The sequence below is a fragment of the Pecten maximus genome, chromosome 6, assembly GCF_902652985.1.
Source record: "Pecten maximus chromosome 6, xPecMax1.1, whole genome shotgun sequence".
Taxonomy (NCBI): domain Eukaryota; kingdom Metazoa; phylum Mollusca; class Bivalvia; order Pectinida; family Pectinidae; genus Pecten; species Pecten maximus.
The window spans coordinates 41,796,805-41,868,893 of record NC_047020.1 but is presented as its reverse complement, the minus strand read 5'-3'; the positions used below and the strand labels follow the sequence as shown (position 1 = coordinate 41,868,893).

At 33.5% G+C, this 72,089-nt stretch overlaps 4 protein-coding genes across 6 annotated transcripts; all 4 read right to left on the bottom strand.

The window, feature by feature from the left end:
• Positions 1–16,457: 16,457 nt before the first annotated feature.
• On the bottom strand, positions 16,458–25,937 carry LOC117329819 (tolloid-like protein 2). The gene is made up of 6 exons (XM_033887974.1): positions 25,843–25,937; positions 23,114–23,169; positions 21,683–21,776; positions 20,363–20,484; positions 19,363–19,533; positions 16,458–18,094 (listed from the first exon to the last, which is right to left on the bottom strand). The coding sequence occupies exons 2-6, from the start codon at positions 23,157–23,159 to the stop codon at positions 17,877–17,879; spliced, it is 651 nt and encodes a 216-aa protein (XP_033743865.1). The 5' UTR covers positions 23,160–23,169; positions 25,843–25,937; the 3' UTR covers positions 16,458–17,876.
• Positions 25,938–32,759: 6,822 nt separating this feature from the next.
• On the bottom strand, positions 32,760–37,948 carry LOC117329818 (adhesion G-protein coupled receptor G6-like). Its single transcript, XM_033887973.1, has 5 exons — positions 37,897–37,948; positions 36,999–37,092; positions 35,036–35,157; positions 34,370–34,543; positions 32,760–33,894 (listed from the first exon to the last, which is right to left on the bottom strand). Exons 1-5 carry the CDS (start codon positions 37,940–37,942, stop codon positions 33,539–33,541), a joined length of 792 nt encoding a protein of 263 aa, XP_033743864.1. The 5' UTR covers positions 37,943–37,948; the 3' UTR covers positions 32,760–33,538.
• An 8,792-nt stretch (positions 37,949–46,740) lies between these two features.
• Positions 46,741–54,144, bottom strand: LOC117329817. 3 transcript variants are annotated; one of them, XM_033887971.1, is made up of 6 exons: positions 54,033–54,144; positions 50,800–50,852; positions 50,400–50,490; positions 49,278–49,399; positions 48,806–48,961; positions 46,741–47,710 (listed from the first exon to the last, which is right to left on the bottom strand). In XM_033887971.1, the coding sequence occupies exons 1-6, from the start codon at positions 54,041–54,043 to the stop codon at positions 47,454–47,456; spliced, it is 690 nt and encodes a 229-aa protein (XP_033743862.1). In that variant the 5' UTR covers positions 54,044–54,144; the 3' UTR covers positions 46,741–47,453. The 3 variants fall into 3 exon arrangements, with proteins under 3 accessions (XP_033743862.1, XP_033743861.1, XP_033743863.1); XM_033887970.1 differs by having other exon boundaries at positions 53,646–54,123; XM_033887972.1 differs by lacking the exon at positions 54,033–54,144 and adding an exon at positions 52,353–52,465.
• Positions 54,145–59,675: 5,531 nt separating this feature from the next.
• Positions 59,676–68,766, bottom strand: LOC117329816. Its single transcript, XM_033887969.1, has 6 exons — positions 68,461–68,766; positions 65,899–65,984; positions 64,527–64,617; positions 63,807–63,931; positions 62,777–62,983; positions 59,676–62,137 (listed from the first exon to the last, which is right to left on the bottom strand). The coding sequence occupies exons 2-6, from the start codon at positions 65,978–65,980 to the stop codon at positions 61,605–61,607; spliced, it is 1,038 nt and encodes a 345-aa protein (XP_033743860.1). The 5' UTR covers positions 65,981–65,984; positions 68,461–68,766; the 3' UTR covers positions 59,676–61,604.
• Positions 68,767–72,089: the final 3,323 nt, after the last annotated feature.

Here is a 72,089-nt window from a genome sequence, read left to right as displayed (position 1 = left end):
ACATGTCACAGGATAATACATATTGACCCTATGATGGTATACTTCACAATCCCATTGTTCTCAAACTAGACCGGACGTAAGCTGTTTCGCTCGTATTTTGCAGATATACAATATGTTCTTTACCCTTATTCATTCTGCTGAGCATCAAATACGATCTGAGCCAATGATAGATATTCCTCTTACATGCTTTTATAAATAATAGAATAAAATCACAAAAAGGCACACACACAAAAAAAAAAAAAAATCAAAAAAAATCAAAATACAAAAACAAATGTTTTTTTTTTTTTTTACATTTCAGACTGAATTAAGCATGACTATAATGACACGTTTCCCTATTTCAACAGGGTATATCGATTGTTTCTGAAAACTATGGCACCTTTTATGTAACAACCTTAACGGCCATTTCAAGTAAAACTGTGGCCATGTTAATGTATAAAATATAACAAATGTATCCAACAATCAGATCTCAGAATTCACATTTAAAGAGCTATACACGAAAATCATTACTTAAGGTGAAATAATATAAATTCATGAAAATAATTCCAAATTTCTACGATAAGGTCAAGTTCAAAACTCAATTTGTATTAAAAATAATTTTGTATCTTTACTGACATTATCATGTTATTATGTCATAAAGTCCTTGTAATCACCCTTAACAAAAATGTAACAATAATTAGGGATTTCCATTTCGGATGGAAATCCCTATTGTTATTGTTATGTTTTTTCTTCTTCTTCTTATTATTATTATTCTTATTATTCTTAACACTTCTTGATAACACTTTCGTTCGAAAACGGAAACGGACAAAACGTTCATATTTTAGTACATGATAGAGAACTTCAAGCCGAACATTACACCAACATTTTGGTGATCATAAGTTCAAAGGTCAAGGTCACAGATCTAAAAATAGATTTTTTAAAAACGATTTTAGAACGGCCATAACTTCATGAAAGTTCGTTCGATTCCATAGGCACCTAGTGCGTTTTGTAGATCATGCTCGGGGCTAACATCCATGCCATCTTATCAGAGAATAAGTCAAGGTCACGACCTCGCTATGGGGTAAACAAAATGTCGGAAAAAAATTTCTGAAACTAAATATTTTTTCATCTCACTTGAAAGGGCATGAACCACTGAGACGGACTGTGCAAATTTTTTGATAATCGGATATAAAATGACGGAGATATGGCACTTTGAAAATTTCAAAGTTTTTCCCGCCAAAATTCAAAAATCAGGCAAAAATGCACTTAATTGTTTTCAGCTCCTTCATTTATACACCTACAGACTTTCTTTTTGGTACAACGATAGAAAGTACGAATGGCTACAAAAGAAGTTACTTTTCATTGACCTTGACCCTACATTCAAGGTCAAATAATCAAAAAAAATAAAATTAAAAAAATTCTTTTGACTCGAGCTCTTTGTTCGTTCGAATTGATCCTTGCACAATCAGTGCATCTTGTAGTTTATTGGCGGGGCTCACTTTTCTCTGCAATATATTATCAGAAAATATGTCAAGGTCAAGGTCCTAAGCGCGAGGTCAAATCAAGTTCAAAAATTCAAAATTCAAAATGAGTTAATTTTCTGAATGCATTATATAGTGCATGATTAATCAAGACGAACGGTGCAAGTTTTATGGTTGTGCGTTAACAAATGACGTAGAAATGGCACTTTGAAAAATGTTCGTTTTCCCGCCAAAATTCAAATTTGCTCCAAAAATGCACTTAATTACCCTCTGCTCCAATATCTTTACATACACAGATATGATATTTGGCACAGTCATAGCATGTACAAATGCCTACAAATTCTTTTACTTTTCATTGACCTTGACCTTCGTTCAAGGTCACCGAGGTCAAATGACAAAAATCAAAAATTTCAAATTCTTTTAAAATCTGTTTATTTTGATCATCTATAGAAGAAAATGCTCCTATGAAGATATTTGCAACGTTTCAAGGTTAAATCATAAAAAAAAACAAAAAAAAAAACAAAAAAAAAAAACCGAAGATAACGGTATGGTATACACGATACACGGTACAGGATTCACGATATTTTTACGGGATACTCGACATACGATACAGTAAACACTATACATGGTGTGGGCTACACTATATACGGTACAGTAAACACGAAACACGGAACACGGAACGGTATACACAATACTTGGTACGAGATACACGGTACTTGGTACAAGATACACGGTACGGTATGCATGATACATGGTACTAGATACATGATACACTGTGGTTATACACGATACTTGATACGAGATACACGGTACTTGGTACGAGATACATGGTACAGTATACACAATACACGTTACGGGATTCACGATACGTTGTACGGGATACACGATATACGGTTCAGTATACACGATACACGGTATGACAAACACGATCACAATACAAGGTACGAGATACACGATTCACGGTTCAGTAAACACGATACAAGGTACGAGATACATGATTCACTGTTCAGTAAACCCGATACAAGGTACGGGATACACGAATCACAGCACAGTAAACACGATAAAAGATACGGGATACACAATTCACAGTACAGTTATCACAATACAAGGTACGGGATACACGATTCACAGTACAGTTAACACGATACAAGGTACGGGATACACGATTCACAGTACAGTTAACACGATACAAGGTACGGGATACACGATTCACAGTACAGTAAACACGATACAAGGTACGAGATATACGATTCACGGAGGTCAAATGATACAAAATCGAAAAATTCAAATTCTTTTAAAACGGTGTATTTTCATCGTATGTGAAAGATAACGTTATTTTAAGATTGTTTAAAGAAGGGAAGCGAAGAGAAACGAAGAGAAATCGTAGGTAAAACGTACAAAAGCGTTCGTCAGAACGAGAACATGTCTGCGATCATTTTCTAGTTGGAAATCCCGTGTTTTGATCTTGATCAAATCTAGTTATATATGTTATAGATACTCCGTAGATATATTTAATATAGTCAACATAGCTTTAAATTACAACATTTTACAAATTTAAGAAAGGAAGTTTTATCATTGATATATCTAAAATCCATATAATTGATAATTACTGGGGGGTAAATCAAACAAAATTGCAGCATCTTGCTTCGGAGAACTGTGGCTATCTACAAAAATAATCGATTATTTAAAGAAAATAACTGACCAAATAAGGATTTTGGAACATGACATAACTATTTCTGTGCCTATATATTTATGTTTGTTTGTTATTGAATTTCAACAATGTTTTCCTATATAGATGTCCGTATATGTGCTTAGGATAGAAATATACCGTGAAATAGCAGCCAATGTATTTGGCCTCTGTTTGGACGTTGCATAGGGAACAATAGTAATAAAAAACAACTGTTACTTATATTGTGAAAACACACATCAAAATTCATATCAACATATATATATTGGAATTCCATCGACCTTCCTTAATTTTTATTAACTTAAAAACGGTCATTTAAATGCTAATATTTTAATATATAATATGTTGTTTCTATTTCTAGAAATATCGCGTTAGTACTACGTTTTTGCGTCATAATCATTATTGCTATACACCCAAAGAAATGTTCCTATAATAACTGGAAACAAGTCTAATATAAAAGTCACGGACTCTAATTCGGTCAATATGGTGTTGTACTAAACCGGTAGAATCTAAAATATTAACTGGAACGTCCCTCTCGGTCAGTATTTGTACTCACCGGGTGGCATAATACAATATTGACCTCAGCAAATGTCCATAATTGATAGATATATAAATGTGTAATTTGACAATAACACAAAAAGCTACATCTTCTGTTCTTGTCGCGGGGGTCGTGATCCTACTCCTACAATGTTAAACGCTTCAGGAAGATTTTCGCTGTACACATTGTCCATCTCCGAAGTTTGTGGATTCTGTACTGGAGCTTCCTGATATATCCCCGGGGGTCGAATCTGTGGAGGAACTGCATGAAAATGATGCTGTTGCGGTACCGGGGTCATCCAGACATGCGGCTGATGATAATGCTGATGATTTAAGTGGATAGGAATCACCTGGTCCTTCTTCATACATTTACAGCAGACACATACTATCACACAAATGCTCGCAATAATGAATACAACTGCCAGCACTACCCCTACAATTATCCAGATGGCTGTAACAAAAATTAATTGAAATATAATAATCAACATTCCATGTATGGTTTCATTCGGTGTGTTATTCAATAATTGATTGACTTATTCTTGTTTGGTTGCATTTGTGAGCACTTATGAGGAAATGCAGTGTGCGACTATATAACTTACTACTTTCGTCCTGAGTCTGTTTATATTTAAGCTTGAATCCTCTCTTCTGAATACTATAATCAGTCGTGAACACCACGTGCATGTCCCGACCAGAACTTGAAATGGATTTGCCTGTATCGGCTCCACAAAATTTCCCAAGGGAAGTAGCTCCACTGTTTGGACCTAATTTAGAATGATATGCAAAACGTATAAGATTACCACAAATAATTAAATATTTCGTTAATTCAATTTAAAATCCAATTTGACGCCTTATATAAAAGCGCAGTAAATAATAACGTCGTCGGTAATAAAATGCAGATTTTTCCGGACGCTCCACTTTCCGGCTCGGATTTTGGGTAATACTGCTTTATTTCCGTGAAAACTAAGTCATATTTTTATCTGCCGGTTAGCATACAATGCGCCGTACTGTCATTCTCAAATTAAGGTATGGTTTCTGTCATTTGTGTTGATCATGTTTGGACTTATAACTTTCGTTTATTGTTTGAGTAAACACGAGTACTGCTTTTACTGTAGCTTAGGCATGGAAGTCTGCATGAGTTAGGTTTGTAATGAAAACAATATTAGCCCTTACTCCTACTATATCGACAAGGTGCATCACTTGAAAAGTCGGAGATGGGGATCGAGCACCGATCGTGATCTTGATAGCCAACGACGCATCAACGGTGGAACGGAAGAATGGTATATATTTTAGAATGGTTTTGCATCGGACAATCTAATAGGTAAACAGCTCCGTTAACAACACTAGCTAAAGTTGTCGACCAATCGGACTCTTCGTTACAAAACAGCTCTTAGATGTATACCCTACTTCTGTTTCAAAGTCGATGCCTCGTCCGATCTTGAAGTGTTACAGCTTGTTGATATTTTAGGCGTAAGGGCTGATAAAGACGACAAAGTCAAAATTTGACACAGGGCTGATGGAAACGCTTGATTTAGACAAACCAAAACAAAACAATCTTGACACTCTTGAAGAAAAACGCTAAAATATCACGACATTTAAATATCACAATTAGCAGTATTCATCTACCGTCAAATTATTACATTCCCATGTCTTATAAACATGCTAACCAAAGTAGATGAACCAAAATAAAATGGAGAAGGAGGTAGACAGAAAGAAAAACGAAAAACTCCCATTCTTCGTATATACTCGTAAATTCTACGGTGGTGGGAGCGGAAATACCAGGTACTTAAACAATTTTTACTTCATATCGAACAAGGAATCTCTAAATAAATTCACATATCGACCATAATATATTTCCATGTGTTCGTCGTCAAGCAGCATCCCTCGGAACCTTAAACCACTTTTTTGTTAGGCATCTGTTACGGAAATGGTAACTCTATGAAGTTATCAGTTATTCATTAAGTTATTCATGACAATTCGGTAATTAGGAAAAAAGGACTTACCATCATATATTTGTAAGCTGTCAAATGTGCAGTCCCAATGATACTCAATATCCATATCTATCTCGACTTCGATAATGTTCATGGGATCGTTTGTTTCGATTGACCATTCCTCCAACAAATTTCTTAAATGGCCAGTGCAAAATACACTTATTAAACATCAATTCCAGTAATATAACGCAATAAATATTGTTCGAAATTGATGTATATAAAACAGATAGTAAAATCACTTGAATATTAAACCACAACTCTGACCAAATTAATGTATACATATGGATATTATAGCAACTTGTTGATATACACGAATAATATGTATAACACAAAGTAACACAAAGAGGCTAACCCGACCTGAAACTTACGGTCTTCGGCAACTACTTGCCTAGCCAGAGATACCCGCAGCTTAATCCACTACACCACATCCACATACTAGAATTGAATGTTTTTGGTGCAGTAATAGTCGGACAGCTGTTCTGACAGGATCATATAACCAGGTCATACTATATATCCCGAAAAAAAAGCTAATAGGAATGAACACTATTAAAATGAAAATATTGCTGCAATCATTTGTAGTGTTCATGATTTCAAATTTCTGTAGATGAAACAATGCAATGAAGTTGTATTCAAAAGATCACCTATTTTCCTATTCACATATTTTCTTCCGTTTTAATTGTTCAATATTTCGCTGTCACCCCTACATAGTACTTATAGTGGCTTTAAAATAACATTTAGTCAACGTCTGTAATCAAAATTAATTCGACGTTGCATCACTGTTCAAATAAAGTTGATTGGTTTGGTTTTGGTTTAATTTGATTAACGTCCTATTAACAGCTAAGGTCATTTAAGGACGGCCTCCCGTGTTTGCGATATGCATGCGTGTAGTGTGTGCGAATGTGTGTTTTGGGAGGCTGCGGTTTGTTCGTGTTAAGTCTCCTTGTGATAGGCCGGAACTTTTGCCGTCCCACTCCAAATATGCTGAGCGCTAAGCAGGAGTAGCAACTACCAGTTTTAAAGACTCTAATTCTCAATATTTAATTTTAAATTCTAGTGAATAAACAAATGCCGAGGATACTTTTGTCTTCAATAATAAATTCAACAAGCAATTTTGATGATTTAATTTATCAAACTGCAAGCATTTTTCAAAATTAAAACATGACGAAAAAATCCTTTTGGAAGAAATATTCCAAGAGTTTATATTTTATTAAATCATATCTATTAAAATTTTGTTTCAACTGTTCATCAATGTTGAAAGTGAACCATTGAAATAACGTTAATTTAAGGTTTGTCAAAGTCCAAACAATATGTCTACCTTAATTCAACGAATCAACGTTATTTGTATACGATGGGTAAGGTGTGATATATCTGCCAACTCCAAGGGTATGACAAATGTCACGTTCTTGCAACAACACAATGACAACCCGGCAGTAATTCAATCACATAATGTCAATATTATGGCTCTAGCTATTCACATGTGCGCTTTTTATATCTCTGTGTGTGGTGTGAAGACGGGCAGAATACGATACACAATGAGTATGGTATACCTGAAATTTTAAAGTTTATTCTACGATCACGCTATCGCAGGTACGTAAATGTGTCAATGTACAACTGTGACTAGGTGTCGATAACGCCCCTGGAAGTCACACACGACCGAACAAGACGAGCTTACATAAACACCTTGTCAGTTTGTTTTAAAAGTACATTCACAACATATGTCATATTTCCTCTTTAACAACTAATCAACTTTTTTTATGAAATATAGCTAAAACGTTTATGGTAATCAAATAGTTCTATTATTGTTTTATATTCAATGATATACAAGGAACCCCTAATCAGTAATTTTGTGTTTGAAAATATCTATTGGAAAACACATGGTGAAATAGACAAATACAGTAGAAAAAAAATGCCATTAATCTTCATATATACAGGCTTCGTTCTGAAATTTTTTTTTAAATGCTGAATCGTCATTTCAACATGTATTAAATTCATTATTTGAGACAATTTAAACACCTAACTTATTTCTCCGTGATAAAACGTGTATATGCGTATCCATGTATAACACCTGTAATACATACAATAGTAATGATGGACAGATTACATTTTCATAATTTAAAAGTTTTCCCCAACTCGTAAAAATGGTATACAAGTTAACTGATTTCTAAATCGACCATACCATTTAATCCTTACTCACGGTGAAAAAAAGATAAACAAGTAATAGATGAATGGAAAAAGAACAGACAAAGAACAGAAAGATGAATCACGTTAAATAACATACAATCTAGAAAATAATTGTTACAGTGATTCAGGTATAGGTATACCTGACCAAGCTGTGTTTGATCAGGGTTGAGCCAGGCAGAATGATCAAATGGTACTATTATAATAACCCCCTGCTTCGATAATATATGGTTGCGTATGCAGGAGTATACCAACAGGGTAAATCAGACAAGGATATATCTCAATGTAATCATCATTTATTACCCATGGAAGTAAACCAACAATTCATGATGAAGTTGTCCATTACTTTAAATGTTTGACGGGTTTTTTAATGCTCAACTGATTTTTATACAACGCCGAAAATAGTATCTACTTTTTTTAAAAACAGGCTCTTCTTCAAAAATCATCCAGGACTACTTTTTTTTTTAAATTTTATGTCACATTTTCTGACGAGTATCTACCATGACTGAGTATGAAATCTTGGATTTCTTACCTTGAATACGTCATCCAACTGCTGTACCCGTATGATTCGATGGCTTGTTGAGAGTCGGTTGCTGTCAGTGTTTTGCCCTCGTAGCAAGAGAAACCTTAGGGGAAAATCAGAATGTGGATTTCATCATCATTTAAAAAGAACTCACACTCTAAAAATATTGTCTAACCATATATATAGTAATCAATATTCCATTATGTTGTAACTACGTGTACTGTGGGTCATATTGTCATACTGTACAACTGGTATACATTGTGCTTCATTTAGAGTTATTTGATTACTTGCTGTATATCTGGTAAACATTGTTCTTCATTTAGAGTTGTTTGATTATTTACTGTTTAACTAGTATACGTTGTACTTCATTTAAGGATTGAATCTTGATTTGGTCGATTTCATGGAGTCATGAATTGAGTTGCTCTTGAGACAAATTTAATGAACTGCGAATCATTTCATGTTGAATTTGTCTCAAGAGCAACTCAATTCATGACCCCATGAAATCGACCAAATCTAGATTAAATCCTTATATTTCAATTGTTTTCTGTTTCGAATAAAAAAGTCGGTCTAGATATTAATATCGTGTAGCTTGTGCAAGTCTAAATGCGGAAAAGCCCGAGGAGTTCCGGATTGTGCATGTCTAGTCGGTCGAGTAAAATAGTCCGCTATTTAGGATTGAAAAACAGTATTACTTTGTCAAAATAAAAGTATTTAGCATATCTGGTCTTTCATAAAATACAAGAATACATTATAAATTTGATAATTTTAATAATTATTCGATGCTTATAACAGCAATGTAGAAAAAGTGAAATAGTTCCGCGGAAGGATTTTAACCATGTATTCATACGCACTGATCAGTGTTAATCTAGTCAAATTCATGAGCAAATGAAACAGATTAAGTTTGGTAGTTTCATTGAGTCAAACTTGAGTAGAAATTGAAATATTTATAGTTATTTACAGGTTTAACTGGTATACATTGTGCTTCATTTAGAGTTGTTTGATTTTTTACTGTATAAGTGGTATACATTGTGCTTCATTTAGAGTTGTTTGATTATTTACTGTATAATTGGTATACAGCGTGCTTTATTTAGAGTTGTTTGATTATTTACTGCATACATTTAACTGGTACATAGCGCTTCATTTAGAGAGTTGTATGCCTTTCGAAAATATAAAACAAATGGCCCTTTACCAGGGAAATCAGTTAAGTGGTAAATGAAGACGATCAAATATATTAAACACATACATAATATACATCTTTTGAATGATTTCCAGAGTTGCATGCCTAAATGTTGTCGGAAAATGAGTTCGAATGACAGCGTTGACCGGAAGTACCAAGTGTGGCTATTTTTTCAGGATACCTTTTCATAATTTCTTTTGTAAGATAAAGAAGCATAAGACTATTTTTGAAGTTGTATTTCTTCATTAATAATGCAGATATTACGAAATATGAGCAAAAAGATTTGACACCAGTTTGGCTGAAAGTCGGCCTTTCGTTTTCGTGAATTATGTTTAATATAGAGAAAAGTCGTCGACTTAGAAAACCCTATGGAAACATATGATCTACAAAGGGTTGATTAATAAATAACATAAACAATAGGTGGCGAAGTTTTTAACAGATCTGACGCGCCGTATTGTAAACTCGTGCGAGAGTTCTTGGACGTCGCGTTATTTCAGCCAATCTTCACAATAGGAAAAACAGTTACGTAATTGTGGAAGATGCATAATGTTCTATGGATTATCAAATTGGAAATATTGACCTCAGAAACTTAAATCAACTCTATGAAAATCGTAAATATATTGAGCAGAGTCAAGATAATTTCTCTTATTCCAGTTTGTCTATTATGTGTGCCGTCTTTTTCATGATACTTTTTTTAGGCTGTTTGAACATTGAAAATTAGTTACATACCTATAATGACCGTCATCAACACCAAACAATACTTCAAAGTAGCCATGATCCGTCTCTGTATATCTGTTATCAATGAACTACACAATGCATGAGCAAGAATCAATGCCTCTAAATAATCTGCAATAAAGGAAAAATAAGATACATTAAATATTAAATATGATGTAATTGACCTCCTCAAACATCCAATTAAAAAAAAGTTTTACAATGTCCCGGAATAATTTATAAACATGACAAAAATACGACTAACTATTAATAATGATAATCATAATACATTAAAAGCAAGCTATAATCAAAGAATTGTGAAGTTAAAATGAATATAGATACCAGCTACAAAACAAATGAATATAAATCGTCATTTAAAAAAAGACAAAAAAAAAAAAAAAATCAAAAAAACTATCAACCCTTATGTTAATCTGAGGTTCCCTAAAATTTCTCATTAAAATATAACGTATTCACAAACACACTTATTTTTCGATTCTTGTCTCTCTTAGAACATAATGATAAAACAAAGTAATACGAATTCTTTTCGTCAACTTCACTGAATAATTTAATTTCACGATTCAAAATCAACATGCTTGATAAATATGTTTGTTGTACTCACCGTTTAGATAGAAGTGTAGCGTCAAATTCTGATGGTAAACAGTCTCAAATCAACTTAAATATCCGGTTACAAGTTATACAATCAAATTACCTGTAGCATTCGGAAACGTTTTAGACAGATAAAATACACCGTAAAATTGATCAACTTGATAACGTATCAAGATCGACCATATTTAAATGACGGGATGTTTCAGGCGACTGCAACTCTATCAGTTATTACACAATATGCATTGTTCTGTTAAGCAAATAAATTGCATATCATAGCTAATCTATTCAGTAATATTATGGTAGGAATATGCGTTTTTTTGTTATTTTTTTTTCTTTTAGATAAATTTTGAATGTGTTATTCAGTCAAACTTGGTTGGCTTATAATTTGATCCCTATCACATTGATTTGAATAGTCTGGTTAGGTGGGAAGGGGTCTAAACAGATCAAAACGTTCTTCTTATGGATATAACATTCAAAGGAATTCAAAGAAATGTTAACTATAGAGCATTTAATGTCGGCGCACCGCGGGTGGAAACGGTCTTAATTTCCTACGAAGGCTTTGCCTACCGCATTTGCTGTTCTGCAACCTCAGAAAATAGGCGGGGCTTAGGGCTGTTAGTATTTTTTAGAATCTACACGACGGATTTACGTTAAAACTATGGCCGATTATTACAGACGTCTTCAGACAATAACTTCAGACAATCCGACTGGCTTGTTTCACGTTTAATGAAATAAGCAAGTGGCATTACAGAAGATATGATGCTATCTTACCATGAAGTATACGTGTACGATATTGCATATCGAAATATGGAGAATGGTTGATATAACGGGACACTTTGTTTTTGTACAATAGACGCTAGAGATTAAAGATAAAGTAAAAAAGGCAGATGTCTACATATTGTCACTTAAAAAAAAACATAAGAGGAATGACTAGCGTCAGTAACAAGGATGTCTGCAGGTTATAACTTTTTACTATAATATGAATTTTGAGTTTAATGTAGTGAAAAATCCGCGAAGGATATATTCACCTGTGTTGCTGAAACTGGAGGAACGCTGGTATTGAAATATTCTCAAAATGAATATTGAAATCAGCGATATTGAAAATATCCTGTTCATACTATTATTATATCTGGCCTCAGTTGATAATTGAAAAGGAATGGAGTTTAATTATAACACATTGTCGAATTAACAGCATGTCATACAAGCACTTGTTAAAGGGTATCAGGTTAAGAGCCTGACAGCATGGATTTTCTCCAGGTAAAGCGGTTTCTTCCCACACAACGACTATCTTTCGTTCTTTTTCATCCGGCCCATCGTGAGTGATTAGTATCAGTTACTAAAATTGCTTGGTAATTACCATCAGTTATCCTGTTGATGGATCCTTAAAACAACATGTTGCCTGCAATTTTGGAAACTTTGAGCAAATTAGATTTCTGGAAAAATTTATTAATAAAAATATAAGGTTAAAATTTGAAATTTAATGAATTTCGATTTTTAATAACGTTTCTTACGATGGTGACTTTGCTTTAAATAGACCCAGTTTCTTACATAGCTTTTTATCTGTTTACCTGGAAAGTCACATAGAACACGTTTGACTGTATGTTGATAATGGAATCTCAATATGAGTCATTAAAAATGTCTTTGATTTCCTTTAACTACACATGTATGTATAATATGTATAAATATAATACGTCTTAACGGTCAACCGAATTGTACCATAGTCTATTGGTCTAGGTTTTGGCCCCGGCCATCGGTCTATAGGGGCTAGTTAGAGCCAGTCTGTGCATGCAATGTACCATAAACCTGCCATTCCATACTGGTAAATCTAACCACTTTTTAAAAGCGAATCCGATGTTGATTCATCTAATGGTCCTCATTAATATGATTTCTTCTATATAATTTATATATCCCTGCACACGGCGACGGGAAAAATAGAATACGGTATCGCGTCTTTTCTCGTGTGACCTGAAAAATGTGAATTATTAATGATATAGTGAAAGCAATAGTATTATCAACACGAATTGTGTACTTAATTAAACAACACTGAGGATGCGTAAAAACTCCCCAGTGTGTCATTTTAGTTGTTCACTATATAGAGTCAGAAGTTTGAAGTGCAAGTACATAATTTACGTTATATTCTATACCGTATGATAAGCCCTCTCTTACAAGTATTTGTGAAGAAAGAAATTTGGCACATTGGTACATGTAGTTAAGTATAGGCTGGTTTTGACAGAGTTTCGTGTAAAGGATTATTTTATTGATTAAATAAGTTTTTTCTCTAATGAAGCCACTGTAAAAAGATGGAGTGTACAATGTGAGTGTGTATATTTCCAGAAGGAGCCACTATATGTATAAATAGAGAGGTTGGTTATGTGAAGATTACGTGATGGAATGATCTTACACTGTAGCTTTCAAAATAATATAACACGAGGTTGTATAAATTCCTGGAGTATCGGAATTGAACTGCGGGAGGAAACACTTGACCTGTGAAATTACTACTGCGTTATATTTTTTGCTGCAGAAGTGGTTCAACATCAAGATTTTGTTTACTTAAGTTAAGTTTTAGGTCGACACAAAGATGTTCTCTAATTGATAAGACTATATATCTCAGTTGGTCTCGGGCAAATGTGGTAACCATTGCTTGATTTCGGGAAGTAATTAATAACACTGTTAATCTTGGTTGGAATTCAACGCCTGTTGGAGTTGTTTGGAGGTTACTCAGATCTGCATTTGCAGAATTTTCGGATTTGTTTTAAATTCTAGTTTTTTTCCCACTTGGCTAGATATGTTTTAGAGTTTCCGTTTTTGATCGCTGCTTGCCCATCTTGGTTTGCATATCAGGTGTCTTTTTTGCGAGAGGAAAAACGTATTCATGAATATACATGCAATTTACATATGTCTATATTTATTGATTAAACACTGTTCATTCAGGTATCGTACTCGGACAGGCACAGACAAAAGAATGTGTGTGTTTGAGTTTGTATTGAAGATAAATGGGGTTTGGGTTCCTTTCATAATATAGGACATCTCAAAATACAACATTTGAAATAAAGCAGTGATCTTAACCTGCTCTTGTAACAAAAGCTGTCTTAATCGCTATTGTTGTTTGTATATATTTAAATTGCTATATAATGAAAAAGTGTAACACACTATATCCAGATATATAAAATAGATAGTATTGTTCATGAACAAAGGTTCTGTATAGTCAACATCGCAAATCTTGTCGGTAGCTTCAAATCCTTCTATTTACGCTCTTCTCTTTCTGATTACGTCATACGTGCGGTAGATGACTTTCTGAACAGCAAAGGAAAGGAGTAATATAAAAGTTGCACTGATGCCCTTAAAAACCGCATACAAAAGTGCACAGATACTGAAAGGTATTATTTGAAAAATAAAACAATATGTCCGGCAAAATGTAAATCCTTCAATATGAGGCTCACAACATATCAATCAGCCCTCGTATATAGGCCATGCAAACATAGTCTAAAAAGTGACACCTATTTCTCTCTGTAGAATGGATTTATTTATAAGTTATAAAATAGTAGTTAATAATACTTAGAAACTAATTAAGGTTAATTTCTAAACGTCTAAACAGTTTCGTACAAGTGATGAATTATGCTGTCTCTGATATCCTTGATTTGACATATCGCTGATGTCGTTAACAGCCCTCTTCAACATCAGCAGATGGTGTCTAGTCATAGTTGGATGTTTCGACCCCCCCCCCCCCCCCCCCCCCCCCCCTTTTTTTAACCATCTTGCAGCTTTTGGGTCGGCTGATGTGGCGAAGCTTCCAAAGAGGTCAAATTTGTCAACAACAATAATATCATGTGAGATTAGTAGAATATATGTCACATTGATACGAAAATGACAAACCACTGTCACCATTTCTGGCCTATTAATTGCAACGCACTCGTTAAAAATTTTAAAATTATTAGCCTCACTCGTGAAACATATTTGGCATTACTGAAGGCATTGTTAGATATCCTGTATGCTTTCCTTATAAACTACATAAAATATATGCAAATTGGCAGCTCTTAAGCACCAAACACATTGCTTACTAATCTAAAAAAAAAATAAAAACAACAACATTTGCGATCAATAAGTTGTTATACACATACCAACCTAGTACAATATGACATATTGACCTTGAACTTCGCTCTCGATCAATATTTGATTCATCTACAGTACGCGTCAGGGGGTATGATCCACAATCACCACCACAGTGGCGAGGTCTAATCCCTTCCACTCACTCAGTCGGTTACATGTCGGTTGAAACACCGGCTGACACCGGCTCAAAACCCGAGTGGTCACCTGTTTACTGACACCGCGCGACACGGTGTGGAAGAGTGTTGGGGATTAGTGGAACAAAGGTCCTGATTCATGATTGACAGTTACACTGCCTGATACCGTGATGTGTTTGTTGGATCATACGTTGTCGTATGGTACAGGTACTCTGTAGCTGGACTTACATTTTGTACTTACAGTATCCAGAAACGTGATATATCTGATATACACGTCTCTGCAGTATCCCAGCCCGGGGTTGAGAAAACGGGGATATTTTTTATGTTATGAAATCACGATCTATATAGATACCAGCAATACTACATATGTATTGTGTTGTAAATGTACGGTACATATACACTCCAAATTATGTTTTAGTTTTTAAATCCTAGCTTGATGAGTACCACAAATGTTTACCGGGAAATCGAGAAAACAAAACACTGTAACATTTAACGATATTTTGCCCCCTTGGTGTTTGTCTTATTGATAGCAATATTGTGATTGGCGCGCGAGCGAGTAAATCCCCCTCGGCTTTCGATTGACTTTGAAGTAAGTCTTTAATGATTAATATAACAATAACCACTTCTGTCTGTTTATGTTCCCATTGAACACTATACACCTGGCATATCGTAACACTACCATCACAAAGAATCCTGGATCTCGTAACAACTAAACTAGTATCATGAAATCTGATACGTATATATCCTGATATACACAAGTCTCTGATGAAATGTAACTAAACAGTTTGAACATCCTTTCGTAATATTCCGAGGTGGCATATTGGACAGAAAATATGTTATCGGTACTAGTGTATCGAGTGTGCTGACTTCACGTACATGTACACTTATAATATGTATAAGAGCCACGATATACTTCTTACAATTTGACAGTTTGAGTGTGAGTAGAGTTTTAAAGTAATTTTTTTCCGAATGTTAAATAAACAAAGAGTTGTCATGGTATCATTATGAAAACTTGACGAAGCCATATGATCATGACCGCCTTTTTACTACCGGACGCTAATTATATAATTAATATATTAACCCATGAATCCAGACACAACCGCGACTCTATCACACGCCTCGGTTACTTCAATGTACAGGCAGATACAATGTACGTATATTGTATATTTACATAGATTTGCACAGATTACGAGATATTGATTCATATTAATTTCTGGTAAACTAAAAAAAAAAAAAAATATTTTGACGTATTACCAGAAACGCGTATAAGGGATAAGTAACATCGCTATTTACCCGTACAACTGGTGCATAGCTCCTTTTATTCGTGACCAGTCAAGCATATCCCTTATCGAGAGCACTTTGTCCCATATCACACACGCGAGCACAGGTAAATCGGTCTTTGCTCATGAGGGTATCACTTCGGGGCAAATAGAGAGCTATTTATATCTGTTATATATGTTTCTGGTATTACAAATTGTAGCACCTTTTCATTAAAAATTTTGATTTGTTCACAAGTTAAAGGAAATGTGTACAATTAAAAAAAAATTAAGAACACAAACGATACATTTTCGTTAGCGCGGCATGCATCAATAACTAGTTAAATATCGTTTTGATACAATACTGAAAACTAACTAATAAATATTTACATTTGCGCTGCATTGTCGCTATATGAACCAACTAAAGTCTGATTCGGTTCACGAGACTATGAACCTAAACAAGTATTAAAATGAACGTGCGATGAAAGTAAATAAAAAATGGCTTAGCTGATAATAATTTTCTGGTTACGGGTGCTGATGATTCTATAAGATATAAGTAAAAAGAGTATTTTATTTATTTTTAAATTATTTTTGCGGATGTAATACAATGTGAAGATATGTGACACGTTTCCCTCTGATGCGTTGATTGACACTCACTGCACCATTTGTGGGCGTGGTTTTAGAATCATGGATTGTGATTGGTTCGTAGCGTTGGCAGTATTACTCGTGTTAGCGATCAAATGTTTAAAACATATGGTTACACAATTCAAATCAATACCATTTGCTTACCCTTGAATCAATATACAAATTCTTTATTACATTTACATGTACATGTATATAAAGCATTAGAGTTTGTACTGCAAGACGAGGTTCAGGCGTTTTGTACGGCGTGATGCGATGGAGACGGTACGACAACTCTATGAGTTAGTGCTTGTTTCGAAAACACCAGAAATATTTTGTCTAAATTGATAATCATCCCACGTACTGATGCCTTACTAGGTATACTTGTGATAATTGAAGTCCGTGGGATTAATAGCAGGACACGAGTTCGTTGCCAATTAATGAAAATTACGTATGAATTCATGATCATTCAGCCAATCTACGGATATACAGTATTTTACGTTTTCTCAAAATCCGAAGGAGCATATTAATGAATTGTTACATGGTAAAACAATCAGTACAGATAAAGGTGAAAGGTCGCAAAACTCTGACCACGAACCCCGAGTTGAAACACGGGGCGTACTTATTCCCCTACACTCGAGTGACACTCGCAACCCTGAGGGCGAAAGAGAACCATAACACCTGACGCGTACTGTAGATCGTTTTAACATAATATTGGTAAATACATATTATTGTATGATTTGTCAAAAATAAAAACACACAAAAGAACATTTTTCTAATCTTGTCGTGGTGGTCGTATTTCTTCCACTACAATCCAAAATCTTCAGGCAGAGTCTCGCTGTACATGTCTTGCATTCATAAAATCTGTGGATTTTGTATGGAAATCCTGATGTATCACAGCGGGTGCGAATCTGTGCCAGATTTGCTGGGACATGCTGCTGCGGTAAAGGCGTCATCCAAACGTGCGGTCGATGATGATTTTGAAGGCTTGCCTGGTGCTGAAGGAATCACCTGATCTTTCGACTTGCACATAAAAAAGATGAATATTCCCAGGCAAATGCTCGCAACGATGAATACAACTCCCAACACTGCGCCACAAATCACCCAGATAGCTGTAATGATAAAGTTATTAATATTAATAAAAATCTACCAAGCTGATATAGCGAACTAACAAATTTGCAAAATGATTCTATTGCGTTTCACTTTACATCATATAATAATATATTTCATTTCAAAAGTTTCTCGATGTATGTTTTAGATGATGATGAGTACAGGTCGTCTGCGTGAAACTCTCAAATGCAGACCCAAACAGGTGGGTTTTAACATCCTTCGTAACTATGGCCAGTTTTTCGACTTCGTTGTAGCTGATGCCAAACCGTTTCACTATGTGATTGTATCCACCTAGCCACAGCACCTGCTACCGTAATTCACGATACGATAGTAGGAGCGCATAACATGGATTATATCTCAAATCGTAGAGATCGTGAAGGCCAATAGTGAGTGACAAGTTCCTGTAAATATTCTGGAGCTGTTCCATTTATTGCCATGTATGTGTACATCAAAATGTTGTACTGTGGCCTGAAACGCACAAGTAGTCAATGCAATGAATAAAGCACTGTTCCGATGTACCCACTCTTTCGAGTACGGATAACCAATCGTACTGTAGAGTTCTGAACACCATGCAGGTGGCTAATCAGTGTATCAGATACACCAAGGAGCAAATGCGTGACACAGTCAAATGGAGAAATAACAAGCGAAGTAGCCTATGTATTGTATACATCCTTGGTGATGAACTGCCGATTAATCCACTGTTTCTTATATGGTGGTTACAGGAACTTGGAATAGTGTTTACTCATATTACCATGTTTAGTTATCACAATGTTATCAACATCTTGTACTTCCTCGGTAATTTCAATAATTTAGGCACAAACATTTAGCTGAAAACATATCACTTTTGTCTTTTTCTGAGTATATAGAAATACATCCATGTATTGATGTCATTTAGACAGGCTTCTAGACTAGCGGCTTTTGTGTCGAGCTGTTCTGTGGTCTGAAAACCATGAAGATTTGTGTTGTGTCGACGTAACAATGAAATAACAAAATCCAATTGTTTAGGCTCGTTATATAATGACTGGTTGATATTTTCGTATTAAACAACAGAAAATCAAAGAAACTGGATGCACTACAAATAAAATGCAAGGTGATTTTTTTCAAAATAATCGAGTACAATAATTAATATGTTATTGATCGTTTCAAGAAAATTGCGTAATAGTATGAACGAAGTTCCTATATCATTTCTATATATGAGTCATTCTTTGTTTGTTTGGGTGAATTTTGTGTGAAATTATGAAGAAAAGCAGCTTTCAACTATAGAACTTACCGCTTTCATCCTTAATCTGTTTATATTTAAGTTTGAATCCCCTCTTTTTCAGATAATTGTGACTCCCGTGACCAATGAACACAATGTACATGTCTCGACCGGAACTTAAACGGGATATGCCTGAGGAGGTTCCACAAAATTTCCCGAGGGAAGCCGCTCCACTGCTCGGTCCTATTCAGTTTACATGTGCAAAATCGTAAAATTAAATTACACAAAGTATTACATATATTTCAAATTTGAATAAGCTACATAACCATTGAATTGCAAAGCTTTTTTTATCATTTTTATCAAAAAAGAAAACTGGCTTTACAAAAAGGACAGGATATTTGTACATTTCACAACAAGTTTAGAGTGAACTACATTAGAGATTAATTAATAAGACTACAGCCTACAGTTCTTCAATGCCTTTAGGTATTCAAAGCTTAAAATAGACCACAATGACCTCAATTGATTTGATTTCAAAAATATTTCACCGTCATCTTCTTGCATCCTCATACATTAGACATAGATAAAAACATAGCAGATGCACTAATAAAATCTTGTAAATCTTAATGACACATCTAGAACACAAGCATCATAGAATATCGACGTAATAAAACAAAATCGTACATTTATCTCAAAATCGATAAAAGAGGGTACATAAAAATAAAAACATGGTGATCCTGAAACGTACATTGCGAATAACACCAGATGCTCTTGAAAGATAAACGTATTCTGTTTAATCGACAGCATCCGCCTTACTAATATTAGTCAAACCCAACTTGAGTCACATTTTCGAAATGAAAACTTCGGCTGTGAAAGTTGAACCATGAAGAATTTCGACAATTAAAGAACACGTTTTACTTTCTTTCGTAAATTAAATAATTCCAACTGGGATCATCAACCTTCATATCTCAAAATCTTGAGTAAATAAAATTTTCCGTCAGTAGTTATGTTCTTTTAACTATGTAAAACAAATTCTATATCCATTACCCTTAGTTTATTTAGATAAAATACTTACCATCAAATATTTGTATGCTGTCAAAATAACAGCTCGTGTGAGCGTTCATATCCACATCTATCTCAACTTGGATTATGTTCATGGGATCCTTTGTTTCGATATAACATGCCTCAAACAGATAGCTACAATGACCAATGCAAAATGCACTCATGAAACATCAATTTAATTCAGAAAGATAACTTTATGTTCTAACTATATCATCGAACTTGCAACACAATGACAATGTTTCGAAAAGTATGCATATAAACAATGGAGTAATTATTTTATATATTTAACCCTACCCCTTACCCAATCATAGTATGCTCATAGCACAACTTAAAGTTCGCAAGGAGACAATTGTATTTCTTTTGCGTTAACCAGGCCTCAAAATCACGATTTACGTCGCCTAATCACCTAGCCAGAAGTATCACCAGCTTATACCACTGCACACTATCAACATTCTGAAAAGAACGTTCCAATGGTGCAGTTATGGTCGGCCAGATACCCTGACATGATCATTGTGACAAGTCATATATCAGATGTTATGAATATATGTATCGTAATGTATATACATACATACATAATACTGTAGATGCGAATCGTAACTATTTTACAGGTATTTAACAAAGTGCGTTAACCAATTCAAATCTTTAACATTTGGATCAACACATGATTGAATAATGAGATTTCTACCACAATACCCTGTGTTATTCAACTCTCAGACCATCAGTTAATCATTACAGCTGTTGATTAACAATCAGTTTATACCACACGTGGTATAAACTCTGTACGCATTTTGATTGGCTAACACGGTGAGATTTGACCCAAGCTGCCATTGTTATTGACGTCATCAATAATCTAATGATGTCACATCACCGGGTCCCGGACGTCACCGGTACACTTTATTTGCGAAATTGTACTTGACCACGTTTCCCTTTGATTCAAGCCGATATTTTTGTGGTAGAAACAGGTCACACGACTCGAAATTGTTGGATATGGAATTTATTTCACACTCGTAAGTTATTGTTTAAAAGTTGCAAAAAACACTCGCTAAAGCTCGTGTCTTTGTAACTTTTAAAAAATAACTTACTCGTGTGAAATAAATTCCATATCCAACAACCACTCGTTGTGTAACCTCTATATATCATAGCAATACAACTGACGAAAGAGACAGTTTTAAGACTCGTGTTGTGACTCGGTCTCGAACTCGCGATCTTGGGCTATCAGCTTGAATATCGCAGGGATTATCATGTATTTTATAGAAAAATGCAACTTTAGACAACATGGCATCAACCCTCCCAAACCTCTGTCATGATTGCGTATTAATTGAAGACTTCTTACCTTGAACTCGCCATCAAGTTGCTGAACCCGGGTGTTTCTATGACTTGTTGAGTGTCAGTCGCAATAAGATCTGTGCCCTCGTGGCAAGTGTGGCCTTTGGGTAAGAAAATCAGAAAGGGGATTTCCGAAAACTTTTAAAAACAACTAAAACGTTAATGTTCCTTCCATCTTCAATCATACATGTACGTATTGTTATCAATAGTCTATTATGCTATGTACGTTTATTATACTGTATAACTTGTATAAATTGTGCTTCGTGTAGAGTTGGTTGAGTATTCAAATGTCTTTCGAAACTAGTTTAAAACAAGGCCCTTTCTTGGCCATTATAGTTAACTCTTAATGTCATTTTAGAAAAGGGAAGCACATTGCTGTTTCAAAATCTGTCTATGGTATTAGGTTATAAAGAAATACAAATACATTAACAAATGCGGTTCGACACTAGTTTGACTGCAAGTAGAAAATATTTTTCGTCAAAAGTGCTCGTTATATAGAACACAGATTGACTAAAAAAGAAAATGAAAACAAAACTGGAGTCTATTAGTGGTACAGTGGGTTGAATAGCATAATATTTGGTCAAGTTATAACGTATTCTCTTTTAATATTATATCTAAGCTGGGATATATTCCTTGAAAAGGCCTGTATAAACCACGAGGTCTTTCTGTGAGTATTTACCCCAAAGTAAGACCCCTATCGCCTTGTCTGCTTTCATTCACGCGAAGAAAATTGATCAATATCAGTTGTTATAACTTGTGTCGAGATTGTGTTATTTTTACATTTTCACTTTTGTATCAGATGATGAGTTGACTATATCCGATAACGTCTTATTCGGTTCAATAACGAATCGCACTCTGCGAAAGTGATAAAGCATCAAATTGGACGCTCGTGCGAGTGTTTTGGGACGTCGTGCAATTTCAGCCAATCAGATTTGTCAATATAGCGAGTTATAACTGTGTTGACGGTTTTCGTGAACTTGTGGTGAATAATATCAAATAAGATGCGACTTAAATGGAATGTGATTATACCATAACCAATTTGTGCTCTGGTCATAAAACTGAAATGTAATTAAATAGTTATGGTTCTTTTTTTCTATATTTATATCGATATGATGACTTTTGGAGCTGATATAACGAGTATCAAACTCGGACTCCGGCCACGGTCGAGGATTTTAATTTTCGTTCCGTAAATCGTTATTGGTTTTCTGTAGATTATGTTCCTTTGATCCCTAAGTTAGATTACTTCGCCCAGATTCTAACTGCAACTCCGTGTTAAATAAATAACATTGTATAGATCGTATATTAACGCAAAAGACTTGTTTACGACGATCTGTTTTTGTTTGTTTTGTTTTGTTTTGTTGATTTTTTTGTTGTTTTTTGTATTGTTTTTTATGCTGCTAATTTTATACCATTTGAATAAAATAAATTAGATACTTACCGAAAACTCCCGTCACCAAAACCAATATATACTTAAAATCAGTCATGACTCCGACACTGGAATTAAAAATCAAAACATATCTTTCATCAATAAACTACTTATACATGAGCAAGTGCTCAATGTCCTTGATAATTCATTAATTGGATAAAAATACTGTTGATAATAAGTCATTCATCGAAAATAATGCTATTATCAATAATTTGTGGAGTAAATTAACAGGTTTATCTGGCCATACAATTTCTCAAAATCATCAATGATTTACTGCAGATGCCAATTGTTCCTTTTATATTGCTACGTGGTGATAGGATATGGTAGGAAATAATAAAAGTGAATAGTATTACACAAATATGGCTTAAAGTGAGACATTTCAATTAACAAAGAGTTCTTGTTGTAACGGGAAACAATTACAGCAGTACCCCAAATTGCAACCACATATAACAATTCTCATTAAAATTACTCTATGACTACATTTTGACCATTCATGGCATCCATATGGTTGCTATGACAAGGAAACAAGGAAACCAGCGCGCTTGAATTTTGAAATTCCTTTTACCCTTGGGTGCCCATTTTCATCGAAATCGAACAATATCCATTCAGAATCCTCCGTGTGGTCGCTATGACAACGAAACCCACACAGTTTAAACCGCAGTTCCTTTATACACCTTATAGCAGCTACAACGAAATCGTACAATATGTAATTTTGACCAATCAGAAGCCGCCGTGTTGATGCTATGACACTCGCAGTTCCCTAATGCCCCTTATGGCAATTTTTATCGACATTGAACAGTACATGTATCTTGCCGACAGATTTAAGGAAATAGCTGTCATTTGCCTATACAGTATATGACAAGTGAGGTTACAAAAACGACCGGTTTTCCATGATGCATTTATACAGCAGATTTCATCAAAATCGTTTGATCATGTTGATTGACCGATCAGAAAATAAGATGTCAGTTGCACATACAACCTCTGACCATGAAAAAGTTTCATTAATCTCAATAAAATGGATTTTGATAAATGGTGCGCACAAAATTATTACGGAATTAGAATAATAATAATAATAAAAAGAAACCGGAGGAAAACACAAATCCCACATTTCTTTTGGGTGACATCTTAATTAGGAAAAAAACAATAACAATAAGTTCCATGACTTTAACCTTAGTACGAGGTGACAGAATAATTCACCCATTTTCATAAAATTAAGAATTAGAGTTAGATAGCTGTTAACAATTTTCGCTACCCAAGGTTTATGATAACGTTATACTCCACGAACCCTTAGCAGATATAGTCGTCGACGTCAGTTCTGGCCCTCTAGCGGAGATTCGAGTGTACTTCATCGGTGATAAATACAAACACACATGGATAGTCGTGTTATTTTGATGAGATATGCGATCAGTGACTTATATTTATTGATCTAACACTGCGAATGTTTTCCCCAAGATTGTGCGTCTCTGTATTTAGGTAAAATGACATGACATAGTCGACAAGGTAGCTTTGTAGTTGGCGCGTTGAATTTGGTTTATTCCGAAACCAAGCCTGAATGTAAAACGCGATTTGATTGGGTGCCCTTGGATTCTGGGGCATGACGGCTTAAACACGACTATATCTACCAAGGGTTCTTGGAGTGTAACGTAATCAGAAGCCTTGGCTAGCGAAGATGGCTGTTAACAGGACAAACAAATAATTTGTGGATATTGACGACGTTTTCAGAAATGCGCATCTTTTACCTCAAACTCAGCGATTTAACAATTGTTTTTAAAAACATTTTTATCAGAGCATTTGTGATGTTGGGAATGTCTACCTATATGTCATATTTGTGTGATATCATTTGCATCCACCATTTGGATTCCAAGGTCAAAATAGAATTAGTGTTGGTAAATATATCAATTAAAATCAGGTCAAAGCAATGCCCCTGATTCTCCGCTTTAGACACTTGTGAACATAACAACATGTTTATGTGTGTATATGATACAAATGAGGTAATTATGTCCATTTAAACATGCATTTTCCACATCGTTTGTTGAAGTTTACAAACAGCTTATACAAATGTATATCAATAGAAGGGAGTATGGTTAGCTATGGTACATACGAAGAATTGATCAATTTTGTTTAATTCCGCATTAGTAGTAATGTGTGAGCTATATATCACTAATAACAATGGATTTGCTATTTAAATGGCACTTATCATATTAGCTATCAACGTACTCACAAACACACACATGTCGTGTCACCATATGGATTCCAAGGTCAAAATATTAATGTTAGTAAATATGACAACTAAAATCAGGACAAAACAATGCCCCTGATTTTCCACTTTAGACACTTGTGAGCATAACAAAATGTTGTTGTGTGTAGATGATATAAATGAGCTAATTATGTCCCCTTAAACATGCATTTGTCACATGGTTTGTTGAATTTTACAAACAGCTTATACAAATGCATGTCAGTAGTAGGGCCTATGGTTAGCTATGGTACATACGAAGCATTGAACATTTTGTTTAATTCCACATAAGAAGTAATTTGTTAGCTAGATATCATTAATAACACTGGATTTGCTATTTAGATGGTACTTATAATATAAGCTATCAACGTATTCACAAACACACCCATGTCGATATTAATACCAACAATTAAACTACAAAGCCTGTCGTTGACTTAACATTTACTTCCCGGTAAATATTTGATCAATTTGAAATCAACATGCTTAATTAATAAATTGTGTTACTCACCAAATAAATGTGAAGTGTTGAAGCCCGATGGTAAACAGTCTCAGACCAACTAAAATATCAGGTATTGAGTCCAACAAAGTACGTACCACACCAAAAAACCCTTTACAGACAGATACAACACACTGCATATGTGATCATTCTGATAAAGCATTTAAATAGACCGTATTTAAATGCCTTTGTGACAGTCGTTTACAAATGCATTAGTTATTACACACTGTGCATTTTTTTCTTAAACAAATGATTTAATTGCATATCATAGCAAATCCAATCAGCCATAGCGTCGTAATTCCATTGTTTGTTTGTCGTTGTTATTTTCTTTCCCCCTCTATCTATTTCTAAATTAGACAATTTTGTTCTTTGTTTGTTTGTTTTATCCCTATATATTCCTAACTTAAACAATACTTGGTAGCAATATTGCCGTGTAGGCATGGTCAAAATTTGTTCTGGCTCATAATATGATCCCAGTATCCCAACTTTTTATGGGTTGAACATCCAGCGCTACCTAGATCTTTGTAAAGATCTTTGGTCTTGTTGTAAAAAGTATGGACATACAAAAAACAAAACAAAAACAAAAACCAACTAAAAAAACAACAAAAAACAAAAAACAAAAACCGCAACAGTTTTTTTCCTACAGAAAGTTGAATACATGGTAATATTTGAATGTAGAACTGAACACGATGGAATATGCCAACACATCTGCGCTTTGGAACACTTTATAGTATTTACATATATGTAGTAGATGTAGCCCCTGTAAATGATCAACCTGTTGAGTATTGATCTTTTTCCCCCGCCTGTGAGCGATTATTGCTACCGAGTAAAGTAGGGAATTGGACATCTTTGCATTTTTTTTAATTCCCTTAAAATCAAACGGAATTAATACGTACTTTTTTCTGTTGCACAAACCTCTTGCTAATTCCCGTAGCAATAGCACTTACCAGGTCTGGTTGATAAGTTGTGAGCCTCGTATTGAAGGAGGTACTCAATGATGTTATTTTTAAGTCCCATTATTCTCTGACTGTATAGGGCCGTGTACCCAAGGACTGGTCTCATAGTTAATATCGACGAGGTAGCACTCTTAAGATAAACAAGACAAGCGGCGTTTGCAAAATTGACAAAATCGGTTAGGGTCAGGGTAAGGGTGAAACGGTTTATTATTGCCATAGCTCCCATTCTCGATTGTGGCTTTAATGTTGGTTGAGCATCCACCTTATTCGCCTGATCTCGCTCAATCAGACTTCCATCTATTTCTAAAACTGAAAACAGCTATTTCAGGCACCCGAACCCTAAAACTAACATGCAGAGGATGACTTTCTGAACAGCCAAGTAAATGAGTCCTATGAAAGGCGCACTGAGGCCCTTAAACACATCTTTATAGATACTGAAGGGGATTATGTTGAAAATTAATCAAACATCCGGCAAAATTCAAATTCTTCAATATGAGGCTCACAACTTACCAATCAGCCCTTGTATCATGATCGCTACACATCTTTGTACAAATATTCATGAATATATTTAATTGCAGGCAAATGCAAAAACGGACTCATAACCAGTACGCAGACTGTTTTGATTCTTTTTTAATAGCCATGCTTCATAAACGTTCAATGGAATGTTATCTAGGCTAAGCACATTTTACAAGTTTGAATAAACACGTAACACTTGGAGACCAATACAGAGTCAAGATATTCCATAAACGGAATTTCTGTAGTCTTTTTATAAATCAACATCATGTAGATGTCAATTTCGGCCATGCTGTAGTGCTACAATACTATGCTTTATTGTCGTAATTGGACCGAAACGACTTGATTCTGTTACTCCTCGGGTAATACCTGGTCAATTCTGTGATAGTCCATCTTCGAATATCGAAGACAACTCGTACAAGTTTTACACCTTCGCCTACATATGCTGCCCTGGTCAATTGTCTGATGAAAGTGACTGTTTACATATATTACTTGTCATCAAAACGTTACGTATATGTATTCATTATAATATATGTAATAAAATCCTTACATAGTCACATAAACGTAAGGTAGGATAGGTTGTTTATTGATAATCAGGCGCGTAGCCAGACCTAAATGAAAGTTGAAGCCCGGTCGGGCAAAATGTCCGACGGAAGGACGTAGGGCTTCCTACAGAATGCCCCATCGTAAGGGGGAGGGGGTTACGGGGGTATCCCCCTGTTTTTTGTATTTCTAGATAGACAGAGGTGATTAACATATTTTACAAGAAACATATTAGCACAAAACATATTCCGTGAAAGTCATGGCTTATAATCTGTAATACATTGTAAATTATGTAATGATGTTGATTGAAAATATATATCGTGTACATATTCAGGTGATAAATCATGCAAATGTCATATACATGTATATGGAAACTAAGGTGTGTTTTAATAGACGATGGATTGATAGCTTTTATAAATAATACACAAACATGGTCACCACTGGGTCTATATCTACAAAATCGCAACACACATGCAACAATGTCAGAGAGGCATTCGTTCTCATGTACGAGGGCTGATTGATATGTTGTGAGCCCCATATTGTATTATTTTTCAACAAAATTCCCTTCAGTATCTATACACTTTTGCCAGCGGTGTTTAAGGGCCTCAATGCCACTTTTAGAACTCTTGGCTCATCAGAAAGAACCACCCACTGCATGCATGACGTAATCATCAGACTGGAAGTGGGTGTCTGAAATAGCTTTTTTCAGTTTTGGAAATAGATGAAAGTCTGATGGAGCGAGATCAGGTGAATAAGGCGGATGCTCAATCAATTTAAAGCCAAAATCGTAAATGGCAGCCATGGCAATAACAGACCTGTGCAATATTTTCCCGTAACTGCTTCAGAAGTGAAGCGTAGTATGTGTCATTGATTGTTTGTTCCTTTTGGAGTTACTATATACGCAAAATACCATTCGCATCCCAGAAAACCGAGGCCATAACCTTCCCAGCTGATACATGTAGAACAGTCTTTGCCTTCATTGGCGGGGAAGAGCCAGGGTGCTTCCATTGTTTCGATTGTTGTTTGGCCTCTAGGGTAAAATGATGAACACATGTCATCCATAGTGACACATCTCTAAAGAAAGTTGATTGGAAATCATCCACAGGTATTTCAACATTTTCATATCATATTATTAAAACTATATTTATTTGAAAATTATCTAATGCAAAAAAAAGTTATCTTAACAAATGATGTGGAAGCCCGGGCGTACGCCTGGCCTCGCGCCTGATAATGATCACCTAATAAGTGTCATTTAGAAACTGGGTTAAGTAAACAGCAGGTCCATTTGCCTTCACAGTAAGAAAAGTTTTTTTTTTTTTTTTTTTTTATATATATTTTTCACATTTTTATTTATATGTTATTTTGGGTCAAATACCAACAATCATTACATATATGAAGAGTAATATTTTCCATTGATTTATTTTTTTAATTTTGTTTAATGTTTTCATTTTTCGTTTCGTTTGATTTCGTTTCGTTTGATTTCGTTTGTTTTCGTTTCGCACTGTACAGGTACCCACCAAACGCTCCAATTCGATTAAGTATATGACAAGGGGAATTACCACACGTCCTTCTGTTTTCAAAGCTTGGGTCGAAGAGAGCGCATCGCGTCTCCCTCCACAAGAAAGTCCACACAAGGGGAGGTAACTCTTCCGAGATTCCCAACAGTAATACTCACCTGTGTTTTGACAGTTTCGGTTATTACATAATCCCTTTTGCGGTATGTTAGTACAGCTAATTAAGGCGGTTACAAAACCATATCGAGCTTCAATTCAGCAACCAATCAGGAACGAACATCAAACTTAGTGTCTCGGCCATCATTCTGCATATGCAATGCATAACTGATAGATTGAGCCTGTGTTCGTTTGCCAATTAACTATCGAGGGATGGTGCCAATGTCGGGTGCTTGTCAGTTAGCTTATAATTATACCGACCTACTGGGACATCCGTTGGAACTTGTCAACCTCAGCCGTTCCAACTCCCTTTTCGCCGTCATCAATGGTACATATGTATATACATGTAGGGAATGCCCTCCAAGACAATTCATTAATCTGCTAAATATCGATCATTTCCCCACCTGTTACTGATTATTGCAGCGAAGTTTGACAGGAAGGGTATTTTTACCTTTTTTTTAATAAATCATGTTTAACGTGTACTTGTTATGTACACAAACCGTCTATTAATAAATATATATGGTTATCATGGAGGAAACAATATAACGTTTCCGCCTGAGAGGGCAGAAAGGCCAGCGGCAAAGTCTTGTTTTTTTGTTTTTTGTTTTTTATTTTGGTTATTTTTTTATTTGTTATACATTCACTTTCGCAAGGACAGATTTCTTTTTTTCATGTGCTATTTTTATATATATATATATATATATTCATATATAGAGATAAATCAGATATATAGATATATATATAGATATATAAGATATAGAGATTAATCAGATATAGAGATAAATCAGATATAGAGATAAATCAGATATATAGATAAATCAGATATAGAGATGAATCAGATATAGAGATAAATCGGAGAATTCGAACGCTACACTCCTTTGCTTAGATACATATATATACTGTCAATCACCAAACAAATTGCAAACAAGAAGTGAGCTGTGTTTTTTACATTTTATTTTAGATATGAACGACACACGTGCAATGAAATAATGTTCATAACAACAACAACAATGTTTTACGTGGATTTGGGCTATACCTAAAAACAACAAGGTATGGGAGATCAACATTTGGTGTGACTTAGTTCATTGTGACCAATTAGCGTTACCACGGCGTAATTGTTTTAGCAGATCTTGAAGATTATTTATTTTTTATACACATTCTTACAATTGATCATTCAAGTAATCTTTTATGAAGTGCCGATATAAATTCCAAAATATGAACGTATTGTCATGTATTAATAAAATAAATATCGTTAATTACAATTTAAAACCATATTTATTTGTTTCCCTGAAGCATTATGATGATGAATAACATGATGAGTCATGTATTATTATCAGAGAAATAAAAATAGTATACATCTATTTATATAGGTATATAATATTTCCCAATTTTACGACAGTTGTGTCAATATTGTAGTTACTCAGATAAGGGGGAATAACTAGTGTATGCTTTCTCTCATGAGTGAACAAATTGGAATTGCAAAAGCTTTACCTATTATGAATTATACTGTGCATGTGACGTTTGCAGCAGAAGAGAATATATATATAAAAAAAAAAAAAAAAAAACTTAAATATATCAGCAAATTCATTTCAGAATTATAACCAGATATGTACATGTTCAGTGTATATTATATATCCCGATTTAAGCATTGATTCTAAGTTAACCAAATGCTGCGATACGAGCGTTTGCTATAATTTATCTTTTATTCTGCCTGTAATATTAGAAAATAAACTTATGTATGCCAGTTTAGACGGCAACTAAGTCCATGTAGATGTATTTAACAAAATGTAATTTTCATCGTTAAACCAGATATCGCAGATATGTGTAATACCGTTAACAATCACATTTGATTACTTTTTAGATAATTCATCTTTGATTTCATTTATACACATGCTGTGCACCTGGTTGCTTTAGATACATCCATATTGACTTAATTACCGTCTAAACGAACATCAGTAGGTTTGTTACAGAGAATGTTGATACCGTCCATCAATAGTTATGATCACTATAAATTTAAATGACCTATCGATAGATTGTAGTCGTATGCTTTTGATGTGAAATCAAATGTATTGCCACCAAATGTACTGACTATTCATGTATTGACACCAAATTATTGACTTTTCATGTATTGAACACAAATGTATTGACACCGAATGTATTGACACCAAATGTATTGACACCAAATGTATTGACATCGAATGTATTGACATCAAATGTATTGACACCAAATTATTGACTTTTCATTTATTGACACCGAATATATTGACACTAAATGTATTGACACTAAATATATTGACACCGGATGTATTGACACTAAATATATTGACACCGGATGTATTGACACTAAATGTATTGACACCACATGTTTTGACACTAAATGTATTGACACCGGATGTATTGACACCACATGTTTTGACACCAAATGTATTGACACTAAATTATTGACATCGAATGTATTGACACTAAATGTATTAACACCAAATATATTAACACCAAATGTATTGGCACCAAATGTATTGACATCGAATGTATTGACATCAAATTATTGACTTTTCATTTATTGACACCAAATGTATTGACAATAAATGTATTGACTACAAATGTATTGACAATAAATGTATTGAAACTAAATATATTGACACCAAATGTATTGACACTAAATGTATTGTCACCAAATGTTTTGACACCAGATGTATTGACACTAAATGTATTGACACCGGATGTATTGACACTAAATGTATTGACACCGGATGTATTGACACCAAATGTATTGACACCAAATGTATTGACACCAGATGTATTGACACCAAATGTATTGACACCAAATGTATTGACACCAGATGTATTGACACTAAATGTATTGACACCGGATGTATTGACACCAGATGTATTGACACTAAATGTATTGACACCAGATGTATTGACACCTGGTTGTATTGACATCAAATTATTGACACTAAATGTATTGTCACTGGATGTATTGACACCGGATGTATTGACATCGAATGTATTGGCACCAAATGTTTTGACACCAAATGTTTAGACACCAAATGTATTGACACCGAATGTATTGACTACAAATGTCGCTATTGAGGAAAAGAAATAAACATATATGAAATGTAACAGTTTTCGTATTGTTGATATGTTTTCTCAGGTCCTACGACTGGGTTCCGTGTGTGCTATACAACTCTATATACACCTGTATATATATCCAACATGACATTGCAAAACACAATCAACAAACAGATATATTCTTAGATATTTATTTACATGACATGAATTTAAACAGAACACTCAACAATACAAGGCCTACAAATACAATTACAAGTAACTCGCATACTGCACTCTCTCATACACGGAACAAGAACCCAGAATATATAGTCCCAGTAGCCCCACCCCTATTCTGTATTTCCCCGTGCTACACGCGTAGCCAACTACCCGAACCGGCTACATGTATCCCTGTTACCAAATATAACCAGGGGAAAACCCTAGCTACGTCACGAACGCTAGGTGGCGCTACTTACTACTACCCAACATGGCAGCCTTAACTTCAATAGCATATATTTACTTTAAAATTAAACACGAATATTTAACATTGTGTTAAGCACTCTTGCAATGTAAAACGAAGTTCCACTAAAAAGTATTCACATATAATAATTGACATGCATATTTGAAAATAGTAGCTGCTTACACGAGCAAAATTTACATTAAAGTGGAAATATGGGTCGACTATATTCATATCATTCATTTTATTAAAAATGTGAAACTAGGAGTTGTCCTTAAGTTTACATTATAGGCAACGTATATGAAAACATATATGTTGACTATGCATCTTTAATTTGGCGTTCTGATATAGGATAATTTAATTTGTATACATTACCAAATAATTATAAAATATAACAGATAAGCGCAATGAAGAATCGATGCATCTCGAACATGGAATAAGCGAAATCACATTTTGGCGAAAAATGCAAAAAAAAAATTCAAAAATATGCGCCCTTGTGAACTTGATTTTTTAAAATAACACTATGATTTCACGTAAAATTGCTGTTGCAATGCTCGTGGTTCCGCAACGGCAAAGTTCGCTGCACCTGGTATATTTCCGCTGTACATATTTTGCATCTCAGAAGTTTGCGGATATTGATGAGGAACTTGCTGATATGCTTGGTTGGGTAAAATCTGTGCAGGAACTGCTTGAACGGGCCGTTGTGGTACAGGTGTCATCCAAACATTCTGTTGATTCTGATCTGGACCGTTTATACGACAAGGAGTCACCCGATCCTTCGACTTGTGCTTACAGTAGCAAAATACTGTCACACAAGCAATGCCAATGCCAATCACAACTGCAAACACAATGCCGACAATCTTCCAGGCGTCTATGGCTGTAAACATAAAGTTATAAATAGCTTTAATAACTAGTGATTTCACAAGCGTTAAGCAACATTATGTTCCTCGAAAAAATCTTAATAAATATATATATACTTTTTTTTTTCTTTTTTTTTAGATAACATTTACTCTTCAAGTTAATAAAACAGCTTTGGAAAAAAGCTTAAAAATTTCTTAGCAGACATTTTTTTCATGAATGTGTAAATTAATGTAACAGACGTTATCACGAGTTATATTTCAATGTCTCCACTTGGGACAGAATCCAAGAAGCGTGGTTTAATAGTCGATCTCTATCGACTGAGTTTCAGAGAAAGTCTTCCTAGCCTTGCCGGAAGGTAGAACCGATTGTCTTACAGCGATGAGAGAGATTGGTATACAAGAACTAACATAACATATTTACCACTCTGCAATTTGTCTATCTATACGTTTTTCATAGATCATGCAGAAATTCAGCAACAGAGTACAACTTACCGTCCACCTCTTCCGGAACCGAAACTTGGATATATGTTAGTTTGAATCCTTTGTTATTGTCGTCGTTATTATCACTCATGAACACCAAGTACATGTTCCGATCAGAGCTTGTGACTAAATTGTCGGTGGACTTTCCACAAAATTTCCCAAGGGAAGTTGCTGCAATGCTCGTTCCTAATTCAGAATGAGATATGCACTGAGTTTGAAAATGTTTTTCACATTGGCATCAGAATAAAGAATAGAGTTTAATTATATTAAGATTAGGCGAATTTCAGTACACATTATCAACATATGTAAATATAAAACTCTTCAGATACAAAATTGAATTAAAACTCTTAAGGGTTTCATTGATCAGCTATAGAAAATATTGATAATGTTTGTGAAACTTGTGCCCAACCCTTTTGCTATTTATGGTAATAAAATATGATTAAACTAGAATAAAAAAGCAAATACTATCTATATAAACAGTTCTTGAAACATTCATAGCATGTTTTTTGGAATTCCTGTTCTATCAAATTTGATATCATATCAATAAGAAATGTATTAAATGTAATACTTTTTTTTAATATAGACGCCACTGAATATATATCAATAATATCATTTTGATTAAGACACACGTGGAGCGGACCACGTGGTCAGCAGAAGCAAATTAACATAAATAGTTACCATCGTATATCTGTAAGCTGTCTCGACAGTAAGAGTAACGAAACTCAATGTCCATGTCTATCTCCACTTTCACTATATTCTGAGCATCTTGTGTTTCAATCGTCCAGGTCTGAAACGTGTTGCTACAGAATCAAACGTAAAATATACGCATAATACATTTACAATAATGAAATGATTTAGAATTGATTTTTTTTAATCTTCCAACTTAGATGTCATAAAATTAGAAATTTAGTGGTAATGGGTGAGGTGGTCTGGGAAATTTCGGAAAATGAAATGCTTATAGTAGATTTTGCAAATCTTTCGGGGATGAGATTTTCGAGAAGCGGGGGAAGGGGCACATTGGCATAAGCGGTTTTATTTTAAGGCTATACAAAAAATTTCCTCATCCGAAAAAGGGGGGGGGGGTCCTGACCCACAGCCACAGGACCCCCCCCCCCCCCCCCCCCCCCCCGGGGATCCGCTAGTGTCAAGTACTGTGTTACCCCCCGATTTCCGTGATAATATGTCTATAGACGACCAATACCAATACAGAAACAAGGGAAGTTACTCTTACAGACAACCAACACTTTCAAACTTTACGATTTAAAATTAATTCGCTAAAAGGAAAAGTAAAGTACAGAAAGGAAAACGAAATGCGATTAGAAAAGGCCAGGTTTACTACAGAAAATAAAAAGCTGTTATATGATGTAAAATGATGTAAGTGAAGGATAGAGAGCCACACTGTCGCCCTTGAAAAATCTTCTATGTAAGATTAGTAATCTCGTAAGCTTTCGGGTTGATTCGTAAATATCATATCGGTGAGAGGTGAGATCAACTATTATCAATTGTTTTAAATATTCTTACTTAAAAACGGTACTTTTTAATTTTTTTTCAGATATATTGTGAAAATTAGACATGAACAATTAGATACGATATTTGATAATATAAACTATTTAAATGCAGGGGAGATTTATATGGTTATATATACTGCTTGAATATTGGGAGAATTATATGGTGATACAAATTGTTTAATGGTTATATAAACTGTTTGAATGTTAGAGGATTTATATGGTACATTCAATATAAACTATTTGAACATGGCTAAATACATATGTTAATATAAATAGTTTAAATGAGGGGTTATTTATAAGGTTATATTAATTGTTTGGATGTGGGGATATTCATATTGTAATATTAATTGCTTAGGTTTGGGAAGATTCATATTGTAATATTAATTGTTTAGATGTGGGAAGATTCATATTGTAATATTAATTGTTTAGATGTGGGAAGATTACTATTGTAATATTAATTGTTTATATGTGGGAAGATTACTATTGCAATATTAATTGTTTATATGTGGGAAGATTACTATTGTAATATTAATTGTTTAGATGTGGGGAGATTAATATTGAAATATTAATTGTTTAGATGGGAGAAGATGTGTATGGTAATATTAACTGTTTAACTATGAGAAGATGTATATGTTTCGATTAAAAGTTTTGAATATGAGAAGATGTATATGGTTCGATTTACTATTTCAATATGAGGAGATGTATATGGTTTTATAAACCTTGTATATACAAAATGTATGTCTTTTGAGTTATAAAGATAATGGTCAACTGTATTAATCATAATCATAATAGTGTGTAGTTATGATATTGCAGACATAAAACCATGCCGTTTTAATAACATTATTGAGTATCACTTAAAAAGTCTAGCTGAAATAAAATCATTTCTGAATTGATTATAAAATATTTGTATATTTGCAGTTTACTAATTGTGACATATATAGCTAAATACTTTAAAATACTACTTTTTCACCGAAAGAGAAGTCAGAATCGCAAACAATAAAGTTCCTTGGACATGATTTCGGCAGAAAAAAAAAAAACATCGGCAGATTTAATGCATTGATATATCATAATGTATTATGACCATATTCACAATGTCTGTAATTCTGTACAAGGAAAGAAGTGACAATATTTACCTTAGATAAGAATAACCGCTGCTGTACCCGGGTGTTTCGATGGTTTGTGAATAGTCGGTTGCTATCAGTTGTTTGCCCTCATAGCACGTAAGACCTTTCAGGAAACAAAAGAAGGGTGAATTATTTCAAACAATTTCAAAATTGAACGCAATTTTATCGTTTTCTTCCGTGATTAAGCATTTGTGTTCGAATTATGAATTCTTTCCTATATAGGTAATATCATTACCTTGCTGGACATTGATTTATAATTTACGACTTAGAGATATATAGCTGAGTATTTTTTAATCAATTTATGTATACTCCCTTAGAAAATGTTTTTGATATGGCTGCTAGAGAAGCGAAATCGTTCTCATTGACTGCACTGCAGATTACTTAATTTTAATTTGTACGGATCCTTAAATCAGAATATTATGTATGACATGATTTTCCTCATATATCATACATCGTCTAAGATATAGTCACGTGGGAGTTAATCTTTGTTGATATTAACCGGATGTTTCTATTTCTAGTTAATAATGCGTTTATGACATGATAATCATTTTGACATCACAAAATCTCGTTATCGTGATAAATAAAATACACACCCACCCTTAATCTTTTGTAAATAGTTTTCATACAAGAATCAATGACCCTTGATCGATCAAAGTAATATGATGTTATTCATGACCTTAATGGATCTAAAACATTTACATGTACCAAGGGCATATCTGATTCTACCAGGTCGATAATTACCATATTGACCGATCCGGATATTCATAATTGATAAAAAAAAACTCAATTAAACAAAGGTACTGTATGTGAAACAGAATATACAAACCAACTTAAATATTTTAGTTATTTTCCTCGACTTTTTGTTTATGTTAAAAAACGAAAAAACAAAGAAGAAAGAAATAAATACCTAAAAGTCCGCCCATCAACATCCACAAAATCGTCGAAGCAGACATGACACAGTCTCTGAAATTTGAAAATTTTAGTGTTGTTGTTGTTTTCCCTTTAAATAATTATCATCCATAAATGCATATGAAGTACAAGTTTTTTAAGGTATTCAGTAACTTAGTAATTTACTAAAAAAAAAGTGAGAATTATTACGGTTTAACATGGATTAACAATTACATTTATTCTTGTTCAAATCGCTCAAAAAGACAATATTTTGAATGATTATATTGTTAAATTAACAATATTGTCATATTAAAAGAGGATTTTAATTCGAATTGAACATATTAAAGATTTATCGACATATACATGAAAACGAATAAGAAAAATATGACAATGCGTTATAGATTATTGTCGGAATCAAAACCTCCTCATCAACTCATTTTCTATGTAAGATCTTCTTCAGCTATAATGTACTTACGATAACAAAAATAAAATAAATCTATTAATTCATATTCCAAAATTGTAGACAATAAAAATAAACAATGCATATCATTTTCTTCACTTTAACTAAATACTGATTTTAAAATACATGAGATACAGATAATCATTAACAGTCATCTAACAGCGTTTTACTTACCTTATGTGAAATTCCTATGTGAACAATTGAACCTCCGACCGGCTTTTATAGCGGCTACAGTGTTGAACGCTCAATTTACGGTCTACAATTTGGAAATGTTCCAACTCACTTTAATAAAACATTATGATTATTATAATTGGGAAAACTGGAAATTCCATGCGATGACAATGCTGGTAAGCGTTTCCAATATGCGTTGTTTTGTAAAAAGTAATATTAGCATAACTAATTCATTGGTAAAGAATGCGCTCAAAAAATTAAAAACGATCATTTGATTATCAAAATCATTATTTTAAACCCCCCGATACTGTGATAGTTATGTCCTCTGTTGAATAGATTAAAGCCAAAATTGTACTATACCCGCAAAATAATTTATCAGAGTAATATAGAATATGTAGTATTAATATCCGTGACTGACGAAACGCAATAGAATTACTTTTAGTAGATTACGTCTCTCGGCACATACTCTGTACATCGAAACTGGTCGATATCAAAATATTACTTGAAATGAACGTTTGTGTAAAGTTTGCCACTCTGGTGACATAGAAGATGAATATCACTTCCTCTACATTTGTCCAAACTTTCAAGCCTTAAGATCAAGATGCATTAAGACGTATTACTGGAAAAACCATCAGTATTTAAGAGGATCCAATTAATTAGTACAACTAACTTTAAATATTTAACAATGTTATGTAAATATGTATATGATGCCACACAATTAATGAAAAACTTGATATTTTTTCCTTGGGGGGGCTTTTTAAAAATAACAATTTTACAATATATATTGTTACATCACTGCTATATTGCTGTGACCCAATTTATTGTATTGTATAAAGCTTAAAGTCAATCAAATGAATTGAATTGAAATGACTGCTAAGACGAACGGCACACCGGGAAGTTGACCGACTTTTTCTGTAGGATCTATCCAATAATGTGGATGTTTGTTTGTTAAGGTCTGTCTTTATATTGCTTCAGTGATGACGTCAGTGCTATTCTCCCTGTGACATGCACGATAAATGATTGACATGTTTGTATTAATTAAGCGTTCATAGCAGTATTAAATTGGGTTACCGATGTAGGATATGGAAACAATGTGAGCTTTAATTTTTTTTTTTTTTTTGCTGATAGAAAGTTTGATTTTCGTTCATAGTGCATATATAAGAAATTAAAAGTGGTACGATACAAGATAAGCTTTCAAAATGTAGACTTCACCCACCAAGTAACTACTGTATCAAGTAGCTATAGGATGTAGGTTTCTCCATTTCTTGATTGGTTACACTACCCCAGTCTACCTTTCCTTCCTGAGACATCTTGGGATACTTTATTTGTCATATTTTTTCATCAGTGTTGTTGCGGACTCTTTAATATTTTCGTTCAAGCAAAGTTTCCGTTCGACCATATTTACTGCAGAACATCAGCTTTCACAATGCATTATAGGAGTGGAAAGCCTTATATGGGAGCACCATGTGCAAATTATCTTGTTGTCTCGACGATTTAGATCGGCCAGGGATTTATATATATATATATTCATTTAATTGCACACTTTTCGAAACCAAGTGAAATTTAAACAATGAATTTGTAATGTCTAAACGTTTCGCTTATTGTTTGTAAAGATGATTTTATACAACACCAAATCCTGCCCGTAGCTGTTTTCTTGAACAATGCTATCTAACATTATTGAAAGGATTATCAGGTAAATAAATATCAATTTTAAATTATAACTAACGAGGAATGTAAGCGGAGCGAAAGTCCTAGGCTACAAAACAGGAAAGGGGAGTATTAAAGTATTATCTTGATATTAAATCTATTGTTACATATCCAGATGAGAGAATGTCTATTTATTGGTGAATTTCTATTCTGCTTTCAAGTGTGTGAATAAATCATAAAATATTAATATTGCAGTCTTCATGTGAGGTAGTGCAGACACAACGCGTAACCTGCAAACGATGTGACGTCATCGGAATGTTGTTGTAATTTACACGAGTATATATGTCAATCTACAACTGAGCACTTTAACACTAGCCCTCCACCTCTGGGTTTCGAGTTCGAAACCTACGTGGGGCAGTTGCCAGGTACTGACCGTAGGCCGGTGGTTTTTCTCCGGGAACTCCGGCTTTCCTCCACCTCCAAAACCTGGCACGTCCTTAAATGACCCTGGCTGTTAATAGGACGTTAAACAAAAACAAACCAAAAACAAACCAAAACAAACCAAAGTATTATCAAATGAAAATATCAAACGGTTGAAAAGGACAGTAACTTCGTATGGTATAAAACATGGAAGGCCGTACATCATAATATACAAAAATATACACATTTGATTAATATCAGGAATAGCCAAGATAAACCAGGAAGTTATTCTTATTGGGTTTTCTGATGTTTATACACATGCAGTAGAGTGGAATTGTTTTGTGACGTCCATGGTTTTGCAGCATTTGATTAGTTGCTCAACGATACGTTTTAATTGTGTCAATGTTTCAATCTCCAATGTCTAATACGTCGTATAATCGTTGATCTAAAATCTCATTTAAAGACGATATTCACGCTTGACCTATATTCATTTTTTTAGGTACAAAAAACATTTTATTCCCCCAGACATGTAAAACATTGGAGGGCTGCCAAGGTTGGGGCCTTGGGGTCAGCCCTCAATATAAATCATGTCCCCACACAGGGAGGCTTTCACTCACCGCACTCGACACACAAATACCACGCACCCAAACTCTAAACATTCTGTCAAATAAATTTGTCAGTTACCTATATTCATTGTTGAACGTGTGGACGTAATTGAAATATATTTTCAAATCATAAACACTTAATGTAAAACGTAAAAATGAATTGATATCATGACAGCCAAGATAAACCAGGAAGTTGTTCCTCTAGAATATGTACACATGCGGTAGAATGGATTTCTTTGTGACAGCTACCTTTGAATATTTTAAATGAAGACGTCATTGTGTGTATGTTTATGGCAAAGAAACCGCTTGATTTCTTGTAATAATTGAATGAGATTGCAGTGTTTTTGTATATCTTCTTTATGCCTGTTAAATAACTAATTGCTTTATTAGCTTATTTCGTTATCTTCTATTTGTTAAAATTAACATTATGATGTATAATATCTTATGGTTTCATTTCAACAAACTTGATAGTACGGGTTCTTTTTATTTATTTATTTATTTTTATCATTATTATTATTTTTTCGAATACAATATAAGTTATATGATTGATGCAATACTGTTAATATATTAATTTGGTTTAGTTTGGTCTAGTTGGTTTAACGTTCTATTTAAAGCCATGGTCCTTGAATGAAGTGTCAGATTTTGGAGGAAGAGCAAAGCCGGAGTACCCGAAGAAAAAGCCCCGGGTGGGTTTCGAACTCGCAAATCAATAGCAATATATCCGATATGTCTAATATGTTATAATACATGTTTATCTTCACATGATATGTACTAAAACCTTACCTTTGTACGGCAGTATATTTGGTTTATTTTTCATTTTATTTGCAAAATATAATGTATCGCTTAATTTGATAATATCACATCTGTCTCATTATGTGTCTGCACGTGGATTCGTGACTTGGAGCACGTGTGGCTGTTTAGAGACGTCACGTCGTTTATTGCTTATCTATTTAAAAGGTTTATGTTACCTATTACGGTCTTACGACCCCCTCAGCGATCAACGTCGAGTGGAATAAAACAGTGAATCATCAGTTTATCCTGTCAACATTGCGTGTTCTTGTAATGGATGCGGCTCATGATGTTGCAGCAATACTCTAATAGGTAACTCTGCTTTATGATATATTTTTGTTCATTTATTCAATATTCAATATCTAATTCGTCGTACCATCGTTGACATAAAATCTTTAAACTGTTTTAAGATGGTATTCACTTTTTAAAATTTACGTATATTCCATTGTTAAACATGTTTATCTTGACAAGTGACTGATTTTCAAATCATAAACACTCAATATCACAATGTAAAAATGTATATCGTTAACAAAAATGACTCACTGCAATGGTACCGGTAGTTTCGCTCTGGAATAATGCGATATATCAATATCTGTCAGAAAGTACAATGAAGGAACTTTTATATGTATATATTTTCCAATAACTGCGTTTTTATTGTAATGGTTTGCACAAGAGGAAATAACTATTGTATACCTGCTTTTCACTGTTGAAGCCTAAAAGTAAAACACAAAGAGCAGGGTCGTGAGAGTAATTCATTGATATAAACATATGTAATTTCATATTTATCCCCTACGAATGATATACAGTGGAACTTCGTTAACTCGAACTCGGATAACTCGAATACCCCGCTTAACTCGAAGTACCTCGCCGGTCCCGGCCGAATTCTCTCTTTATCTTAGTAAAAAAAAACTCGGAAAATTCGAATTCGGATAACTCGAAAAACTCGGATAATACGAAGTAAAAATTTGGTCCCAACAATTAAAATCCTACTTGAAATGTTCGAATAACTCGAAGTATAATTTTCGTCGATCGGTGGCAAACGCCGACATTTTTTAAGAGCTAAATTCCGTTTGTAATAATGAACATATCGGCACTACTAACCTACATGCTATTATAAGTGTTTCATAAATTCATAAAAGAAATTGTCGGTTGAATCTTATAACAACAAGTCTTGGTGATAAAAAGTACTGCTTTACTTACATCAGGTAATTTCCCAAGGCGGTCGCCGATATCAGTACACACGATAGTCAACAACTCATCTACCCGTTCGCTCAAGCGGAACTAATCTCTGACACACCGGTAGATCTACCCGGCTGATGTTTTTACAGGTGTAGAAATGACACAGTCACCGGCGCCTATTAAATCTTTAAACTGCTTAAACAATAGCGTAATTACTGCCGAGGTGTTCAGAGTACAACTGTAACGGTCAGTGCTGTCTATTAAATCGGATAAAACGCCAACTCAGTTACAGTAACATTTTATACGCACATGCGCAGCCCAACTCCCGGTGCTAATACACATGGAAATGGCGTGGTTATCAATAAAAAGTAAGTAGGCCGATCAAACAGTATTTTATATATGTCCAATAAAAGGTAATGGTTCTGTTACGTTTTGTATGCAATCTGTGTTAAACTTAAACGGTTATTTGTTTTGACATTAATAACTTGTTATTTTGTCGAATTCCGTTTTATCGTTTACCTTTTGCAAACATGACTTGCACATCAGATCGTTATTGAAGTGACTAAGTGAAAGAAACTTTATTGTGACTGTATATCGGCAAAACTACACCAAATCACAAGTGACATAACGAAACATTACATATATATTTACATATATTGACCAGTCTTCACACTAAACTGATGAGCGATTTATCTTATTATGTCTTGAACAAATTAACATATCGACTGTGAAAACGACAAATCTGGTGCATTTGGACTTGTAAAGTCACTCTTAATTCACTTTCGATATATCAAATTGTCACTTTGAAAATATTGAAGTCCGTTTTGTGATATCGTCTCGTTCAATAGCATGCTTTTAGATATAAAAGCATATATACGTATGATTGAGTGCCTGTTCAGATCAGGCTCTGTTTTAAATACTTTAGAGTCACATACACATACTAGATATGTAAATGTACCGCGAGGGCTCGTTATTATTGAAATAGCAATTTCATCCATTTTCGATCAATCACTTCGCAAATTAAGCTGTCTATCAATCGTGAAATATTATTATATCTTCTTGAGAACAGAGATATGGAACTTTTCTGATAGTCCTAGCAATGCAACCTTTTTCGGGTGGTCGTACACCATTGGTTGGAACACATAGAAAGAATGTAATGGTCCCATATGTTAAAATCACAATAAATTTTCCGGTAACATTGAGCACACTAGCAGCATATTCATTTATCAATAGGAAACTCAAATATTGTCTTTTATTTACCATTTGAAGTATATATTTTTGTTTTATGAATACCTAACACACCTTATTTTCACTATAATATCGAAATATCAAAAAATCAAATTGCATGGTCACCCTGTTAAACCAAGATGAAGGGCTCGATGGTCTTATTTTGGAGGAAACAGTACTGAATTACATATTTCAATGCTATAAAAGCCATTAATCAACACAAAATATACATTTTAAAAAGACAAAACATATTATGAGTTCTGTTAGTCCACACAGGAAATCTCAATCCTCTAAATGGGGAAATTAAGAATTAATCAACCATCTGACATACCTGGTTACAAGATATGCTTTATGCTATTTATCAAAAAAACTTTAGGGGAATGGTGCGAAGTGACATTGTACCTCACGGTCGACAGACGTTTACGAAGCCACGTGTAACCGGGCGGCGTATCAAGCCAAGGTCTTGTATAAATCAGTGTGATTGACCTTTAGAAATGCGGGTCAATGGAATGAAATTTAGATTTAAGATCGCCTGACGGCACCATACAGCAATATGATATATTTTTTTTGCTTTTCCACCAAAATTATCAGTTTTAAAATTAATGTTTTATAAAAACGCAACGTTTCATTGTTTTTGTAGTTGTTTAAATCAACTATATATTGTTTTTTTTACTTAATATATATGCCGTTTATATTTCTTATCAATACAAATCATTGCTTGATTATGGTCATGTTCTTTTGATATCAAACAGAAATGCATTGATTAAGAACTTCTCTCGGACGAGGAAAAAACAACAGCATATCAACGTTAAGCGTAATAAAAGTCTTTATTTGTCTCGTATATTCGGAATTTCCCTATATTTCATTAGATAAATAAAGATATTGGACTTGTGATAAAAATTTATCAATTGTCTATCACGGTAAAAAATAACTGTGTTTTGATTGATTCATTAATAGTCATCTAAACATATATTAATAATTTTATTCATTTGATTTTATTATTCATTATTTCATTAATGCATTAAATTTCTTTTATCATAAAGTCATATATCCTCTACACACTCAATCTTAATTTGTTTATTTTCAATTAAGCTGGGGGGCCGCGGTGGCCGAGTGGTTAATTGGTGTCCCGACACTTTAACACTAGCCCTCCACCTCTGGGTTGCGAGTTCGAAACCTACGTAGGGCAGTTGTCAGGTGCTAACCGTAGGCCGGTGGTTTTCCCCGGGTACTCCGGCTTTCCTCCACCTCCAAAACCTGGCACTTCCTTAAATGACCCTGGCTGTTAATAGGACGTTAAAAAACCAAACTCAATTAAGCTGCCTGTGTGTTAGCATGCGGACTAGTAACTTCGAACACGTGTTGCTATTTTCTGACGTCACCAGGCACCATTTGCACCCCTTTAAGGGTCAAACAGCAACGGGAAGTTGAGTGTATCCCTTTTCATCACATCTAGCTAGAATAGAGAAACTACATCATAGAATGAAGAAACATCACTCGTTTCCAAGGAAGTGCACCGGGTAGGGTTTTCCGCATGATCTATAAACATGCAATAGAGTGGATTGTTTTGTATTATGTACCTTTTAATAGTTCAAATGAATACGTCATTGTTTTTAGTCATGGGGAATATACGATAAAGACTTGATTTAATTGTTTTAAAGCAGTCAACGCATGGTATTCCTTAGACAAACATCACTCGTTTCCAAGTAAGTCAACCGGTAAGGTTTTTCCGTATGATCTATAAACATGCCATATAGTGCTTTTTTTGAAATTGTGTACCTTTAAATAGTTAAAATGCATACGTCATTGTTTTTTAAGTCATGGGGAATGTATGATAAATGCTTGAATGGTTTTGAATTGTTTTTAAAGCGGCCAATGGTATCCTTTCGACAAGCTATATCAGATTTGAACAAATGCTGTTTTGTGAGGATCCCTTCCCAAATAATAGTCTGATATGTCAACACTAAGCTTAATTGAATATATCAAGATATCATATTGTTTAAATATTTTTTTTAAATACTGTTTTAATATTATATCAATTAATGCCCAAGCGAACCTCGTTCATGTTAGATTCGTTTTAATTCTAGAAAAGATTATATTGACCGAAAAAAACGTAGTCTGGGGTCTTGGGACTGCACTGGCTGCGCCCACTCTGTACCCGCCTACGAGTGCTGTCTATCTTCCAATTATAACAACAGGGGAAATAACTCATGTATGCCTGTTTTTGATTTAAATCTTTGTAATGGCTAGTGACTCTTCTATGTGAAAAATACTCCCTAAAAAGAACAAGCCCGCCTTACATTCTATTAAATTTGACTCTCACTTCCAAACCGGTGAGCTGTCATCAAATATAACAAAGAGTTTATTAAGGTTAAATAATTTAATTATTAACATACAAAATGTGTATATATAACAGCCTTGTTAGTACGTTCCTCATTCACTATCAAACTCTTTCACCACACTTTCACATACATTATGTGTATGTAATTGATTTAACAATGACAAATTTAGAAGAAGAAAACATATTTACTAAAAATGCAGTGGTATGAATGATCTCGTCTTACTCAATTCCCCGGCAGATGCAGCCTTTAAAATCCCCCAAACAATTATCCTACTATATACATTAAAGATTATCTCCCCAAAAAATCAAATAACTTCTAAAAAATACAGCTTATTTTTATACTTATAATTGTGTGCTTTAATCAACTTTGAATTTGAATTCTTCCTAACAGTTCTTAGCTATTTCTATTTGACACAGTATGCCAGCTAGTGAAAAAATCGCACACTGCACATTAAATATGAAAACATATATTGATATATTGATTCCAATTATGCATACATATTATTTTGGGTTGCCTATATAACTGCACAACAAACATTAAATATAAAATGTATCAATAAGTGACTTATTGACATATTTGGTTGCGCACTTTGGTATCAAATAAAATATGGATAGGATCACCTTGTAACACACAACAAACGAGAAGTAAACACGTCAATTAACAACAACATCTTTTGATGCTTTGGCGACGCTGAAGATCCTGCTCATTAAACGTACGTCATTACTGACAGTGAACATCAACTGTGCAGATCTTGCATTCCGAAAGCTTCTGGATTCTGGCAAACCTCTTCATATGACGGCGGAAGATCAAACTGCTCAGTATCTTGTGACACAGGCGTCGTCCAAACATCTGGTTGATTATTATGTTGATAGTTTGTATGGCGAGATGTCTTGTTTCTCTCCCGCTTACATATACAGTAGATTATTGACAGGCATATGATAAGAAAAGCTGCAGAACTTATGCCAGGGATCAACACGGGAACTTCATGTACGACTAAAAAACAAAAATTTTAAGCATAAAGAAAGAAAGCAGTGCCAATTTGATCCCTTCGTTCACCTTTATTTTTTGTATATACAAAATGTAATTACTTAGAGGTTTGGTGGACATGATATAACATAAAAATAAAGTCAATTCAGAGTCATTTTTCGAGTAATGAAGGGGTCAACTTTGGGTCAAAATTCCAATTTGCTCAATATTGACAAAACTTTGATATATTTTGATTTTTCTATATATGATGTATTGATATGTTGAAAATAAAACCAATGGGAAAAATTAAGCCATAGTTAAAAAGTAGGTCACATCAGAACAAACTTTTCATCAGTATAGCTCACGCAACTGCCTCATCAAGTTCTCTCAGCCGTGTGGATGATGGTTGAGAAAACTGGTCTGAGCCAGAGATTGACAGTCAATGACAATGCCAGTATGTCCCAATTTGCTCAATATTGACAAAACTTGATGACATTCTTTAATTTTCTATATATGATGTATTGATATGTTAAAAATAAAACCAATGGGAAAAACTAATCCATAGTCAAAAAGTAGGTCACAGTGACCAAATTCTATAAATGCCATTTGTATCAAACATATATTACATCTTGTACCTTAATACACATAAGAACACACTTTTCATCATTATAGCGCATTCAACTGCCTCATCAAGTTATTTTTTAACATATATATGTACCATAATTATAAAGAAAGATTAGACAAATACCAAAGTTTCGTCAAAATTGGGATATTGACCCCCCCCCCCCCCCCCCCCCCTCCCCCCCCCCCCCCCCCCCCCCCCCCCCCCCACTTTACCACTTATAACTCGAAATGACCTCTGACCTAACCTTAATTTCATATCGTATCATGATCAACTAACACCAAAGTAATTATTTACAAAATAAAAAAAAAAAAAAATGTATCGGTGATAGCCACCAAAGGGTCTTTGACACTCCTTCTTTGTCTTTCATAATGTATTTCAATGCAAACGTATAGTGTTACTTTGTTTTTGTTGATTGAAGCAACGTTTCTTTCGCAAACATGCAAAAATGATAGGTTTTAAAACCCAAAGGTGAAATTAAACTGAAATGTACAACTTACCAGGTACATTTGGTATTTTCGAAACTTGTTTATATGTCAGTTTGGATCCATAATGAGTATTTTCATTAACACTCAAGAGCACCACGAATAAGCTCCGGCCAGAGCTCAAAACTTGTCTGTTGGTTTCTCCACAAAATCGTTCGAGCAGTGTCCCACCTAATTAAGCATAATTCTGTTTTGAGATAGTTTCAAGTCTTAGGAATGCTACATTTGACAAGTAAATTTAATGAAAATATATATGTTTTTTTTTACTTTTTTTTTTTTTTTTTTTGAAAAACTTTTAAAACAAATGTTCATATCTTCTTTTATTTTATTTGAAATATCTTTTTTGTGTAAATATGTATCTAATGTTGTTACAAGAAAGATGGCCCTAAGAACAATATGGTACGCAATTACTACGTGGGTAATATGATTGTATTTTATGTAATGTAACTAAATAATGTTCAAATTTAAATCTGGATAACAATATTACCTTCGTATATGAATAATCTATCACAACTGCATGTTTCACATATCTGAATGTTCATGTCTATCTGAAGTTCAACTATATTGTTGCTATCTTCTGCTGTGATATTCCAGTTTTCAAGTACAGGGCTACAATGTCAAATGTTATATGTTGGATAACATTGCAATCTTACAACAACAACAAAATGTTCGAAATTAGTTAAATGTAAAAAAAAAGAGTGACAGCGATATTGATCAAATATGTACTCTAATCATTTGTCGATTAATTTTATATAAATCCTTTGTAAATTATACCCTTTCGTATAAATGTTGCCTCATATTTAGTAAGTATTAAGCACACCTGATTTTGCATTTATGCAAGAACCAATCTTAGCAACCACAACAATGACACTAGGGCATGCGTTCATGGCCATGACAATAAATCATGCGTTCATGGCGATGGTACTAGATCATGCGTTCATGGCAATGACACTAGATCATACGTTCAAAGCAATGATAATAGATAATAAGTTCATAGCAATGATACTAGATCATGCGTTCATTCAATGACACTGGATTAGCATTATTGGCAATGCCATTAGATCATGCGTTCATAGCAATGATACTAGATCATGCGTTCATGGCAATGACACTAGAATATGCGTTCATAGCAATGATACTAGATCATGCCTTCATGGAAATGACACTGAATTAGCATTATTGGCAATATCAATAGATCATGTGTTCATGGCAATGATACTAAGTCATTTGTTTATGTCAAGTACTTATATAATGTGGATTAAACTGTGTCAAATCTCATCGCTTTAATTTTATAACACTTATGACAAATTGGTTATTTAAAGATGCTGTTTTACAATGGCAACACATAACAATAGTACATGCCATTCTATGTGAATTGATCAATTTAAAAAGTTAACTACAAGTAACGTATCTAATAGTGAACGAGTTTAGAAAATTACGTATTACATAGCAAAGATTGTTGACTGTTAATAATTCAACTCATATCTGTAATAATCTAAGTAAAAACTCAAAATCAATTTCTTTATTAGATCGTAAGTATAAATCATTCATTTTAGTAATAACGTAGTAGTCACAATATATGTAGACACTTTTACGTGTATATTTCTACCTCGCTAGATTCATTCCGATGAGGCCTGGTATTTTGATGATTTTCTCATCATCGGTTGCAACAAGTCTTCTCTCAAAACAGGAGGTGAAACCTTTGAAATTTAGAAAAAATAGCATTCCCCAAATCATTGAAAACATAATTAATGTATTCATCCTTTGTACAGTCAATGGAAATTAATCATCTTAGAAATGTGTTTACTTTCTTGACCATTATCTAATATTTTATAAATAAAAATTGTTCAGCAAGAAAATAAGTTAATATATCATGGACAACTTTAAATCAAATGGAGTCTAGTCATAGTTATGCTGGAGAGGGTCCTCAAACACTAATTTCTCTATTTAAGCTATATTTTCCCATTAAAATACACAATGCTAGACGTCAAATAAAAGAAAATAAATACCAAAAAGAATTGCAACCAAAAACGGCAAACACTGGAACTTCACGCCAAAGTCTCTGAAATAACAAAAAAAAAAATGTAATAGAAAGGCTATGACTTCCGAAGAATATGCTTTAGGTGTATATTTATTTCAATACAAAATCTGTAATCCTTTTTAAATGATAATTAGAAAACAATGATACAACAACTCACTAGGTAAGTGTTTCCGTACCATTTTAACGGGTTTGCTGAAATCATTCGTCATCATAATAGTCCTTAGTTTTAAATGTTAACTTTTAAAACGACTGTGAAACAAGTTATTGCAACTTATATTAATGATAAGATCCTAAATCCCGATTATAGCAGTGAAAACACAACAATGAAGGGTAGTATTATCAAAGAGTAATTTAGGATTTGAAATAAGATTTGTGCTACTTTGACTAACCGGTAATGAAAACCGGGGTGATACCCTTATCGAATTTAGGAAAAGTGCAGCATATCTGCTTGACAAGTTGTTTGTTTACATCGTGTGTCATGACCACATGAATAACTGGCAATTTTACCTGTCGGTGAAAGTAGGAGCATCGCCGGAGAGCATAGGTGACATGTTATTTGTTTACATTCTCTACTCATAAAAAACTTGAATGCAAACTTTACAACGAAATTTGATTTATTGAAATAGGAAATCGATAGTCTATTTACGAAAATATCACATTAATTCTATCAAATCCACTATTTACTCTTTTAAACATTTTAAGATACAATTATGTATTGATAGATTTAACGCCCGTGTTTGTTTACAAAATTGAATGACAGTGACCCACACACAATGTGTGTAAACAATAAAATTAAACACAAATCCCAATCATGAAAAGAAGTCGTGATGCAAGCTCTCATGCTACATTTGACACACTATCCCACAACGTGTGATAGTAAACGATAGTATTACACAAACAGGAGCCCCATTCATGAAAATAATCAGATCCGCTAGGCGGTGCGTTGTAACTTACTCCTCCGGTCTTTAAAAGTGGACGGAGCACAAGGCATACTTAGTATTATATACAAAATAGCCATATATTAACCATGGTATTAACCATAGGCCGGTGTCTTTACTCCCGGTACTCCGGTATTCATCCATCTCCAAAACATGACACGTCCTTAAATGAACTTGGCTGTTCATAGGACGTGAAACAAAATAAACAACCAAACATCAAGCAAAACGTTATATGAAATTAAAAGTTTTGTGAAATTAGGACCCATCTTTTCATTTACGACACTCAACATAATCTTTAACATCGAGATAAATCAGTGTATGTCACACTTAACTATAACATTTTGTTAGATACAACATACTAATTATTTTTTTAATTTTCATGATGGTTTTTTGTTGTTTTTTGTTTGTTTGTTTTTGTTTTTTGTTGTTTTTTGCTTTTTTGTTTTGCTTTGTGTTTTTGTTTTTGTTTTGTTTTTCTAGTTATTTTTTCATTTATTTTTTCCTTGATACTTTGAATTTTCGAGATTTATTTTTATTATCAAGATATTGATATTAGACTTACCTTTCATATTGTTATACTTACTTCATTATTGTCAAATTAAACAATAAAATTGCTAATACTTCATTGTTTTCTTAGCTGGTTCTAGTTCGCGGGTATCATATGGAACACATATACGTGTTGTAAACAGTCTGTAGTAAATGAGTCTACATACTTAGGTAATAATACTGTATATTATAAGCGATGGTTTGATAAAGGTGTGATTTTTATAAATGATTTACTTAAAGAAGATGGCAGCTTTCTTCAACAGAATGAATTTAATGAAGCTTTTAATTTAAATACTGACTCCCTTGATTATAATGGTATTATTTTGGCAGTTAAAGGATTAGGATGGAAATTTGAAAAAAAACTTACATTACCATTGATACCACTGTATATTGATATTGTTATTAAAAGTAAAAAAGGTACAACGTATTGAATAAAAATAATGTATTGCCTACAGGCCAAGGAAAGTGGGACACCATATTTGGAAATATACCTTTTGAGGAATGGAAAAAAATATACTGATTGCCTTTTGATACAAATAAAAATTCAAAACTACAATGGATGCAATTTAGAATTAATCATCATGTCTTAGCTACAAACACCTATTTGAAAAAGATTCATTTTGATCAGTCTGATTTGTGTAATTTCTGCTTCATAGAAAAAGAAACAATACATCATGTACTTTGGGAATGTAATTAAAGTCCAAAATTTAATTATGGCTTTCCAAATTTGGGTGCAAGCTACTTGTAATGAGACATTTAATGTATGTAAAAAAGATATCATTTTTGGTAAAATAGCACAAAACCCACACCAAAATAACAGAGCAGAAAATATTATAATACTAAATATGAAGCACTATATTTATTGTCAAAAGTGTTTAGGTAAAGCTCTTTACTTACCCACTCTAATTAGTAACCTTAAAACTTCATATAACATCGAGAGATACTTAGCAAAAAAATGTGACATGGAAGCTACTTTTATTGAGGATTTCAGTGCTTACCATTCAGCCTTTAGAAAATAAATATAACCATTGCAATAAGGTAGTGTCTTTCATTATGAAATAGATTTCACTTTACCAACGTAATTAGTTTTTTTTTTTATATTTTTTTCAATTTGCTTGTGTTTTTGTTGGACTGGTTTCTTTTCCATTAAATGTTTATTAGCAATAACCATATACGTGTTGTAAACAGTCTGTAGTAAATGATTCTACATACTTGTTCATATATATATATATATGTGTGTATATCCATTTCGTAATTTTCCATGACCTATCTATAATTTTCGTGAAAGCAATTAAACAACTTCGTTTGCGATCATACAGTGCTACTCAACTTAATACAGAGACGGCTAAGACAAGCGGCCAACCAGGAAGTTGACCTCTTTTCTGTATCACATATACTCATGCAGTAGAGCAGAACATTTCTTTTGTTCGAGCCATATGCGATAAAATGTTTATCGACTGTATTTGTTCTTTACTTCTCAAATAGGGGTTCCACATACTTGTCTCCAATGTTAACTACAGTCAATAACACCATATTCCCACTTATTCACTGTTGTCATCAATGACAAACCAGTCTGATAATGATGATGTTGATGATGTGTTGGACACATCTGACAACACAACACGTTTCCGAAAAGAACAACAATTCGGTCGCTTATTTCGATTTTTTTTCCAGCAGTGTTAACTACTTGGCATCGAGATATCGAGATTACACAAACCTGTTTTCCATACTGAAATAAACACATCAAGCAGTCACATGGTAATCCTCCATTTTGATATTTTGTTTAAACTTCCTTCGTAAGCTGGGTTAATAACAACACCCGGTACCGAAGCCGGAAAGACGACTAAATGCGGAAAGAGGTAAAGCCTATACATAGAAGTCCATGCGATTACGTAAATAAATTATAATTGATATTGTATTGGAATAGTGTTTCGGGGAGGTGTTTAAAGGGACTAAATGGTTAGATTTCAATAATTTCTTCACGCATTTGATTTCCGGAAAGCGTTGTGATACTTGGAATGAGATTGTTTATAAAATTATGGCACTTTTTGTGAAATATTGGCAATGTTTATCAACTTCGAATTTTCGCTGAACAACACTGGAAGTTGTATCTGTCGCCATTTGCTGTCTACATCGGAGAGAGCCGAGTGCGTCACATGATTTCAGCATCCTCGCTTTCACCTGACGAAAATGGAATCGAGGTAAGTGTAATTTTGTTATATAATTTTTAATCTTGTATCCTTTTTTATATATTATTTTAGTGAAAATCTAGCCATTTAGTTCCTTTAATCATAGCTTACATCTCTAATGTTTATATCATAGCCTTTAGTGCAACAATGTATATAAGCTGACCAGAATGACCTGTTGCGTTGACCTTTTCGTTGAATATTCAAAGAAGGCGATCATATTTGTTAAAAAGTATGCGAACCTGTTGAATGTTTTTTTTTTTGTTTTTTTGTGGGGGGGGGGGGGGGGGGGGGGGGGGGGGGGATGGAGGAGGGGGGGGAGGGGGCTTGTTTGGTTTGGTGTGATTTATTTAGTTTTTATAGTTTTTTACAAAATAAATAAAAAATAGGAAATGTAACGTATGTTACTGAGTTGGTCTCTGTCACAACGCTGAAGGTGAATATTCAAATTGGTTTTTGATTTATAATTAAACTGATTCGGTCATTATTTTGTATATTCTAAATAGCATCAGAGAGTTAAGTTTATCAAACGTATTAACAAATGATTTCAACTATCAAAGTTTGCAAAATCGAATATTAAAAAAAAAATAAAAATGTAAACAAAATATGAACACAAAAGAATATGCATTTATAAAACAATTATATAGGAAGTCAGACGTCACAGAGTCATCAGTATCTTGATAATTTACCAACTTAGACTACATGACTGATTCCCCAATGCATATGGTGGACTTTACATAAAAATATAATTTTAGTATTCTCATCTATATTTTTGACACTTAATATAATTTTGAGATAGCATGGGAACTCGTTGTGTATACAAAGCTAAAATACCAAAATATCTACATCAGATCCACTTACTTATATCCAATTAGCGTGACGCATACTGTAGTAGCAGGATTTTGTTTGTATCCTTTTCATCACCTTTTCGTTATGCTCTTCATACAAGTTTATAAAACTTATATATTGTGGCTTGTACATGCTGTATAGAGGATATTCCTTATTTCATGATGAACAATATATATATATATTGCATCGTGTGGGATGGATACTTGTACCTTGCTTATGCTTTTTCCTCGCGGTCGTTTAGGAATGTTCTATATATGGATTTTTTTTTATTTATTAGAGGTGAGTGAAAATATCAAAATCGTTATTTTATCTGCATCAACGATATTCACCATAAAACATTTTATTTCACCTCACTGGAAAAGGAAAATAAATGAATTTGAACACTCTCTTTTTCAATTCCACATAGTGTAAGTAGGATCCTCATCGGTAAAACAAATTAAGAACGTTTAGCAATTTTTTTTATATCTTTATACAAACATTGATATATGTATATTACTTGTAGTATCATTATACATACAAGGGAAATAACTCGTGTATGCCTGCTCTTGAATGTCAACGTCAGATGGTAAAAATCGACATACACGCTTTTGAGATTTACAATAACAACGTTATTTCTTTTTTTTATTTTTCACCTTAGATTTTTTACCGTTCGATATAGCTAGTGGCTTCAATACAAAATACAGAAACGTGATTCAGCAAACACGTTCAGATATTCGATTTAAAAAAACCTAATCTTTCATAAACACTTTCGTAAATTTAGCATGTTTTGATTGATCGTCATTTCTATAGATTTGTTACATTTTATCAGTTTCTTTAATTGTCGATCACTATCATGCGCCTATTTTACCCACGATTGAACGATATTTGGCTTGACTTAAGGTTTCGTTTGCATTCGTGACTTTCTGGGATTTGCTTTTTTTCTGAATTAACTACAATATATATTTTGATATAACCAGAAGTTAGTCAACAATAACAAAAATGGAAACATTAATGCGGTCATTTGGGTCAGACCGGTCGAACAAATCGTATTTTGGGAAACAGGGAACCAAATATTCATATTGGATAGTAACTGAATCATACATTATATCACGTTTGATTTATGCTCAAGAGATAATTGCATTGTATAAAACTGAAAACAGTAAAATATATGAGGATGGTGCCAAAGAAAAATCATAAATCATAGTTATATGAGTAGAATGCTAAGGGAGAAACCAACATTCAAGGTCAAATGAGAAAAAATCCCAGGAAAAAAAATCAAGAGTCAGTTATATACGATCACGTTGCCATGGTGAACTGACCTGCAGGTAGGGCATTATAATTGTACCTGCTGCCCCCATTGCATGATCGTAGGAGGCGACTAAATGTGGGATCTTATCTTTTGGCCTTAGAGTCTTTAAAAGTGGCAGTTGCTGCTCCTGCTTAGCGCTCAGCATATTAGGACAGGGACGACTCGTTCGCCCGTTGTCAGTATAATGTGACCGGGCGGGGTGTCCTGCTGGATGTCTTCGGCAGTATGCTTCAGTGAGGTATCACTATAAATCGGCAAAAGTTCCGGCCCATCACAAGGAGACTTAACACGAACATATGCACTTACCACACGCATGCATATCGCACGCACGGGAGGCCGTCCTTAAATGACCTTGGCTGTTGAAACCAAACCAAACTAAAGCCATGGTGAAACCACCAGACAGGGTCATATAAGGAGTGTGCTTATAGAAAACCATCATTCATGGTAACTTTGTTACGTTGCACCGAAATAAAAACAACTGTCAGGGTCATATCGAAACGGTGAAAAAAAACTAGCTGCCATGGCCATATGATGATGAAGCAAAGAAGAAACCAGCTGTCAGGGTCATATTGTGACGGTCCAAGAAGAAACCAACTTCAATGATCATGTGATGACCAAGATGAAACCAAATATCAGGGTCTTATGATGACGGAGAAAACTAGAAACCAAATGTTATGGTCAAATGATGGCGGAGCGGAGAGAAAAAGACATCAACTGTCATTGTCAAATGATGACGATGCCAAGATGAAACCAACAGCAAGGTTCGTGTGATGACGGAGCGAAGAAGAAACCAACTGTTATTGTCATTTGATGAGGGAGCAAAGAAGAAACCAACTTTCAGGTTTTTATTTTATCGGCATTTCTATGAATGTGTTGCATTTTATCAGTTACTTTTAATTGTCGAACACTAGCATGCACCTATTTTGCCCACGTTTGAACGATGTTTGGCTTGACTTGAGGTTTCGTTTGCATTTGTGACTTTGTGGGATTTTTTTTTTCTGAATTAACTACAATATCTAGTTTAATAATAACCATACGTTATTCAACAGTAACTAAAATGGAAACATTCATGTGGTCATTTTGGTCAGAAAAGAAGAAACCAAATGTTATATGATAATGGTGCAAAGAATAAACCAATTTTCAGGTACATATGATAATGGAGCGAAGAGAAAACCAACTGTCAGGGTCATATGGAGACGGTACCAAAAAGAAACCAACTGCCAGTCTCATAATTAATATGATGACAGTGTTAATAAGTACCCCACAGCATAAAGCAAGTGGTCGCGAAAAAAGCATATAAGAAGGAATGAAAAAGACAGAAACGAAGGTAAACACAAGTTGTTGATTCCATGATTTGGAGTTTTGACTGCCGATTTATTTTGGTCTCTTTAACGTCCTTATATAGAGGACATTGAAGGAAAATCCTTGAGGGGGCCAAGTTCAAGTCTTCTACGTGTAACTTGCTGTTAAATACACAAGAATTTAATCTTGATTTTTTGAATGCTTTCTAAACAGGCCCAAAAAACCCACTCCAACACTACAAGGATATTCAAACTTTGGTTGAAACATGTCTGCCTGTCTAGGTATTTTCAATTATTGCAAAATTGCTTAACTGTTGAGGATGATCATCACACAACAATGTGATTATATATCACCTTATCCTTTCGTATTTCAAATATTATCAGTTTAAGGTTTTTACAAGTCGTCGTGTTACATTTTGTGCTTCCTCTGTGATTTTACTTAAACCCAAACATCCTATTTAAGAAAATATAATATTGCCGGCGCGAATCGTTTTAACCATTATAAATCTCTTCGTCTTAATATTGTACCTTTGCAGAGAGCCGTAGATGGGGTATATACATGTAGCGACATCTTCATTTGCACATACGTGCATACGTGGATGTAGGACGTCTCACGACATTGTCACTCGACCGAATATTGTTTTCACTGATCCTACGAAACCTGATACACTCGTCACTCGTTAACGCCACTTTAGGTAATAAAATAAGTCAAAAAGGAGGTCCCCTGCTACTTAAAAAGAATACTATTGAGAAAATCATAATATGTTCCTGTCACGCGAAGACGACGGCAATGACTTTACACATTATAGGAACTTAATCCGTTCGATATCAAGGTTGACAATTTGCTTACATATCTTCTTATCCATGCACGTTTCTTTGTACTCTTGGGTTGCATTTTCGAAAACCACCCTTGATACTGCAGAGGCTACGCAGTGGTCTGACGGCAAAACAACTTGCTATTTGATTGGTAGTTTTGTTTTACATATAAGGTGACGGTCACGGAGCCAGTAATTTTGTCCTACCTTATTCACAACATATGCTTCAGGAGAACTATCGAGGGTGTTCGAAAACGCGTCCTGGTTGACGAAGCAGACTTCGATTATCCCCTTGTAACATATGTTCTTATGAATAATAAAATCTATTCAATTTACAGTCTACGATATGTGCTATGTTCTTTAGACGCATTACAGAGAATATACTGCCTCAATTCTGTCTGATGAATAAAAACCAGTCACACTGAAACACTACTTAATTGTATACACTAATAATGACAGCATGCTTGGTAGACTTAGGTTAAGTTCTATGCTATGCCATCATGAAAATGAATACGTGGTATCAAACCACTAGTTAGGTATGACATACACTGATTTGTCTCGATGTTATAGATTTAATGTCGAGTGTCGTAACTGAAAAGATGAGTCCTATTTTTCACAAAACTTTTAATTTCATATAACGTTTTGCTTGAAGTTTGTTTGTTTATTTTGTTTAACGTCATATTAACAACCAGGGTCATTTAAGGACGTGCCAGGTTTTGGAGGTGAAGGAAAGCCGGCGTACCCGGAGAAAAACCACCGGCATACGGTCAGTACCTGGCAACTGCTCCACGTAGGTTTCGAACTCGCAACCCAGAGGTGGAGAGCTAGTGATAAAGTGTCGGGAGACCATTCGGTCACTGCGGGTCCTGCTTGGTAAACAAACATAAAACAATAAGAAATTAAAAAAAGATAACAAAGTGATTTCAACATAATCTTTGATATTTAATTTATCAAAGGCTTACCGGGTAGAAATCGTTTAGCATTTGATGCAAACAATTTCGAATCCCGCTCTTAATGAATTGTAATGTTGTGTACGAAACAATTTAAATTAACAGTTACTGTCCAGCAGTTAATCATGTAAATGTGTAACAAAATAGATATCACAGTCTAGGAATGGATAATTGTAAAATACCATAAAACATTTAAATCTTACACAACAAATAAATCATTATACAAAATGAAAATACGTAGGTATCTTACATATTAATCTATGTATCTTATATATTAATCATATATACAAGACACATTAAATGAAATGTACATTTTCCTCATAACATTTTATAATATTTAACGGAAATACAATTTACACACTTATGATTATGATCATGATTATATATATATATATTATATATATGTATGGTATCTCTTTATACATTTTGACAAATACGAACATAAACCATGTCTTCACTTAAGGCATGAGTTTAGCATCACTGACAAGTCCTAGATTGACGAACCAGTTGCGTTATGCAGAATAAGTCATTTCGGCTCTACCGTATCTAAGTTTATTAAGAACGGTGCTTGTATCTTATATTTTAGTACAACCCTTGAATTACACGCACCTTTTTGTTTTAAATGATTTGATAAAATGAGCATACTTAGAATGTATTATAATATAAAACACTTTTTGTCAACAAAAAATTGTAGTCAAGGATTGCAATGTAGTAATACATAATATTACTTGAAAAAACACTGATTGCTCTTTAATATAACGATTGCTATTTCATAGGTTGTTAAAGTTTTCATTATTTTCAAAGATTTAGACAATAATCTATATTTTACCATTTCCACCAAAAAAAAAATCAAAAAAGAGAAGAAAAAAAATCGCTCAATTTACTGCTCAGACATCGATTATTTGAACTTAAAAAGAAAATGATAATAATATTTAACGTTTCTCAAAAGCACACTCTTGATATTCATGTATCACACAAAAACGCTGCAAGCATATTTATATATGTACAAAACTTTCCTTTGGAAATAACTAAAAATTATTCAACATTGTGTCTTGAACAATAGAATAATGCAATTTCACACAACATCCACGTGTTGTATAATCTATTTATATGAAAATGTTATGGATATTAAAATGAATTATAAATTATATGTTTGTTTTTGTTGGTTTTTTTGTTGTTGTTTTTTTCATTTTCAGTTAGTAATGTGTGAGCGTCACAAGGAATTAAGATGATATTATTAAATAATCATGTAGATGAATTAATTGAAAACAAAAAACAAAAAATCTGTGTTTGTTTCGAAACAAATTTCAAAGTAAGTGACTTCAAATTACTAGAAAAATAATACACTTACGTACCACGTTTTGCTACTAAAATGCAAAAATATTGATGCAGAAATAAATTTTTTTTAGTAATTGTATCATGATGTTCAAAACGCATGTTTAAGATTAGAACACTAAATTCCAATCCAAACACTCATATCAATAAATATAGTACTAAAATCATATCACAAGAGAAAATGATATTTTTAACATAATAAATATATCCGAATAAATATCAACAACATAAACATATTTATATTGCATCCATAGAAAAAATCCATATTTTTCTCTGCATCGTGTAAGCAAATAAAATGACATTGATAATTTATTATATACTGTCGACGGACTTAATTTGACGCGCAGAATGATGAAATAGCACAGCAAAATGATTGTCATAGAAACAAATGTCGATAAACTATAAATAGTGCAACTATAATTCAGCGGCATGCTTACAGCGTGAAAATTGGTAAGATAAGGTTATCGCAAAAATGTGTACGTTTTCAATATTAAACTCAATGCTTGATCAAGTCATGCATGTCTGAGATCAGATGGAGAATTAAGAATGCAAATTGAGTGTTTTCTTAGTATCGTGGAGGGCTTTCATCATAGGGTACATAGTTAGGTGGTGAATTTCTGTCATCATCATATGCTGGGGGATTGGAATCCGAACTAAGCCCACAAGAATACGTCGGAGGCGGTGAAGACGGAGCACTGTATGAATTATATCCGGGAACTCCTTGGACTAAATACACAGGCTGATTCTCCGTTTCCCTATAGGGCGGTGGGTTAATAGGCACCATCGGAAAACTCTGTTCCGGACTCCAGATTTGACTATTAGTATTTCCGCGTCGTGGTATATATGGCGACACTTGAGGAGGAGAATGGCGACGCGTTCGATTCCGTCGACGGGTTTCTGTATCACTAGAGTGAGGCGACACCGACGTCCGCTGCCTTCCATTGTTACTAAGGCTGCACTGTCGACATATCCGTGTCGAGCACATACAGCACACAGCTATTATAACTACTAATATACACAAACCACCCAAAACACCACCAACTAATGTTGACAGTTTAGCACCACCAAACGATTCATCCTTTTCTTCTTTGTCCTTGGCTGAAAATAGAAATAACACGAAACATATAGAAATTTGCAATATAGACATTTATTATGATTTGATGTATTACGGATATAAAAACAAAATTATTTTTTTTAATAAAGAGCTTAAAGGGAAGTTATTTCAACTATTCAACTACAATGTGTCTTTATAATAAAATAAAACCCTATTTTACAGTTTAGCTATGAAACAATAGCTCATTACATATATTGTTATTTTTAATGAGATCTTAATACGAAATTTTGGGGATGAAAATATAATTACAAAAACTTGGAGTCAAAACATTTCATATTGATTGATAGATAAAGTAAAAGTCCGTTTCATAGCTTCCACGATTTTATGTTAATTTTTTAAGCGGTCTGCTTAGAAGATAAAAAAAGCAAAGGAAAAGAAATGAGATTAGAATAATTACCATGTAGATATTATTATTGCACTTTTGAAGGTTTGTATTAGTAATCATAAGATTTGAATTATAAAACATTATATATACATGTATATATATATATATATATATAAATCCAGGATATTTAAGAGTGGTGACTGTAATTTAAATGGTGTATATCAATATAATTATTATTATTTACATTAAAATTAACGTCCACCTAATACAAATAACTCACAGACGTATAGAAACTTACGTTTTTCATCCCTATCCCAGCCTATAGGAGGCGGATAACTACTGCTCACTGTAGTAAAACTAACGGTTTTGAATTCAAATTTGAATCCCTGTCCATTAATATTGCTGTCCGTATGGAAATGAAAGTATAAGTGTATCCCACTTCCTATTATCGAGAATGTCTCCGTCCCACAAAACCTTCCAAATGATGGACTATCGTCGTCGTAACCTTCAAAGAAAAAAAGTATGGCAATGCGTATTAATAATGAGGACAAGATTGATATCCATCCTTGTGATTCACACATATCGACCTTGGGACAAGGAAGTTGTAAGTAATCCAAATTTAAATCTTTCATTGAATTTGAAAAAAAAAAGAAAATTTACATCTTGTTCACAGCCGTAGTTTAATCGTTTAATACATAACTAGCTAAATACGTATGTCCAACACGATGCTAGAGGACTCCATGTTTCGAATTTTTTGTGCGACCTTAGTTGACATTTTGTGGTAAGGACAATTCATTTCCAGTCATGGTTTTCCTTTTCAAACAAAACGTTAATTGTTAGAATTTCCCAAATGGCAGAATGTCTGAATGCTTGTTAGGGGGTATTGCGACAAAAAAGCTTGATATGAGAGAAAAATAATCCTTTATATGTGGTCATAAAGGATATGGATGATATGGATATCCTATTCTCGGGATTACAAAATGGAGTTAAATCATCAGCAAGCTTCGCGTTCCTCCCCATTATGTAATCCCTTGGGTAAAATATACATATCCTTTATACCAACAGTCTTATATTCAATATTTATTATTTCAGTTAGTATACAAATACAAATATTAAAGGAGAGAATGTATTTTGCGAAAGGAAACCTTTATTTTCTAATTGGTGGCTAAAACAATAGTTTACATTTTAATTAAAATGATGACAATATCATATTTTTAGAATTCATTTTATCGAATATCTGACATCTAAAATATAATCATTGGAGAAGATTATTCACTACAAGAAGAAGTAAAGATTTGAAGAGTATAACTTTAAACATTCGTACTTACCATCATATATTTCCAGATAGTCGAGCTCACAAGTATCGTCATATTCAATATCCATATCAATCATCTTAATTTCTATCTTTTTGTTAGAAGACGACGACGACACCCTCCACTCGCAATCTTGATTTCTGTTAATGTAAAAATATTCTTATTTGTTATAAATACAATGTTTTCCTTTACACATGTAATTGGAGTTTGACAACAAATAGAAGAAAGGTGGCGTATAAAAGCTTTTCATATTCACATTTTAGTGGAAAATTGAAGATACATGTAAAAAAAAAAAGCAGTAATGTATTGTATACTTCTTAATCAGAATTCGATGATTGGAAGGATTACTTTGGCTTTTAGAATACAAAATGAAACGAAAATGTCTAGAATGACCGCGAATACAGCTGGATGAACTACCCGAATGTTAAAAACTATATATACAGTAAGAGCTACTGCGAATATATTTACTCTATTAACATTCCATTGTCTCATTGAAGACTGGCGGGCAAAATTCGAATAACACTTTCTTTGTATTGATTTCAACGGTGATCAATTTAGGCATGCTAATTAATTGTTCATTATTTGAATTTAAGTGGGCTTAGATCTGTAAACTGTATAATTATAGAAAGTATGCTTATAGCAATGAATATGTTAATTAATAGATTATTTCATATTTTCTTGGGAAAATTTAATGGATGATTTCATATACCGAGAAAAAAAATCATAATTACTTACGGTTTGTACATGTTAGGAAAGTTCACAGACGCGAGATATTCTCGCCTTTTATAAGCTTTCTGGTCATCCGGGCACGAGTATGTACATGTTCCTGCAGAGATACACACACGTTTAAGATAAAACAGTGCATTTATTCAAATATTTGTTTTAGTATTTTGTTAAAAAAAAAAACATAAAACACAAACTTCAAACAATGTGATGCATTGTATGTGATGCAACCAAAGTTTATTACCTCCATGTTTTTTTTATAATTATATATCTAGATATTTATTTGGTTGCCGGGGACATAATATAGATATAATTCACCTTTCTCACAAGTATCATGATCACCTTGAAAACCGTTGCCTGTTTACTCCGGTTTCCGGCCATATTAAGACGTCTTTATCTTTAATAATTGTTCAAGATGTTTTTATCAAGAAACCCAAAACTCAAGCCGTCACATTAATTTACGAATTGATTGAGTTTACACATCCAACGCATTCTGATAAGTCTTGAACATCTCAAATAAATTGTCGTCGTTATTTTTGAAAAATGTTAAAGCAGCATATCGCTTTTTCGAAGATATACATTTTCAATTTGCCATGTTATCACATAACGTTTAAGTGAATATTAAAATAAAACCACTGTTGCACTATATAGATGAGTCGATCTAAGTACCATCAACGCTTTGCTCATTGGCTAATATTATCGTCGATGTGCTTCAAACATTTGAATGGTCGTGATCTTAAATGTGTTCTTTTTTCAGGAAACTATTCTTGTAAATAAAAATAAAAAGGCAAACACAAAATGTCAATTTGACGATAAGAAGACTTGTTTTGTAACATCTAAAATGAGAAGAAGAAAAACCCACCTGGGTGTTGAGAATAATAATTTGTTGCAATCATACAGAAAGTAAGTCTTTGCTAACCTATACAACTTTAAAATAAAATAATAATGTTAATCCACCATTCGTCAATAGTGTCCAAGCATGCAGAGTCAAATTATATATGTTTGAGTTACGTGAAAACTCTGCGTGACAAACGGTTTTTCTGAAGCCATTCTTGAATAAAACAGCAATGAGCTGGCGGCAGTTGAAAGAATCAATATTTGAAATAACTGAATAATTATTTACAGAGATTGATCGGTACGAAATACTGTGTTTGTTCTTTAACCAGTGTTCTTCAAACAATTCACCACATCGTGTAAGTAAACATCATGTCATGTTACTATAAATAAAATCTCTCATTTAAACGTTTGCCATGTATAAACATTTCCTCTTTTGCCATGGCGTAATCAAGTTTGTAGTGATTCGCTAATAGTTTTGATATTACACCTGAAGTGAAAATGTTTGCGCGACATATAAAATTGAGATTGGGATAATTAATGTACTCACCTAAATGAAAAATACAGATGAAAGCATAGCAAACGGCTATAAATTTCGCCGAGGTGGGGAGTGAAGCTGGAATACATTCCATTCCACTGAAAAAAATAGAAAATAATGTTTAAAAGTTTTACCCTTTTCAGTAAAGTGTATTCAGTATATATATAAAATATTCGAAATTAGAAAATGTTTATAATTTAAGTACAAAATTGAAAAGAATAACTTTTAAGACAACGTTGTTGTATAGATTAAGGTTTGCATTGAATTTTAAAAGCAAAATTAATTATATTTCTCCGATGAATAATAATTCAACAGTAAGTAATAAATGGGAAAATGGAAATGGAATTTTTCATATTCATTTCTCTTATTTAGCCATTTTTTTACATGCCATGCAAAGTCAACATTCTTATGGATAGTAAAACAAATGTCTAAATAATTCAAGTTACATATTTAAATATTTGGCTAAATCAAGCTATTTTTCTGATCCGTTTTTTGGTTTCCAAGTCGGACTTATTGAGTCCTTTACGTGTATTTTGATTTTATGCTTCTTGCATCAGTCAATCACATACGTTACGAAGAGCTAATTACATTATAATATCAATAACAATATACAGGTTGAAGGAGTTATTGCCATATAAAATATATGCAAGATATATACAAAATATATAGGTATGTACAATGAAATTAAAATCTACTACATTTCTCTAGGTTAAACTGATCCAGATAGTACGGGTTTTTTTTTATTCTAATCTGTTTCGCCTAGTTTCACAATTTACCTGTACGTGTCCCCAAGGACAAAACAGGTGTGTTGTGTCGTTGCAATCATTACTCAGCATCTACCCTATCTTTTACCTCATTTACATTTAAATGTACAATTCATGCGTGTCTGTTTTGTAGTCATTTAAGTGGCAGAGCAGTTTATCATGTTTATACCTCATAAAATGTGACATACATTTCAGGGCATTGACAAATGATCTATCAAAATATAAGGTTGCCTTGTGCTGTTTGTAATACTTATTTTAAATGCATTTTTTGCATTTCAACTTAATAGGCGCTTAAGGGTTCGTATTTTTATTAAATATGTGTCTTTGTTAATTATCTGTAGCAAAAATGCATGCCACCTTTATGATAATAGCAAGGAATACACAATTCTCCTCCATTGCCCATATATTTACAGTACAGTGACGTAAATAGGTGTTATGAACATAAATATTTCATAACTTTGTTTATCGTTCATGTTTGAAAAAAGGAGAAATATTGCATCATGTTTAGGAATGAAATCAGACATGAGAGTAAGAAATCTTTATTAATATAAATAAATTATTTTCCTGCAAAAATCGTATAATTCGATGATAACATATCGTATTCTCATCTAACTCTTAGATAATTTGGGTTCATTGGACAAAAAACAAAACATCTCATACTAACATATTCAGCATATTAACCTTAGAACTGCGTCTTTATTGTGACGGTGTAAAGCTAAAAGATGCCTATAACTAGCAAATCATTATACAAGACTCATAATAGGAAATGCCTGTTTATTTTTTGTTTTAAATAGGTCAAACCATTACATCACAGGAACAATAGCGATGTTGATAACATCAAACGTTTTATGGAATATATATATCACAGGTTAGAAGTAACGGAAACAATACATATCATCTGTTAAATAGTCTTCCTGATTCTATTGAAATTACCTTCCTATTGTTAAAATGTTAAAAACATATTAACGTGAGAGAAAAGAATAAAAATAGAGTGGAGACATACATGTCAGTTTCTATTGTATCATTAATTATTATTTAAAAAAAAAACCTTGTATTAACGGGTGCAGAATGAGTACATACGCACTATTGATGACGGTACGAACAAGGGGTACATGAGCACTGTTGATATGGCATCTATGAGGTGTTCATGCTTGGATAACTTGAATATATGTCGTGTGGGGATATCAATTTCACGTTTGCTTAGGGCCCTAGCCTATCCAATTTTGTGCATATGTAACAAATGTATGTATTTTTGTTGGTTCAAATGATAAAAATTTTAACAATTAGTCTAAATTTGTATAAAAAAAACGGAAGATGTTCAATTATCCATACCCTGCACAGATAAAGACGATATTCTATGTCAGTAAAATATATATGAATTACAGATTTAATTACCTATCACCTCATGTTAAATGCTGTTAGTTCTTATTCATATCTATAAAATGAATGCTGTACTTTTAACCCAGGTTAACATTCCATCGCTTGTTAGTATATTACACATTTACTCATTTTAATTCTACCCATTAAGTCTTTTAACAGTGAAATGTAATCACTATATAAGTTAGTATATCATATTGATGACCATATCATCACAGACAATCATTTAATTGGAAATACTTCAGTTCAGTTAAGTAAACATGATTTATATATATAAATTATTTCATACATTTTTACTTTCTTGTTTTATACACAGTTATAGCACAGGTACTAGCCTCGTCTGTCAATACATCCAATATATAATCGGATGTATTGACCGACGAGGCTAGGACCTGTGGTTAGATCTGAAAATCCCCAGCCTTACTTAACATACCTTGGAACTTAAAAGACGTATCCAAGTCAAGTGTCGATAATAACCGGTGTACTTCCGCATTCGTCAAAATCACCATTTTCAACAATCTATGGATTAAAGGCATCCACTATATATCATTTCGTCCCCATCAGAAAATACACCCGATGGTTATGACTATGATTATATGTGAATGTATCCATTGTCTTTACGCCATCTTCTTGTATAACACCGGGACTCCGCTCGTCGGGCCTTGTTCTGGACTGCAAATGTCGGGGTTGATCACTATATTCGTTCTACAAGATATATATCCTTTGTACCGGGTTACAAAAGTAATACACACGAGGATATGCCAGTCAGATTTTGAATATAAGTGACGGGAGGGGCACTTTGGGGGAAATCTACCCATGACCTAATTCCATTTCCAGTGTATCAATTGCACTTAATAAAATCAAATCATGAATGTAATAACATTTTATTATGAAGAAGATTTTATTCTTCACCAGCGAAATGACTAACTTGTTCATTCTTAATTTTCCTTTCAATGATATTTAAATTTCTACATGTTCATACCCGTAGGGTACCCTGCTCGTTTTGCTCTGTTGGTTTCCAATAGCGAGATCGTGTAGAACGGGTTTATAAATAGCCGACAGTGTTGATATACTCTTTAAACCTGACCTTAGCTGACTGAATCTCGAGTGCTGGTTTAATATACATATAACCCATGATCATCGATATAATGTTTAAAACGGTATAGTTCTGACATGTAATTGACACGATCTAGTCTAATTGCTCGGTCTCAAAGTGGGACTTTTTAACCATGAAACGGCCGACAGCGTTTATTTTAAACTCAATACTTTGTATTTTATCTTACACACGTGTTAAACATACACGCGACGAAGAGCAAAGTCCATTAAAATGTCCATTCCAATATATACAGGTTGATGTTCTCATTGATATTATACAGTACAAGCGATATCAGATTTAAATCGATTACATTCCGCTAGTTAGGATTGATCAAGAGAATATATATTCTAGGTAACAATGCTAAACAAATGCTGAGAGTAGTAATTCTAGCATACGTTTATTAATCAATATTAAATATATCAGATGTTGAAAGTGAAAAGTCTAACATCTGAGTATTAATATATATCAAATCTATAAAATACTGAATGTAGTAATTCTAGCATCCGAGCGTTAATAAATATTAAATATATCAAATGCTGAAAGTTGTAGGTCTAACATTCGAGAATTAATTGATGTCAAATTATCAAATGCTGAAAGTGGAAAATCATCCGAGTACCAATAAATATTAAATATATCAGATGAAAGGGATAAGTCTAGCATCAAAGTACTAATTAATATTAGATATATCAGATGCTGAAAGTGTTGATTCTAAAATCTGAGTATCAATAAATTATAAATCTATCAAATACTGAAAGCGGTTAATCTAACATCCGAATATCAATAAATTATAAATCTATCAAATGCCGAATATGGTAATTCTAGCATCTACGTATGAATTAATATTACATTATCATGCATGCATATCAACAAATATTGTATTCTATATTTGAAGTAAATGTGTTATTGTTACCTTAACACCGATCCATCTTCATGAAAAAGCGTCAATTAGTTAATTTGTTTAAATATCTCTCTGTAGGGTATCTGAATCTAAGGAAGTTACCTACATACACCTGCCATTAAAATTTTGCTGTTGATGGAATTTATTAATTATTATTATTTCAATAATTATCTAGGCCGGCCATGAAGAATTTAAGATTTAACGATAAAAGACGATTGTTCGAATAAATCATTTTACAAAAAAATCCAAAATATGCTTAAATATTACCCTTTCTTAAAAATACTAAGAAAACAAAAGGGGAGTGGTGTATTTGGTGAGAAATTATTATTTTGTGACATGCTTATTCTGTACCTGAAAAACAAAACATTGTATTTCTTAATTTCATGTAAGAGTTTTTGTCCATTTATGGCTAGTTCAACCACAAGAGAATCAATAAAACAAAATATGACTGCTAAAATTGTTTGTCTGAATTCGTTTTTGGAGGCTTCATTTTTTTTATATCTACGTTTAACTTAAAACATTTAAATGGAAAAAAACAATTTGATGTATTTCGATAAAAAGTATGTTTTATTTTGTTATCATTAAGAATCATCATGCATTTTCAATTCTTTAATTTCGCAGATAGATTTTGAGATTGGCTACCAGTACACTTTCTGGATTCTGCTATACTCTGGCAATATATCTCCAGCGCTGGTATTATATCTTTATTGAATTCATTCTAATAATCAATAATTTTAGATCAATTGTTATTTACGAAGTCTCGGCGTTGTTTGATAGATATAACAATTTTAGCCAATATATTATCATGTTCGTTTGTTTTTTTCTTACTTCTATTATCGTTCAGTGTTGTTCTTTTCCTTTCTTTTTTGATGTTGATGATGTTGTCATTGGTTATAATTACTTATTTATTTATTTTTCATATTTCTATAAAATAAATGTTCGGTATAATCCCTCCTGATTTGAAATCCAAATCTTCTAATTGTAGTATACTTTTTAATTTCACGTAAAAGAATTAAGCTTCGTAGTGTTGAGTTATGATGCACAAAGGATATTTTTACTGCAAACACCTAATTGCGCAAGGAACAACTTTTAACATCTCTGTTTTCAAGGTATATTACCTTGTATACATTGTTATTTTGATAAATAAGCCTTTCATCGGGTAGTTTACTTCACTATAGGCCGTTTAGTCGCTTCCACGACAGCCTTTGGTAGGCTTTGTAATTGTCTCCTACCCGTGTTCATGAATTTGATGTATAGTGAGCATGATCTCTTGTCATATACTCTGTATGTCAGAGAGAGAAATAAAAACTGAAATCTGAATCCTACCTGATGCGTTCACTATCATGGTGTTCAAAATGTTCGTTCACTTTTAACACGATTTATTCTTCTTCCTCCAACGTTTCCCTCTATTTCACAATGTGTTGTGATGTTGCTTCTGGTAGACATATTTCCTCAAAGAAAAAGTAACAAGTTAAACGATTGCATAACTGCTAATACTTCAGAAACCATTGAGAATTATAATCTGACACGACATCTTTTCATGAACAAAATTATATGGTCTCATTTAATAAAAAAAAATATTCAGCAAATTTTTCTCACTTCAGAAATGTATATATTTTTATTTCAATTTGAAATTTAGTATGCTGGCTTCGGCAATCTACACATTTTAGCTACATGAAGTTATCTGTTTTGTGAAGAGTTTTTTACCTGTAAATCTTGTCAGAATCAGGTCAGATTAAACGTCGGCAAATAGATCGGAGCAAAAATCAGCGTGTGATAAGGTGTCGTGTTTTTATTAAGGACGAAGTTCCATTATAGTCTTAATGCTATATACGAGTCATGAATAGAAGTTATGTAGATAAAGTATATTACATTGGCGTGCTACGCTTTAGACAGTCACGTTTTCATTCAACGCAGCAAATCCGTGCAATAATGTAATACAACACTACAATTTTAATGAGGAAAAATTCAATAAACAACATCCGATTGTATAGCAATGGAACTTTGATATAATTTAACATGAAACTCAACAACATTTTATCAACACAACTAGTATATATATACTCTT

Coding starts and splice junctions, on each gene's coding strand:
- LOC117329816 (XM_033887969.1), bottom strand. CDS start 65,980: ATGGAATGTATTCCAGCTTCACTCCCCACCTCGGCGAAATTTATAGCC. Junction 64,618..65,898: donor CATCTGTATTTTTCATTTAG/GTGAGTACATTA, acceptor GTATCTCTGCAG/GAACATGTACATACTCGTGC. Junction 63,932..64,526: donor TTTCCTAACATGTACAAACC/GTAAGTAATTAT, acceptor TTACATTAACAG/AAATCAAGATTGCGAGTGGA.
- LOC117329818 (XM_033887973.1), bottom strand. CDS start 37,942: ATGTCTGCTTCGACGATTTTGTGGATGTTGATGGGCGGACTTTTAG. Junction 35,158..36,998: donor AGCGGTTATTCTTATCTAAG/GTAAATATTGTC, acceptor TTGATTCTGTAG/CAACACGTTTCAGACCTGGA. Junction 33,895..34,369: donor GGTTCCGGAAGAGGTGGACG/GTAAGTTGTACT, acceptor TTATGTTTACAG/CCATAGACGCCTGGAAGATT.
- LOC117329817 (XM_033887970.1), bottom strand. CDS start 53,716: ATGAGTATATGTGATACAGAAAAGAGGTCAACTTCCTGGTTGGCCGCT. Junction 50,853..53,645: donor CTTAGCCGTCTCTGTATTAA/GTTGAGTAGCAC, acceptor TTGTTATTTCAG/AGACTTTGGCGTGAAGTTCC. Junction 50,491..50,799: donor TTTGGTTGCAATTCTTTTTG/GTATTTATTTTC, acceptor TAAATTTCAAAG/GTTTCACCTCCTGTTTTGAG.
- LOC117329819 (XM_033887974.1), bottom strand. CDS start 23,159: ATGACTGATTTTAAGTATATATTGGTTTTGGTGACGGGAGTTTTCG. Junction 21,777..23,113: donor TTTGGTGACGGGAGTTTTCG/GTAAGTATCTAA, acceptor TCTTACCCAAAG/GCCACACTTGCCACGAGGGC. Junction 18,095..19,362: donor ACAGATTAAGGATGAAAGCG/GTAAGTTCTATA, acceptor TTATCATTACAG/CTATCTGGGTGATTTGTGGC.